Genomic DNA, 69,202 nt, shown 5'->3' with positions numbered 1-69,202 from the left:
CATTTTAGGTTACAGTGTCTTCTGTCCACCAGCCAATCTGCACAAGAACCAGCAAGTCACCACGGTCCGCCATACCACTAACCCCCCCACTGGGAACTCACTGATTCGAGTGTCACATGCTAGATATTGAACAAGAGTCTTTGTATTGGCTAAGGTTATCAGAGAGAGGAATGGGAAGAGATGAAAAGACAGACAGACTCAGAGAGACGCTTGGGCTAAACAGTCTCTGGCGCCCCGACTTTATCCCCAGTATGAGTTTTACAGAGTAACCGCCTTAACACAGGGATAAAGAAAAACTTTAAATTGGTCCCAACATGAAAGTGCCACTTTTGACCATTCTAAATTCTCCATAATATTTTGCTTCTGTGTGTAATTATATCTTTCTTGTTGACAGAGGGTTCTGCTCAGCTTCCATTTCCTCAGGGCTGGGATTAACCACGACAATGGAAAACACAAGGTGGTTATGCCAAGTACCGGATGAACGAACAACAGTAAAGCCTCTAACATAACACCTACAGCGCCCCGGAGGCTGGATGGTGCTGATGGCCTTTTTTCTTTCTTTCTTTCTTTCTTTTTTTTTTTTTTTTTTTGGAGACAGGTCCTTTCTACATAGCCCTGGCTGTCCTGGAACTCACTGTGTAGACCAGGTTGCCCTCAACCTCACAGAAAGCCTCTGCCTCCCCAGTGCGTACCACCACTGCCCAGCCTAGTTGCTGGTCTGGTTTTGTTTTTTGTTTTTTTTTGTTTTGTTTTGTTTTTTGTTTTTTCTTCGAGACAAGGTTTCCCTGTGTAACCCTGGCTGTCCTGGAACTCACTCTATAGACCAGGCTGGCCTCGAACTCAGAAAACTGCCTCTGTCTCCCAAGTGCTGGGATTACAGGTGTGCACCACCACGCCCGGCTTGCTGGTCTGTTTTTAACTCTGAAGTACCACTCTGCCACAGGACTACTAGTGTAGCTGACATGTTTTGAGGCCTAACAGCCATGCCCATCTCCTAAGGAGACAACTAAGGTTTTACAGTTAGATGGTCCTGGGGTCTGTCTAATTATCAAGATTTTAAAGAAAACTTTTATTAAAAACTTAATTATTATTTATTTATTCCGTGTGCACTTATATGTATGTGTGTGTACACACATGCCACAGCTCACAAGTGGAGGTCAGATGACAGCTTTTGAGAGCTAAGTCTCTCCTTCCATCACATGGGTCCGGATAGTGAACTCAGATCATGAGGCTTGACAGTAAGAATATTTCCCTACTGAGCTGTCTTGCTGGCTCTAAGTTTCTTTCCATCTCTCTGTGCCTCAGTTTCCCCACACATGGGATGACATGTTATGCACTGAGCCTTGGGCATCACTGTGACTCACTAAACCTCAGTGATTTCATCTTACTAAGGACAAGTATAAAATGGCAGTGGGTATGGAAGAGATGCTCAGTAAGCGGTGTCCCACCGGTTCTTCTCAGGACTTGAGGACAAGCTTGCACACCAGGGTAGACACAGCAGATACCCACACACTATGAATACACGGGGTGGCCCATGCCTAGCAGGCACTTGGATTAACTAATGCCCATCAAAGGACTGAATGCCCCCTCTCACAAATCTCTCAACTGGTCAACTTATCTCAAGCAACAATGGTATCAGAAATTCTGTCTCTGCGGAGTTCCTCTCAAGTTGTCAAAGAGGAAAACTGTAGATGTCAGAATTCCTACAAGGGGCTGAGGTCAGCAAAACACCCTCTTACCGACATGTTAACAACAGACTGGCAGATCTGGTGAACATTTCAAGTGCCAGGGGCTGTGCACATACTCAGAAGTGACAGAATGAGGTATGTAAACCATATGCAGAGATGGCCTGGCCACTAAAAGGTCTTCCTGTCTGTCTTTTTTTTTTTTTTTTTTTTTTTTGAGATAGGGTCTCTCCATGTAGCCCTGGCTGCCTGGAGCTTGCTGTGTAGACAAGGCCTGCCTCTGCCTCCTGAGTGCTAAGACTAAAGGCTTTGGGTTTTTTTGTTTTTTTGTTTTGTTTTTTTTTGAGGGGAGGGAGGGTGTTCATTGCTAGCAAGTACTAGCCTGGTACTTGCTATGCAAGCCAGGCTGTCTGAGAACTGCCACCAATCCTCCTGCCTCAGCTTCCAAGTATTATGGCTACCAGCATGAGCTACTATGGTTGGCATAAAAGGTCTGCATCTGAATTTTAGGGCCCTCTTTTCCCTAAGTCCAAGGAGAGAAACTTCTTAAATAAATGGGAGGGGATCACCTACGCCAGATAATGCAAAAAGCATGAAAACAGAACCAAACAGACGTAGGTTTCAAATGGATCAGCCATTTAGTAATGTCCATCTTTAACACTATCCATTTGTCCTGTGTGCCTGAATACGATTTGATACTACGTTATAAATGTTAAAAGTCGAGAACACGGAGCCAGTACAGGCTTTCCATGCTTCCCTCCTTGCAGAGCAAACAGGTCGCTAGAGTAAAGCACCTCAGCTGGGACTTTGACAGCTCCTGGCTGCTGGTGACAGGGGGCAACTAGCAGACCTCCCCCGAGAGCCGACCGCGCGGGGGCGCCCTCTCCTACCGAGCAGCTTGCTGGTCTGGATGTCGATGGGCACGTGCTGATGGTCCTGGTGGGAAATACAACCGGGAGAGGGGCGTGAACGCGGGAAAGCGATGGGCCTCGCGCGCGCTCATTCCACGAACCCAACCGCCACCCTGCAGGGGCAGAGCGCCCGACTGAGGACCGGAGGGCTTGAGGAGGCAGGACAGGAGTCCCAGAGAAGACCCAGTTTTTCCAGCTCTAGTCCCCACACCTGCATCTTTTCTCCACTTCCGCTTCCGGCCAAAGACCCCGGCCCAGCCTAGCACCAATCCTGAGCCGGTGTGCTTGAGCCTCAGTTCAGAAACAAACCGGCCTTCTTCAGCCACGTCGCCGTCTTCAGCGGAGCCAATCCAAACCCACGCTCCTCCCCTCTGCTAAAAGCCCCGCCTATCCACGGGTTCTGATTGGCTGAGTACCGGAGGGGCGGGAGAACAGCGGACAGCCAATGGGAGACGAGAGGCGGGCTCGGGCCCAGAGATTTCCAGGAAGGTGTTGCGCTTGCGCGATGGCGGTAGGGGGCACCCAAGAGCCAGTGTAGGCTGCTTTCTCGTCTGCCTGGCTCGGAGCCCCCAGCTAGAGAACGAACACGTCCGCAGACAGGTCCTAGCGCCTTCCTGCTGCTTTCGGCTTATTCGAAAGCAGTTAAAAAAATACTCTCTTTCCACCTTTTTCTAAAAAAAAAAAAAAAAAAAAAAAAAAAAATACTCTCTTTCCACCTCTTTCTCCTTTTACCACAAATAGAGGTCATAGGTCTCTTGAAGCTCTCATCATATTTTGTTCTTCATTTCTGATGAATATGGGTTTTGAGCACCTGATTCTTGTTGGACGATTGGGACAGGGAAGAGAGAAGAAACGACACTCACATTGAGTATTAGAGAAGTTGCAGAAGGAAGGATGATGCCGGTGTTCCTGGTGGAAGAGACAGAACAGACTTTAAGGCCACAAGCTGCAAGAGTGGTTCAGGGAAAGACAGACAGGAGAGATGGGCAAAATATACGTGATCCTAGACGACGGATTTCTTTTTTTCCCTTTTTCTTTTTCTTTCTTCTTCTTCTTTTTTTTTTTTTTATTTTTGGGGGCGTTTTTGGATTTGGCTTTTTCGAGACAGGGTTTCTCTGTATAGCTCTGGCTGTCCTGGAACTCACTCTGTACACCAGGCTGGCCTCAGAAATCCGCCTGCCTCTGCCTCCCAGAGTGCTGGGATTACAGGCGTGAGCCACCATTGCCCGGCAGACGACAGATTTCAAGAGATCACTACTTAGGTCTCCCGCCTATGGCTGATCTCAGGCCCACCTCTATGCAGTAAAAGGCTTAAGGCAGTGACCCGGGAGGAGGCTGTAAAAATATAAGGATAATAACAAAGGAACTTGGACTTCACCCCTGCAGACAGAGAGGAACCACTGAAGGGTTTGGTACAAGGAAGGACATACACTTATTGGTTAGAAGGACGGGCTAATGGGTGATAAGACTTGGGGCAGAGCAACTAGGAAGCTGTAAGGTAGAGAGGCTGGGGCCTTACCTAGGTCAGAGCTGTAGGGAGGAGATAAGCAGAATTTAGGAGGAAAAGAGACAGGAGTTGGCAATAGATTGACCAAATGGGTGAGGAGGGAGGCCTCAAAAATGACAAACTGGGCAGTAGCAGTGCACGCCTTAAATCCCAGCACTTGAGAGGCAGAGGCAGGCAAATCTGAGTCCAAATTCAGCCTGGTCTACAAAGCTAGTTCCAGCAAAGCCAGACCTACACAGAGAAATTCTGTCTCCAAAAACACAGAACACATGCACGTGCGCGTGCACACACACACAAAGATGACACTCAAGTGTTGAGTGGGAATGCCACTGCCTGAGACAGTGACACCAGAAGTGGATCATGTGTTGGAGAGGAGAGGCTTTGAACTTGTGTAGTAGGCAATGCTGGGGAAACGTCAAGTGGACAGTGTGCAGAAGGTAATCGGGTCTGTATTTAGACTGCAGACAGTCATCAGCCTGGAAAGAAAGACAGCTTAGAAAGTCACAAACTGAGTTGTCATGGTTCTGTGGCAGTTCTGTTCAAGGGAGGCCTTCAGAATTGAACAAGCAGTGGTAAGACTGAAGAAGGAGTGAGAGAAAGTCATAATTGCAAGGACCCCGCAGACCTGGGTATGGCATTTCTAAATACTGTCTTCCTTCCTCATTCACCCGCCTAACCCCCTAATGCAACACAATGCAAAGAGATTAATAGATTCTGGACTGAGCTGCCTGGTGTGCTGCTGCAGTGGGAAGACAGAGATTCTGTGAGATTTTGGACCGTTTCCACACTTCTCCAATAGCCACAGTTCTCTCAAGGTGGAGATAACACTGAGCCTATCTCAGAGGATTTCTATTTAGAGACTTAAATAAATAAACACGCTAAAGGTGCAGAGCTCAGGGCAAGGATGGAGCTCAGTGGGTAGAATGTTTGCCTGTGTGCACGGACCCCTGGGTTCCAGTGTTTGCCTATGTTCACGGGGCCCCTGGGCTCCACCCCTAGCACCACATAGATGTGGTGGCACAGATCAATAATCCCAGCATGTGGGAGGTAGAGGCAGGAGGTTCAGATGTTCAAGGTTATCCTGGACCACATAGTGATGTTGAGGCTCTCCCTAGGATAGGTAGATCCTGTCTCAGAAACAGAAAGGAAAGAAAAGAATCAGGGGGCTGGAGAGATGGCTCAGCAGTTGAGAGCACTGGATGCCCTCCCAGAGGTCCTGGGTTCAGCTCCCAGCATCCAAGCATCCACGTGGCCACTCACAGCTGTCTATAACTTCAGATCCAGGGGGAGTCTGCACATACACACAGGCAACACGTCCACACACATAAAACAAAAACAATAAAAATATCTTTTAAATGTTCAGAACTGTTTATAGTTAACAGCATATTGTAGATGTGTGATCTCATGGTTTGTGAACTATATAGATATATAATATTATATATAATCATTATTATTACAAAGTAAATTGACAGGCATCCCTGGAAACAGCTTACAGGGAGGAACTGAGGGCCTCTTCAAGGCTCTCACGGGAACTTGGCTCCTGTCTCAGGGTGCTGACTCAAGCAAGTGGAATTGCTCGAACTCCCCTATGGTTAAACAAACACTGGGTTCCAACAATGTGCTGCAAGTTCCGTGGGACATCCCACGAGGCCCAGCCCTGCCACACCCTGCCACACCCTCCAAGGGCATCTCTCCTCCTTGAACCAACACCAGAGCACAGCCAGGGTCTGTGTGGTCGTGAGTCAGTGAGATAAAGACCACCGATGCTGCCCCCCAACACACACACACACACACACACACAGAGCTCCGTGCTGCTCATGTAGAACACAAGGATCTTTGCTATAATAGTTCTGCCCAACCACTGACCCACTGGGGGAAACTAGCCCAGAGAACACTGACAGCCTGAACCTTTCCAAGGTCATGAGGCACTTGAGGCCTCATGGATACATTTATGACCAGGATGCTCAGGTCATTGACTCTGTCAACTTTGGGGAACGGGAGGCGGGGGCTTTGCTTGTGGAACTGCCAGGAGAGGCTACAAAAGGTTTCTGATCATGAATCGCTAATGTCTCTGCTGATTTAGAAGAGGGACAGCCTGAGCCAGCCAGGCTTCGCAATGCAGAAGGACAGAGCCGCACAGTGCAGGCGCCCTGCGTGCAGGCTGCCCTGCCCTCTGTTCGTGTCAGCTTGTTTATTAAGTGATAACCACTTGCCGGTGTGATTATCTGATGGTTTACACGCTGTATCTAATTTGATCCATATAACAACTCTCAGACAGGGCGGATTCTGTAGTAGCGAAGCTGAAGGTGAAGGAGCCAACGCTGAGATGGCTACTCATCCAGGTCAATGTAACTGGTGCTGGTGAGGTTGGGATTCAAGCCCAGGTCGCGCCAGTCTTTTTAGCTTCCATTTTTGTTCTCTGTGTGACACGCCTGGGTCCACCCCTTGCCTGCCCTGCTGGCTCAGTGGCAGCGATGACCTCTCTGTGCCCTTCACTGGCCTTCAGAATGATTTTCACTTTCTACCTGGTTGCTATGACAGGTGTTGCTATGACAGCCTAGGCGCTGGCACCCCAAGTCCTTTCTGACTTACAAGGTTCTTCCTTACCACACCCTGGTATTGGACCAGTGCCCATGGCTTATCTTGAAAAAAAATCTATATAGTGAGGCTTTACCTTTGACATCCAAATGACATTCATACACATCCTATGTGGATTACTTTATGGTCTGAAAACTGGAGTGTGTGTGTGTGTGTGTGTGTGTGTGTGTGTGTGTGTGTGATGGGGAAGCAAGAAGGAAACAGAGGGAAGAAGAGAGAGAGGGGAAGGAAGAAGAGAGAGGTGGAGAGAGAGGAGGAAGGAGAAAGAGGAAGAAAAAAGAGAGGGAGAGAAGAAGAGGGGAACAGAGGGAGAGATAGAGACAGAGACAGAGAGACAGAGAGACAGAGAGACAGAGAGGAATCTTCTTGGAAGCCTTGGAAACTTAGCAGTCCTTAGTCTGAGCACTTGCGGTGTGTGGTAAATCTTCATGTTGTTACCTCAGCTGACCTGTGAACATCTGGTGGGAAGACTGACGGACTTGTTCACCTCTCTAGCCCGGCACTGATAGCAGCTCAGACAAGAAGGAAGGATGAGCAGGGCTGTTTACAGGGAGGTTTTAATGATGGTGATGGATGGTTGTGATTCATGTTCTAGGGGAAAGGGCTTCAAGGTCCCCAGCCCCCTCTGCAGGCCAGGATATGGCGCCAACTCCCTCTTGAGCCTCTTAGGAGTCAGAAAGTGGGGAACTGGGAAGAAATTAGGGATGGTTAGCTTCCCAGGGCAGGCACAAGTCCACAAAGGCCACACAGAGTCAGTCAGTTGAGTTGTTCTCGGGGCTACAGACTGTACCATTGTCTTGGTTGGCTGTGCCCTCTGTGCCTGGGAGGCCTCATGAACTTGGCCCTCAAGGACACCACTGTGTTTATTTCTGCACCTTCGTTGTGACAGGGGGAGTGAATATAATCTTCCAAGAGAAAGAAAACGGAGTCCATTACTAAGCCACCCAACCACCAGTCTCCATTCCCATGCAGGCCCACATCTGCCAAGGACCAGTGCTGAGGCCCTTAACACCAAGACGCAATTCTAGCCTTGGGAAAAAACACGTGCGGTGCGGAGTTCTGTGTGATGGCCCAGCCACACTCTGCGTCCTGGGAAACCTCCATGGAGGCCAGCGCTGTGTTCATTTACCAAACGTGCTTAAGTAACCCCCCCCCCCCCCAAGTATGGAGCATGTGCAGAGCGCAAGGGGAGAAGAAAACGGAACTCTCACCCAGACGAACACAGACGGGAAAATGAAGTTGGAAAAGTTGGCAAAGGTCATGAAGAGGAGCCCTTAGGCCAGCAATTGGGCTGAAACTGAATCCTGTGACTCCACCCAGTGGGGAGCAGGTCCCCAAGACTGTGGATTGTCCAAAAGATGGAACAATGTGTAAACGTGCGTAAATGCGCTTCCTCTCCTTCCTCTCCCCCCCTCCTCCTCCTCCATTTCCTCCTCCTCCTCCTCCTCCTCCTCCTCCTCCTCCTCCTCCTCCTCCTCCTCCTCTTTTTCCTTCTCTACCTTCCTGTCCCTGGCCATGACGTGAATACAAGTGAGGATTTTTCTACATCAAGAAAAGATAACTTCTATGAATATGAAGCTCAAATGTATAAATACCTATGTGAGATGTCCAACCTTACAAGAAACTAGGTGCTTTTGTTTTTTAAAGAGATATTGTGGGCTAGAGAGATGACTCAGTGGTTAAGAGCACCGACTGCTCTTCCAGAGGTCCTGAGTTCAATTCCCAGCAACCACATGGTGGCTCACAACCATCTGTAATGAGATCTCTGATGCCCTCTCCTGGTGTGTCTGAAGAGAGCAATGGTGTACTCACATACATAAAATAAATAAATCTTTTTTTTTTAAAGAGTTACTGTGGCAGATTACCACAGATGCCAGAAATCACGGCATCCGCACAGCTGGTTCCTGGGAGATGACCTGTCCTGTGCCTCCCCTGGGGCCTTGCTTCTGGCCTTGAAGCGATATTTTCCTTAGCAGGTGTGGTAGACCTTCTGCATGCCTCTGTGTCTGTTTTCCCACAAGGACCCCAGGCTTTGGATTTAGGGCTTATAGATATGACCACATCTTACTTAAATACATCTTCAAAAGACTACTTTCAAACAGGGTCATATTCTGCAGTTTGAGTGGACAAGAATTTAGGGACAGTCGTCAATATAGCATACCAGGAACCTCAAATACAAGAGACACAAAGATATTATTCACTTCTATCATAATGGAAAGCGTGATACAGACTGTACTCTTCAGAAGCAAGTGGCCTCTTGTTCAAGGGGCAAGAGGGTTTCCTGGAGTCATTTTCTATAGGGGGAAGCAGAAATGTAGTCTTTTGAAACATAGTCTTAAGGAGTGCACCTGGACTGATCTCAAACTGCTTTGTTTATTTGGTTGGTTTTGATTTTTTTGTTTTGTTTTGGTTTTGGTTTTCAAGACAAGGTTTCTCTGTGTAACCCTTACTGTCCTGGTACTTGCTTTATAGACCAGCCTGGTCTCAAACTCACAGAGATTTGCCTGCCTCTGGATCCCGAGTCCTGGGATTAAAGGTGTGTGCCACCACAGCCCAGGTACTTTTTAAAAGTTGTTTTAGAATTTTACGTGTATGGGTGTTTTACCTATATATATATGTCTATGTATCATACACATAAGGTGTCCTCAGAGGCTAGAAGAGGGCGTCTGCTCCTCTGGATGTGGAGTTACAGTTCATTGTGAGCTGCTTGTGGGAGTGAGGGGCCAAACTTGGATCCTCTGGGAGAGCATCCAGTGTTCTTAACCTCTGAACCATCTCTCCAGACTTTGAGTGTGATTCTTTTTCCTCTTTTTTGAGACAAGGTCTTGCTATATAAAGATCCACCTGCCTCTGCCTCCTAAGTGTGTCGATTAAGGGTGTGAGGCAGCAGCACTGGCCCTGAGGTGATTCTTGACATCCTGGTCGTGTTTTTCTACCTCTCAAGCACTTGAATTACAGCTGTTCACTACCATGACTGGCTGGATCCTGTGGATTCTTTTGTTGTTGTTGTTGTTGTTGTTGTTGTTGTTTTGTTTGTTTGTTTGAGACAGGATCTTGCTATGTAGCCCACACTAGGCTAGCTTCAAACATTCAGCTGTATTTCCTCAGCCTTCTGAGGACTGTGTGTGTGTGTGTGTGTGACGCTAGGCCTTGTCATAGGGACTGCCTGTCTGACAAACCTATTGGACTGTAGGTGGAGGTGGGGGAGCTCTGGGATGAGTATCACCCCTCAGAGTACCCTTTTTGGGGATGAAGTAACTGGAACTTTTTTTCCCCTATAGTCCCTCTGGACTGATGCTTCCTGTGGCCAAGGCAGATCCTAAAGGAGTCTTAGCTGGTTGTCAGCTGCTAGCTACATCTCCAGGTTTGCCAGAAAAATCTCTCCTCAGTGGAGGACTTCCAGGAACAATGTGTGCCATAGCCTGAAAATGAATTTAGTCTGACGAATGAACGATAGGGTACTCTGAGAAGTGAACCCAAAGATGTCTACGTCCACCCATCCACGCCTGGAGCGTGCTATAGTGATGTTATTTGGAAAGAGGAGTCTTTGCCCATGTGTCACATTGAGGACCTTGAGATGAGGAGATAGTCGGAGCTCACTGGGGCAAACACTAAGGGTCATGCTGAGTGGTCTCTAAAGAGCAAGGCAGAAGGAGCTAAGCCAGAAAGGATGGGAAGATGGGCAGAGGGGACAAGCCCATACACCTAACAGGAGGCAGGGGGACCTGTAGGCCAGCTTCAATTACAGAGTGAGATTCCATCGAGCAGAGGAAGCGGTATGAGTTGGTGTGGCTTCAGGCCAGGCTAGCTGACTGTCACCGAAGCTGGAGGATTGGAGGATGCTGGGAACAGAGCTCTCTCTGTGTTGATCAGGATCCTGTCAAGTCCTTGATCTGGCCCTCAGGAACTGGTTTTGGACTTCTGACCTTCTCTATCTATAGGGGAATCAATTTATGATGTGAGACGCAGAGAACTTTGGGGCGACCTCGTTGTGACCGCCATAGATGATCGATACTAGGAGTAACAACAATTGGGCAACATCTAAGTGGGAGCCAGGCTGGTGGCACATGCTTGTAATCCTGGCTACTCTGGGGCCTGAAATGAGTTCAAGTCTCCCCTCGGTTACTAAAAGAGTTACAATCAGCCTGTTCAATTTAGTGAGAGCCTGTCTCGAATTAAACAAAAGAAAGAAAAAGACAGATGGCTGCAGCGCCTGCCTTCTCTTCTAACCTTTCTGGCCTCGACAGCAGAAGGATGATGGGCAAGAGCAACATTTGGGAAGAGTTTTTTAAAGCCACACCCACCGGTGGTTGTGCGGTTGCTGTGGCTCTGAGACCCACCACTTTCAGAAGTCAAACATGGGTCCCATGCCAAACACAAGAAAAAGCATTACCAGAGGGCCAAGATTAGGAGACCAGACCCTACAGCGACTGGAGAAGGGCAGACATGTTGTCAGGCACAGATCAGACATGGGCTCCATGAAAGACCAACACCCAATCCCAAGACGGCGGCCATTACAGCATCAGCTTGGTCTCAAGGGTTATGAGGGTCAGTCACAAAATAAATGTTCATCAAACCATAAAAAACAACACATTCGCAAAATCAACAACCAAACGAACAACTCTGGGGACATTGCTCAGTGGCAGAGGTCCTAGGCTCAGTCCCTAGCGTGAAAAAAAAAAAAAACTATTGTTGAGGATGTGTTTGTGTGTGTGTAAATATACATATATCCATACCCAGTAAGAGGCTCTACCTGTGAGGTCTTAGAAGGATCCAAATTCCCACGTGGGGAGTAGAGGGCATCTGGAAGAACTCCCAAGCCTCCTGCATTGCCTCCTGCAAAGAGAGAGAGAGAGAGAGAGAGAGAGAGAGAGAGAGAGAGAAGAAACCTATTGCCCGCATTCATAACTCCACTACCCACCTCGGACCAGAAGGTAGCTGATGCCATCCCTGCCCTACCTCCCAGCTGCCGTAGGTGTGGCCCATCAGACATTGATCTTTGTTCTCTGTGATTGTGGCATGGGCCAAGCTAAGTAACCTCAAGGTCTGATCTCTTCCGTCTTCCTCTGCTGGTCATGCGGCCAGGCCCTGCCTGCATGCTCTTGGGAGCTCCAGTTCCCTAGGAAAAGTGTTGGGGATAACCCAGATCCCCTCTTTTCTGTCTTGTAAAATAGCCCTAGAACCAATTTCTGTTGCCTGGACAGAGCTCAGGAAAATGGGAAGGCTATGTCTACACAGGCTAGATTTGCTATCTAGTGGGTGTTTGTGGTTGCCCAGGCTGCCCAGGTCTTCAATTCTCCCTTGGGTAAACTTAACTCAGGAAGGATACATTTCTAAAACCACACACTGTCGGCTTGTGTAGGGTATATTATACTTGATCCTAGTTTTCAGAGATGTATTTTAATAGTGCCAAATTTTACATAGCAATAAAAGAGAGCAGCAATGTCTATAAACCCAAGTCTGCATCTTCCAGGATAAATGTCCTGAAGGCCACAAGTTGGGCCTGGCTTCTCGGGGCCGATCTTTCCAGGAGGAAGGGCCTGCACATGCCCTTCAGTAAAGGTAAGCACAGGCAGGCGTGACACTGCAGTTCTCATGAGGGTTTCCGTCCTCACTGCAGAGCCAAAAGAGCAGGGTCTGGCTTCAGACACCACAGAGCTGAGGGGAAGGAAGGCCTGTTATAGAGGACAAAGCCCTTCCTCTAGTGATGGGAGCGGGGAGCTGACTGGGGCAGAGGCTCCACAGGCTAACGCGCACCTCACCTCATTCTACTCTCTTCCCAATGTCTGAACTGCAGGTTTTTAGCTTCTCTTGTCTTCTGGGCAAGATGATAGTCTGGAAATTCTTAAAGTGACCTACCTAGAAAGCTGTGGGTACCTAAGACAATCGTGTACGCCTTGTACTAGAGACAGTGAAACCTTGCAAAATAACACCTCTCACCCCGGAGAAGATAAGCCAAGAGCAAGCCATCTGGATAGATGCAGAGGTCAAATTCACGGGATCTCCTCCTCACAGGCCTAGATGCTCCGGGAGAGCAGTGCAGAGCAGGAGGCTGCGGGACAGTGCCTATAGATAACAGTGATGCTTCCTTTCCTCACAGATGCCTTTAAAGTCCTACTATTACTACTACTACTACTACTACCACTACTACTACGGTGTTAGTGTTGTACTACATTGCCGGGGATGGCGGCATACACCTTTAAGCCCAGCACTTGGGGGAGGCAGAGGCAGGTAGACCTTTGTGAGTTTGAGGCTAGCCTGGTCAACATAGTGAATTCTGGAACAGCTAGAGGTACATAGTGAGATCCTATTTCAAAAGAGAAAAAAGAAAGTCCTACTATGCAGCAACTGCATTGGTGATATTGATGATATGTCTTTCTGGGCTTAAGGAGCTAATATTTCTATAAGGGAGACTCACAGTTGTGCAGCTTAGTATATACTATTATTTACTTGTATATGGGTACATGCATGTGTACATTATCAATCTTGGTACCTATCTCTTACTCAACAAAAATATATGAACAACTTCTATGGGGCACAAGAAAACCCTTGCTCTTATGGGAGGTGTAATGATTAGTTCATGTTTTGAGGGATGAGTAGGAGTTCGGTTTGGGGAACTGCATGGGTGGGGAAGCTCTTCCTAGCTCGGAGCACAGCCAGTGCTTCTGAATTCACCTCCCTAAGCAGCCTCTGTACCCATAAATGTGGGCAAAGAAGAGCCTGGGTTCAGGAGACTTGGCTGGAGAGAGTAGGAGAGAACCTGGAAGGCTACAACATAGACTCTCAACCTTCCTAATGCTGCGACCCTTTAATGCAGTTCCTCACATTGTGGTGACCTCCCCCAACCCTAAAATTATTTTTGTTGTTACTTTCATAATTGTGATTTTGCTACTGTCATGAATTGTAACGTAAATATCTGAGATGCAGGATATCTGCTGTGTGACCCCCAAAGGGGTCTCAACCCTCAGGTTAAGAGCCTCTGCTATAGAGGTTCCCTCCTAAGAGAGCCTGGGGCAAGCTTATGGGATGGGAAGCTTTTGAAAGTCTGTCCATCTGAGGGCTATTTAGGATGAGAGGGATAGGACCCAAGGCAAGAAGAGGAGGAGGAGGGAGAGGAGGAGGAAAAGGAAGAAGAGGAGGAGGAAGTTTCTAGGCCTAGCTGAAGCAAGGCGGAAGATGGAGAAGACTTGAGAGTTGGCTAGCATCAAAACATACCCTAGGGGGTGGGGACCCAGGGAAATGGGAACGTCTCTGCCTCTCTTTTTAGCCCCAGTGCCTTGCTCTGTACTAGGCACACATACCCTGTCCAGAGAAGAAGGAAGGCACCTGTGAGTATATTGGGGGTACAAGAAGCTGTAAGAACCCTGGATGTGCAGTAGCTGGGGCTCGCTCTGGAGGCATACCCATCTGAAGGTCAAGAGAAGGCCAACACCCAACAACCCTCCCCGGAGCCAGTGCCAGACCAGGTGGGTTTGTGGGAAGTGACTGTGTACATACACATTCTACCTTTCTGTTTGCTATACCTATCACCACCTCCTCCTCCTCCTCCCTTCCCTCCTCCTCTACCTCCTCTTCCTCTTCTTCCTTTTCCATCTCTATCCTTCTCTTTGGGAGTCTGAGAAACCCTTGCCCATGGGAAATTCTTTGTGTACTTTCAATATTTTGAGACAGATTCTCTATGTGGCCCAGGCTAGCCTTGAACTTGTAACTTTCCTGCTTTAACCTCCTGAGTCCTGGGGTTATATCGCACTTGACTCTGACATATTATTTTAAGCTTCCTTCCCATAACCACCTCTGAGCAGGAAGAGGCTATGTGAGGGGTCTAAAGAGCCTTGCCCACACACCCTTTTTCTCTAGTGAGATCTTAGGGGTGGGGTGGAGGGGTTTCAAGTCAGGAGGGAATCTCAGTCAGTCCCCTTGCCTGCAGAGGAACTCTGGGTGGGGGAGAGCAGACAGCCTGGGAACCGGTCTGCTAACCAGTTCAACCAGAGACTGGTTTCAACCCCCGGGAGTTCAAAGGGAGCTAGGATGCCCAGCCCGCTGTGGCCCTTAACCCTTTGTATTGTGTGCCCTGGCAAGATCCAGGTGGTGGCCCATGCCCCGGTGGGGTCTAAGCCTCTTTGGAAGAGAAAATGGGTGGGAGAGGCTTTGGCGATGGTTCCAGAGTGCAACCAGAAACTAAAGAGCTGGAAAACTGAGGAGAGAGGCTCCCAATCCCAGACGTCCCTTGGGATCCTGTCCTCTAGCTTGGTGATCCCAGGAGGACCCTGGCTTCTTGGTGGATGCAGGGGCACTGGGATTGGATTTCTAGGGTGATGAATATTCATCAGCCTGAGCCAGCCTCTGCTTCTGTTTACTTAGCTGGGAGGGGCCGGGTTTCAGGTTCACCTTGACTCCTGGAGCTGCAGCGCAGCGAGCAGGTACCTGCTTCTGCACCTGTCTCTTACACCTGCCCTGCAGCTGCTCCTACCCACCTCTCCAGGCTGAGTCTGGCCAGCGCGACACCCTGGAGACACCCTCTCCTCCTCCAGTCTCACCTGCCTGGGCAGCTCCTACATTCAACTCCTCTAGGGAAAGTCGCGCCTCCAGCCCAGAGCGGTCCGGATTACAGGTACAGGCAGCAGGGACTGGTGGGTGGGGAAACCTAGACATAGATCCTGGCCAGGGTTTCCCACTAATGCCTCCATAGTGGACAAGCTCAGCAAGACTCTGACTTTCGTCCAGTCTCACCTCACTGGCCTCTTGGAGAAGGTCCAGGCCTCCAAAAGAATTCCTGCTGAGAAAGTTTCAATATATATTAAAACTCTTAGCTCAGGACTGTCCCCTCTGCCCACCACCTGGGACATGTATGTGTTTGACTACCTGGCAGGAACATCTCCCACTTCCTGTCTGGTCACATTCAGGGTGGTCGAGGGCCACTGGGGGCCCTGTAGAGGGAGGGAAACAGGTTCCACAATACAGAGCTGACTCCCTTCCTCTCTCCCCTGCACCTCCACCCCTGCCTCAGTCAATGGTTAACTTGTCCAACTCAGAAGGAGCTTGGCCCATTCTGAGCAAAGCCCTTGAGAAAGTGCTCTAGTGGGGGTGATGGGACCTGTCTTGGGTGCACTGTGCAGGCTGTGGTGGTGCTAGCCTCCCAAGGCAGGAGATGGACAATTGTCTCCTAAAGGCCTTTCATGAGCCCTGAAGCTATGCAAACAGCGGAGGTGGAACTGGTATCCTTGAGGCCTGATTTCCCTTATCCCACGATTGCAAGGTCTAGGGCAAGGGCCCAGCCCTCAACCTGGCGTCTCAGGGCCCTGTATAAGCAAACAGACAACAGACAGCAGTTCTCCACACGCACGATCTGTGTTCCCACCACCAGGCCCTTCCCCACTCCCCTTAGCTTTCCACAGTCTAGTCATGTGCCTCACATGGGCATGTGACCAGAAACATTTCACCCTTTACAACTCTGGAGATCTGTGACACTTGTACACCAATGACACTTTTTGGTTGGTTTGGTTTTAAGACAGGGTCTCACTCTGGAAGCCAGGCTGAACTAGAAACTTATTAGGTAAATCAGGCTGACTTTGAACTCACTGATCTCTTCCCTAAGTGCTGAGATTACAAGTGTGTACTATCAGACCTGTCTCACAACAACACCTGCTCTTTGTTTTTAGGCCTGCTTTCCTTCTCTTTCTTCTTCCTTCCTTCCTTCCTTCCTTCCTTCCTTCCTTCCTTCCTTCCTTCCTTTCTTTTTTCTTCCTTCCTTCCTTTCTTTTCTTCTTGTTTTTTTTCAGAGACAGGGTTTCTCTATGTAGCGCTGGCCGTCCTCTAACTCTCTATAGACCAGGCTGGCCTCGAACTCAGAGCTCCACCAGCCTCTGTTTCCCCTTGAGTAGGGGGATAGATGGCATGCTTCTACTGCCCTGGCAGACACTTTCTTTACGTAGTCCTGACTGTTCTGGAGCTCTATATGTAGAGCATGCTGACTGTAAACTCACAGAGATCCTGCTGTCTCTGCCTCCTGAGAGCTAGCACTCAAGGGGAGCGCCGCCAGCCCAGGCAGATTTTATACTGTCTTTTGTGTGGACTAAAGACTTTTGAAGCTAAGTTATCATGGAAAACAAAGAATAGTCCAATAGTCTACCAATTTGTGTGTTTTTTTTAAAATTCAGATTTAAATACATTAGGCTTGCCTCAAGGGACAAACACTTGTTCAGGTGTTTAGGTGTCCTGGGCAAAGAGGACAGCAGGCCAGCTAAAAGCATCCTCAAGAGTTCAGGGTATTGTCTGGATAGTGGTGGCATGTGCTTTTAATCCCAGCACTGGAGAGGCAGAGGTAGGCAGATCTCTGTAAGTTAGAGGCCAGCCTGATCTAACTAATATGGAGTTCCAGGTCAGCCAGGGCTGTTATACAGAGAAACCCTGTCTCAGAGTGAGAGAGAAGAGAGGAGAGGGGAGATAGGAGATAGGAGATAGGAGAGAGAGAGAGAGAGAGAGAGAGAGAGAGAGAGAGAGAGAGAGAGAGAGAGTTAGTTCAGGGTACAAGTCCAGGTCATAGGGCATCAAGGAAGGCACCAAACTGTCCCCATTTCCGGTCTTCAGGTCAGTTCCTTGTGACCTGTGGCTCCTTCTACTTCAAGGAGAGGTAGGCTCTGGGAACGCCATCTTGATATGCAGTATGAATTGATAAAATGGGCACATTTCAATTTGGCATGGACAGAAGACCCTCTGTCAACATAGGGCTAGGAAATGAGGTGCTTAGAGTAGATACAGGCGCTGGACCAGCTCCACTCTCCAAGTCTCTGGTGGCTCCAGATGGGCAGTGCTGGGTTGTGGCAGTGCTGGGTGGGCCAGGCAGCCACTGAGTGGCACTCCGACCTCCTTCCTTGCCCTCCCACGGCTCCTTCCAGTAACCCACTCCAGAACACCAAGTTCTGTGCAAGGCTGTGCTAAGCCCAGGCGAGGCACGCTGCCAAGACAAACCTCTCAGGCTGTCCCTTGGTGCGCTCAACTCTCCAGGTGCCTGGAAGTGCCCCCTCCAGCCCTCTTGCCGCTCCCCCCACCCCCCACTCCCCCCACCCCCGTGCTCTAAGTAGGAGTCATATAAGATCTCTTTTTTTAGCTTCTGTCACTTGAGCCCAGCTGAAAGGGTAGAGTGGGCAATGGGGGGTCTGCCTCCTGAATAAAGTAATAGGGGAGCCTCTGGGGCTGGGGTGTGGGGGAGAAGGGAGTGTGCAGAGGGGCAGGAGACAGCACAGGGGCCGCAGCAAGAGGTGTTCAGCTTGCTTCCAGACTAGACCAGCATCTTGCTTTTTTGTTTTGTTTTTTGTTTGTTTGTTTGTTTGTTTTTTGTGTTTTTTCCTTCTGAATTTGATATGTTCTCCTCACCCCAAATACTCATATGCATTATGGAAATTATGGAAGTCAGAGAGCCAGAAGGGCAGAATGAAGTACCTTATATTTCTTCTATATTAAAAACAAACAGCTGGGCAGTGGTGGCGCATGCCTGTAATCCCAGCACTCTGGGAGGCAGAGGCAGGCGGATTTCTGAGTTCGAGGCCAGCCTGGTCTACAGACTGGGTTCCAGGACAGCCAGGGCTATACAGAGAATCCCTGTCTTGAAAAACCAAAAACCAAAACCAAAAACAAAACAAAAAAAACAACAAAACAGAGAGAGAGAGAAAGAGAGAGTGAGAGAGAGAGAGAGAGAGAGAGAGAATAACCAATCGAGGACAACAACAAAAGCAAAACCCACTACTCAATTTGCACCTTTCTTTCTGGTGCTTTTATAAAATGCGATGAAGACCATTAAGATTGGGATACTGGGGCTGGAGAGATGGCTCGTCAGTTAAGGGCACTGGCTGCACTTCCAGAGGTCCTAGGTTCAAATCCCAGCACCCACGTAGCCGCTCATAGCTGTCTGTGACTCTAGGATCCAACACTCTCACACAGATGTGTATGCAGGCAAAACACCAATGCACATTAAATAAATAAAATAAAAGGTTTGGTGCTGGGAATTAAGCACAACTTAGCTATGCCCTCAGATCTTTTTATCATCAACATTTTTTTTTAAAAAAATTACATTTCCGTTTTGCTTTTTGTTTGTTTGAGACAAGAGTCTCACTTTGTAGCCTTGGCTGCTGGTCTGAAACTCACTATGTAGACCAGGCTGGCTTTGAACTCAGAGATCTGCCTGCCTCTGCCTTCCTAGCTGTGAGATTAAAGGTGTGTCCCCACCAGGCCTGGCCTAAATGAGATGTTTTTAAAGACTTATTTTGTGTGTGCTGTGCACATTTGTGGTAGTCGGGGGAGGAGCTGGGAAAGTCAGTCAGTTCCCTCCTTCCACCAGGTGGGCCCTAGAGATGGAACTCAGGTTGCCAGGCCTGGCAGGAGGGGCATTTACCTGCTGGCCACCTCACAGACTCTACCATCATCAGCTTTTACCGACAGTAACAAAGGCAGGTCCGGGCCGCGTGGCCATCTATCTAGCTTTCTGATGTCCACTGGCTTCTGCAACTTCCTTCCCAGAATTATCCCAGTGCATGCCAAGGTTCATCAGAGCAGCCCGCCAACCCCTCCAGGCCCAGAGCTGCCCTTTGCAAACCCTTGCAGAGGTTAATTCACCCAGGCTTCGCCCCCTCCGCCTGTCTTCCGTGCTGCAGTCCTTAGCGATGGCCAGAGAGCTTCTTTCCCAGGCCTTCCTGTAGCTCGTAAGCACCTTTGTGGAAATTAATAAAAGCTGAGGCCTGTGTAGAGGTGACTCCATGTCGGGAGACGTGCAGAGAAGCCTGGATTCCAACCCCAGTCACACCTTACGTGTTATAGAAGGGTACATTACAATCCGTCAGGATGGCATCTCATAGGCTCCACCTGACTGCCTTGCAAATCTTTAACTCTCCTTCAAACACCTGTCCTGTGGCAGCATGGTGGGGATAAAAGAACAGTGTGCTAATGATCATTCCACCTCCTAAGTTTTGTTCTGCAAAGCAGGTCTACCTGTAGACCGGGCAGTAGCGGTTAGGCTGAATGCCGGGGCTGCATGGGATGGATAAAGATTGAGGCCCAGAGCTGTCACCTGGCTAGATGTCAAGAGCCCAAGATTTCCCAATCCTAGAGCCAGCAGCCCTCTCTCTCTCCTCAGGGAAGGCTCTAGCTCATCTCTGTTGGGAATGACAAGTGGCTGCAACTACCACAAATTCTATTTCATTTTGTCATGTGCTTCTGCCGGTGCGACCCGTCAATAGTCTGCCAACACTGGGCAGTGGTGGGAAGGTCTTGGTCATGGTGGCAAAGACCAGGATATGTGTGGCTAGGTAAGGGGTTTCCCTAGCCTGTAGCTTGGAAGGAAGGACTTCAAAGCTTTCTTGGCAGCTTTGTGAGGGAGGCAATGGGGGTAGCGTTGTTTCACGGTCCCTCTGCCCGGTTCCGTGTCTTTTCTGTTAATGGCTGCTTTGAGGGCTCTTTTTCCAGCCCTTCAGTCCTACCTTCAATACTTTCATTACTTGTTTATTTGTAGACAGACCCTCACTATGTAGCTCAGGCTGGCCTCCAATTCACAACCCTCCCAGCTCAGCCTCTGTGTTAGGATTATAAACATTAACCAGTACACCTGCCTTTATCTCTTAAAATACCCAGTAACTATGAAGGAGCCTAGACGAGGCTGGCCCCCTTTCACGCACTGACCCTGTCTCTCCCATCTGGTCAGGTAGAAAGCTCTGCCTGGGTTTAGGAGCTGCCATGACTGAAGTTGGTTGGTGGAAGCTGACCTTCCTCCGGAAAAAAAAATCCACTCCCAAAGTGCTCTACGAAATCCCTGACACCTACGCCCAAACGGAGGGAGGTGCGGAGCCCCCAGGACCTGACGCAGGAGACCCTCACAGCGACTTTAACAGCCGTCTGGAGAAGATCGTGGACAAGAGCACCAAAGGCAAGCACGTCAAGGTCTCCAACTCAGGCCGCTTCAAAGAGAAGAAGAAAGTCCGGGCCATGTTGGCAGAGAACCCCGGCCTCTTCGATGACAGGGAGAACAAAGGACAGTGAAAGCAGCCGAAGAGAACCATAGCGCCGCCCTGCTCCCTGCTACTGGTGGGGTCTGAGGCAGGAGCTTGCCACGCTGGCCTCTTTGGTAATAGCCACGGTGGCGGTTGACCCCTGCTGGCAGGAACATCCGGTCCTTAGGTTTGTATTTATGTGTCCCCGCTTTATGGAGAGCCTCCTCCTCCCGGTGATCACAAAGACACTCTGGTCCGGCATGAAAATTGTGACCTACAAGTACTGCCGTCCTTTACACAGTGGCGTGGCTCACAGGGAGGTGGCACAACAGAGAATAGACAGAGAACAGGATGGACTCAACCCTCTCCCTGGGCAACCGGGTCGGTGGATTTGAATCGCTGCTCCTTCTACTCTCTCTAAGGGTGACTGTACCCTGGGCCAATCCAGGGAGAGCAGAGGTTCCGGAAGTCACGTGACCGTGGTTTCCTTGGTGCCCAGAGGCGGAGTTATTAATCGAGATCACCTCTTAATTCAAGGAGTAAACTTCCTGGAACTTTGATCCCAACAGTTGAGGGGCAAAGGACATGGGCACTCCCTGGGGTGCTACTGAAGGCCGGACTAGAAATCCTTCTGAGCTCTTACCTTGACTACCACTTACATACCCCCAAAAGAGAGGCCTCACTGGGTGGGCCACCCCAGGGTCCAAACTGGAGGAGTGGATGGGTTCCCCCCACTCCTTCCCCAATAGTATTTAAGATAGATGGGCTCCAGGAGTGAACCCTGGAGCCTTGAATTTTGCTGGAAAATTAGGTTTTACTTAGGAATAAACAAGGCTGCAGAAACCACAGTCTTATTTCCACTTTTAACCTCACATGTATGCAGATAGGTGTTCCCACATGTAAAGTGGACCTTTGGGCCCTTCAAACTTCAGGAAGGAGCCCATGAGTGTGACAGATGGTGTAGGGGCTGTGTCAGTAATTTCATCATCAAACAAGGCTTCTTACAGCAAGGGAGAAAGGAAGGAGAAAGATGACCCCTGGACCACAGAGAGGCCAAGCGAGGGGGCTCTAAGAGTGGGGACAGACCTTTGGTAACAGACCCAGAGTCTCCAACATTCTCAGTGGTTTAGTTTGGGACCAAGATTTAAACTCTGGTGTCACCTTGTTGAGCTTGGGAACATTTCAAAGAGAGCCATGTCTCTGAAGTCAGGTATGAGAGCAAATCTCTGTAATCTCAGCTCTTACTGGGGCAGAATTGCAGATTCCAAGGCCAGCCTTGGGTATAGAGCAAGGCTCTATCTTAAGAAACACCCAAAGCTGCTCAGGACTGCAGACCTTTTCTTCCTCCTCCTTTTTTTACAGGATGCCCCCATCTCGACTACTTTAGTTTGAGGACCAGGGTAGAGTTCTCACCCTGTAAAGTTAAATCTCATTCTTGCTTAAGCCATGGGCCTGAGAACTGGAAAGAGAACAAACAAAACAAAAACAACAACAACAACAAAACCAAAAACCCAATCATCCAAATCTTTGGAGCTCGTGTTGGGACCAGGGAAAGAGCAAGGCGGCTACTCTGCGATGTGGTCCAGCAGCCTTCAGGTCAGCTCCTCGGAGTGTGCTGGGACACCCCACCCTAGGGAGCTGTTGCTGAGGAAGTTTATTGCCAAAACAAACATACCTATACAAGGAGACCTTTGTTAGGTGCCTCACCCAGGCCAGGGGAAATCAAGGGACAAGAGAGGCAGACCAGGGGCTGATCAGAAAGCAGACTCAGCACCATGCCTTGATCCCGGCCTTGTCATCCCTTTCTTCTCCCCAGAAATTTCTAGATCTCATTATTCACTTCATAAAGTCTCCCCAAAGGAGCTGAGATGTCCCTCAATCTTAAAACCTTGCTGTTAGCTGCCACATAAACTGCTTAAAGTCTTTCTTGTCCCCCAGTCCCCACCACTGAGGCAGGTACTGCTGACAGTGCCATCTTCTCTTCCCGTCAGCTAGGGTCAGAGACATCAGGCACTTGGCTAATGCGAGAGCTGCTCTGTTTGTATGACCCATGATGCCCTGCCCACCCCAGCACCTTCTATTCTTGAATGTCTCTTGTTGTCTGTTGCTGTGGCGTGGGCAGGAGCAATCAGTTATCTTCTGCAAGAATGGAACTGGGATGAGATGGGAAAATGTTTATGTCTTAGGCCACTGGGAGGTGACAGTCACCAAGGGGAATGTGCAGGCTCTGGAACCAATGGGAGCGACCAACTGGTTAGCCCGGGGGCTGGGTGTCCCCCACTGTGGGTCCCTTTCACAACAGCCCATCCTGAGATTACCTAACCCCAGGTAGGGAATGAAGACAGGTCCTGGGCACAGACTTCCTTTTTTGAGACAGGAGCTCACACTGCAGCCCAGGTTAGCTTGGAACTCACTATGTAGCCCAGGCCTGACCTCAAAGTCACTACCCAATCCTGCCCCCCCAAGTGTTGGGGATACATGTTTGATCCATACCATCTGGCTTCCATCTTTTGCACAGGCTAGACCCACATTCTACTGCTGAACTTCCTTTCATGGACTCCCTGGTCTCTAAGCTTTTTACATGCACCACCACGGTTCCAGAAAGATCTCTACAGGAATCTTCCTTAGAGGCAGTGCATGTTCCCCTAAAATGGAGGCCTGGGTCGATAGAGAGACCCAGGTGCCCCAGGGAGTTCCCAGCAAGGCAGCTGCAGGCTTTCAGGAGCTGCTAGGAGGAGGAACCGAGTGTAAATATGTGCAGGAGATGGGAGAGGCTATGGTTATCAACCACAGTTTCACTGGGAAGCAGCCCAAGCAGAGGAAGGGGGAGCAGAGAGGTTGCCCGATACTGGCCTCCACTGCCCAGTAAAGGCCAACCCTAGCCACTGGGCTCCCCCTGCTGGACCCAAGCAGAAAAATCCTGTAAATCCACTGCCCAACTGTCCTGTCTGCTGTGGTGCCTCACTGGGGCAGACAAGATGAAATCAAGTTAAACATTAATATCACATACGGCTGACAAGTTTTTATTACACACTTGTACAGTAGAACTGACAGCTGAGATCACACTAAAGCCCAGGGGTGGGGCATACACAACCCCCTAACAGTGGTGAGGTACAACACTTTTCAACAGCTTATAGGCATATGCTAATAAAGTCACAGTCCATGGCACATCAGCAGAAGGGGTGAGGTAGGTAAGGGTACCTGGCCGATGGCCACGGGGCCAATCAATGTCTTTCCTGGACCCAGGCTTAAGTGAAGGATCAACACAGGACAAAGTTGCCTTGGGAGGAGCCTTTGTCAGTGACAGAGCGGAAGCACACAGTCACAAAGTCAAAAGAAGACAGGTGCCCAGAGTAACAAGTTCAAGGCCAATCAGAATATATAATGGTTTGTCTGAGTCACAGCAAACATGGCCTGGTCTGGCTGCCTTCCAGGGCCAGGAAGCCTTTTGTATCTCTGCAACCTGATTAATCTATTACTAGAAACAGAGTCAGACCAGCTGCAGCTCCCAGGACGGTCTTCCCCCAAACCCAGGAACAAAGTCAAGGGAATAATTAATTCTTTGCTATTTGTGAATGTCTCCAACACTACTGCACTCCGTTCCAGCTGCTGACTGATTCGAGTTCAGAGAACTTGCAGGGTGAGTGAGTCCCGGAGAGATGTAGGTAGGAAGGATAAGGAAGGAAATGGCAGAGCTTAAAAACAAGAACTAGAGCTGGGCCTCGTGGCACAAGCCGGTAATCTCTGCTCCTCAAGGGACCGAGGTGAGGAACTCAAGGCCAACACTTGCCTGGGATATATACACAGTGAGTTCAGGGCTAGCCTAGGCAATTTAGTCTTAAAATAAAAGGTAAAAAGAAACAAATGCTGGGACTCTAGCTCAGTGGTAAAGGGTTGCCTGGCACGAGCAAGGTTTAAAGCCAACGCCACACGCAGAAGGTAGATCTGTCTTCCATTCCCTCATCCTCTCTCCCCTCTCTTTCCCCTGGTGATTCCCGAACATTCTTGAGTTCAGTGTCAAGGTGCCAGTCTCTCATACACCCAGTCTTCCTCCCCGTGGTGGGTCATGGGTCCCAGAGGGGAGTCTCCTGTTGCCAGGCCTCGACGGAAGACAATACGGTCATGCAGGCGGTTGGTTTGGCCTTGCCAGAACTCCATCACTTGGGGGCACAGGATGTAGCCGCCCCTATGGGAGGAAACAGAGGTGTACTGTGCCCATCTCCCTCTCACCCCACGCTCTCTTGCAGTAAGCTCCTGGGATGCAGCTGGGAGCGTCTCAGAAAAGGATATCTATAATTTCACAGACAGGGCCACAGGGTCCCTTTCTGAATGGCCACCAAGCATAGGTATCACTTACCAGTATTCTGGCTTGGGTACCTCTTGGTCCTGGTAGAGCTGCTCCAGTTCCTCATTTTTCTTTCTTAGGTACTGTTCAAAGAAGAAAACAGAGAAAGATCCAGGGACAGGAAACGGTCCACTTAAGGACTTATTAGATATAGGCTCTGGGGCAGGAGCCAAACTGGGGGTTGGGGACAAAGGTCAGGAAAGTAGACCTGGGCACTGGTCATGAGGAGGGCCAGACAGAGGAGGCCCATTTCCAATCATTCCCTGCCCTTCTCCCCTAAAGACATCATCCTTTTCTGGGGATGACAAGACCCTGGCATCTCCTGGAGATGCCTCTGGGGATGAACTCAGGGCCTGGGTCATCAAGAGGATCACACAGGCCGGGCTGTGGTGGCTCACGCCTGTAATCCCAGCACTTGGGAGGCAGAGGCAGGCGGATTTCTGAGTTCGAGACCAGCCTGGTCTACAGAGTTAGTTCCAGGACAGCCAGGGCTACACAGAGAAACCCTGTCTGGCAAAACCACAAAAACAAAAACAAAAACAAAAACAGAAACAAAAACAAAAACAAAAAAAAAAGAAGAGGACCCCACAGGAACCCTCCTCACCTCCCGACCAGGGATCACAGAACTCTGGCGACTGACCACAGCCCCGATCTGGCTGCTCTTGGGGCGGGAATGGAAGTAGTTCTCAGCCTCCTTCTCCGGTAGCTTCTTCACAGGGCCTTCCACACGAACCTGTTCGTGGATGAACCTGGCTAGGTGATGCTTGGCTCTTTCTACTAGCACAGGCCCAGGTCTCAGTGTTCCATCAGCTGCCGCAGCGCTCCCAGGCCCAACTAGACTCTCCAAAAGCTATGTGAGAGGCAGAGTGGCCACACCCAGGCAGAACGTGATTCCTACACTCAATTTTAGCCCTGCCCACCTAGCCCACTGGAAGGAAGTTGTCATGGGATGGCCACTTACCTGACGGTTCAGGGGCTCCCAGTAGAACACGAGAGAGGCAAAGGGGTTAGAGTCCTAGAAAGAAGAGAAGAGGCATAGGTACCATCGCAACAGGAAATCGACAGTTCCTGCACGCAGGAGGAAGGCGGAGGATGGAGGTGGATACCATCAACAGATGTTACATCTCATTTAAACCCCCAAAGGTGAGCCTCCTGTGACACATCTGAAGACACGCCCCTCAGGGCCCAGTAATGTGCTGAATTTTACACAGCCAGTGGTGAGGCTGGGTTAACTCCAGTGTGAGGCTTGGCCGTTGCACTCATCATAATTGTGGTTTTGAATATTTCTGTTTTTGTTTTTGACACAGGGTCCTACCCTGTAGCCTAGACTGCCTTAAATTTGTGCTAATTCTCCTGCCTCAGCCTCCTGAATACTGGGGAGGCATGAACCACCACACTCAGCTCACTCTTGGAGTTTTCGATGTGACATGCACCTCCACATGGCCTGACCAAAATGCATATGAAATGCCAACTCTTGTGTACCTTAGAACAGGTACAAAACAGATTGAATAAAAATGGCAACCTTTGCTCCACAGAGCTTACGGTGTATCAGAGGAGACAAGGGTCAATCATGTAATCATATAAAAAATGCACAGCTAGAAGCAAATAATGTATGTATGTATATGTGTATATACATATATACATATATATGTACACACACACACACACACAGTGTGTACGGGACTGAGTGGATGAGACCTGAAGGAACGGGTGCTGACTGGGTAGCAGATTTGGAGGTGGGTGTGGTTTATTCATTCACAGTGCGAAGGCCTGGACGCAGGAGGGAGCTTGAGCTTGATGTAAGTCAGGGCCGAGGCTAGCCCTGTCCGCCCTGGGAGGATTTCCCCTGACCCTCACCAGCTCTTTTCCCTTCCGACTCTCGTAGTTAGTGAAGAAGCGGAAGCCATCCTTGCCAAAGCCCTTCAGCAGCAGCATGCGGGCAGAGGGTTTTCCATCTCTAGGGGCACACAGCAGAGCACCAGGTCAGATCCCATTCCAGTGAGCAACCCCTTCAGCCACGCCCCCCTTCTCGGGGCAAATGCCAACCGTGTAAATCACGTAAACAAATGCATAGACATAAACTAGAAAGAAAAAAGGCAGAGTCAAGCTGCGGGGTCCCATGCCATCAAACAGTGCCCTTGGAAACTTGTCCAGGAGGTGTAAGTGTGATTCCACTGTCTGGGGTTTCCTTGTGGATGGAACAGTATTCCCCTAAGGGATGTATGGCACACTGCCCTAACCATCATGTGACTGTTTTTTGGAAGATAGAGGTTTTAGGGAAGCAATTAAGATTAAATGGACTTCATGGGGTGGGACTTTCTCTAATCCAGTAAGACTGGTGTCTTTGTAAGAAGAGAGAGAGAGAGACAAGACAGCATGGGTGCTCTCTCAAAGGTCACATGAGGACACATCAAGGGGGAGGCTATCTTCAGAGGCATCTCCAGACATCACCCCTGACAACCACTTGCTCTTGGACTCCTAGCCTCCAGAAGTGTAAACAGTAAACTCCTGTTGCTGTACTTCGTGATGACACTGATGAAAACCTTGTAATGCTGTCGGAGGTTGGGCCAACAACACCAACACATCGAACCAGTGGATCACACAAAGGGCAATGGTGGACGGCCCTCTGCTCAGAGCTCTGAGTAGCACTGAGAGTCCAAGCCCCTTCCTGATGCCTGGTGCTTTAGTGAGAAAGGACAAAGGGAACTGAATAAGAAGCTGACTTAGAGACTTCTCAAAGTTTATGACTGCTCCCTAAGTCCCACGCTGGCTTTCAAGAGAAGGAACAGGGAGGGCCTCAGGGGCAGTCCCAGCAGATGGAGCTCCAAAAGGGAAGATAGGGTGTGAGCAGATAGGAGCCTGAGGGAGGCCAAGGGTCATGAGTGGATACATCAGGGATCGAGATGTGTAAGGGGCTGCATTTTATCACTAGAGAGTATTCAGTGATCTGGCTTTGGTTTATCAGGTAAGGACTGGTTTACTGGGGCTCAGGGAAGACTGGCTTTAATAGCGGAACTGAAGATATAATAATGTTGCGAGCACTTAATTTAAGTCTTCCTAATCTCCAACCCCATCAGGGACAACCCACACAGGCCCCTGGCTGTGCATACCTGGTGCAGGTAGCCAGGCACATAGCATTGGCCTCTCCTATGTCCGGGCATTGAGCAGCTTCCTCGAACCAGGAAGCAAACTGCTTCATGGGATCCAGAGAGGTCAGATGAGTCTCCTCAAATGCCTAGAAAGAGTTCTGGATGTCAGTTAAGCAACATACAATGTTTGCTATCTGCCTGGTAATGGTTTAGGGGTGCTTTACAAATGTAAATGCATTTAGCTTTCATAATGGCGACCTTGAGAGAAAGAAAACAAAAAAACAATCAAACAAAATATTACCTAGGTAGTAGGTACTATGTCCATTTACAGATGACGAAACAGGCATGAAATGGCCCGATAAGGTCCGGAGTCTCCTAACGAGGAAGGGGTGAACCAGGGCTGGGGGTGCTGAAGTCCCTGTGGGTCACCTCATTCTTTTTCATGAAGTAGGTCTAAGGTTTCATAAAAGCCTACATTTCAGCCAAGCACTCCTGCAAGTGCTCATGTGCAAGCACACTTGGCCACTGTAGCTCTGGAACTCAATTCCAGAACTGACCTCTTGGTCCCTGACCTGAGGAGGGAGAAGACCATGCTGAGGGAGGTTAAAATGAAGAGCTTCCAAGTCAGCCTTGAACTCACTGTGTACTGTGTGTGCAGCAGAAGGATCCTGACCTTTGGCTCCACCATGCCGAGTTCATTTGGTGCTAAGGGTGGAACCCAGAACCCTCGTGCAATGCAAGACAACAGACTCCATCAAACTTATCTACGAGCTCACCTTCTGCTCCTTTATTATTTTATACCACGTTTAGGACTATTTTAAGCACTTTACAAATGCCTAAATACAGACTGGGGAGATAGCCCAGCAGGTAAAGACATTGACCACCAACCCTGATGACCCAAGTTCATTCCTGGTGACCTATGACACGAAAGGAGAAAACCAACTCCTGAAAGTTGTCCCATGACATAACATGTACAATCAATCAATCAATCTCTCTCTCTCTCTCTCTCTCTCTCTCTCTCTCTCTTTCTGTATAAAAATGTAAAAATTAGAAAATCCCCAAACCCACAGCATCCTTGTGAAGTAGGTATTATCAATTTACAGGTGAGTAAACTGAGGCCCAGAGAACATAAATTGCCCTTGGCGATACAGTCAGAAGAGGGCTCGGCTCCAACACAGGTGGGCTCTGAATAATCCGCGTTTCCCCAAGGCCCTCCCCAGTGGTTGTCTCTGAAACCCCCCTTCTCCCATCAGGGTGACCCCTGAGACCACAAGGCGTTCCTCCAACCCTGTGGTTGATCATTTAGGGACACCCTCGTTCCGTGTTCGGGCGGCAGCACCTCTTGGTCCCCGCGGTAGCTCTTGCGCATCGGTCCCAGGTCCATGACAGCACCCCGACAGCACAGGTGACGGAGGTAGCCCGTCCACTTCGCAGGACTCCTAAACGTCACAGTGACGCTCAGCAGCCCGCACGTCATGTAAGCAGTCGGCCACGTGACCCGGCGTCGCCTGGCCCTGGGTTCCTCTGGATTCGGAACCAATTGCTCAGCCTCTGGGTCTAGCCTGGGAAGAAATAATTTACTAGAGCCCCAGACAAGCTAATAAGCCCTAAGTTCTCGGAACCAAGGATCAGCCAATAGCTGTCCAGGACCCGAGCAGGGATCCAGACGCGGAGAGTTCATTGGTTCGAGTTACCTGAAGCGAGACCAATTAGAGCGGGAATGGAGGAACCCAGCAGCCAATGGGCAGCGCCTCCAGGGGCGGGAGCAGAGAGACAAGGAAATGCTGTCACCGCCGTTAACAAGCACGTGGAGGTTTGTTAAAGGTATAGGGACCGCAGCCAAGGCGGGGGCGGGGCGAAGTCTCGGGGCTGGAGAGGAGAGGTCCGCACTAGGTGGCCCGCCTGTGGCTGGCTACTGAAGAAGGACGTAGGGCAGGAATCACCTCCTGGCAGCGGATGTTGGAAGACTGGGCAAGGAAACATGGTTTGGGGGCCAGACTCTGAAGCAAAGGTGATGGGGACACAGAGGGAGAGGCTCAGGGGGAAGACTGTGGCTTGAGAGTAAGGAGAGGTTGAGACTGCCTTGTAATCCACCAGCAGGTGCTGAGGGTTGTGGTGGTGGGCTGATACTCTGGGGACTGGGGAGGCACTCTGGGGTCAGGAGGAGACGCTGAGGTGAGAAGGGAGTCAGCTGAAGGGAAAGAAGAGAGGAAATTGGAATTAGGCTACCCCAGAGCAGAATGGTCTTCCCTTCTAACTTGGAACCATTTCCTAAGGGTTGGGTTGGGTCCAAAGCATCCTATTCCTGGGCAGTGGAGTTAAAACTAGCCGCTGCTCAAACAGATGGAAGGGCTGTCCCTTTCCCAAGCCTCTTTCAATTTGGTTATTTCCTCCTTTTCACGTTTCTTCTTCTTGTTGTTGTTTTTATTTCTTTGTTGTCCCTTTCTAGGTAGCGGGAGGCATAGTTCTTAGTCAATGACAGCAGTAGCCAGCCAAGGATATGAGGAACAGGTGCGTGCCTGCAAACTGACTTCCAGCAGTGGATGAACGTCTGAGAGAGAAGTAGCAGCTTTAATCTGCCTGGGGCAGCCTGTGGTGGAGATGACTCTGTAGCCCTGGTGTCTACCTATCAGTATCTGGAGTGGAAGGCACAAGAGCCGGGTAGACAGGCACCTAGCACTGTGCCAGGTAAGAGACCTTCTTGGCCTGCCTAGGTGTCTGCAGTGGGAACTATCCTGTGTTTACAGCCTGAACCAATGCAATCCGCCACACAGAGACAAGACAAAACTTGCTGGGCAAAGTGCATGCCTGCCATCCCAGCACTTCGTCTAAGGCTAGCCTTGGCTCCGTAGCAAGTGTGAGGCTAGCCTCGATTTGGATTTTTCGGTGCCATCGTCATTTTCTTCCATGAGCATGATGGGAGAGTTGTCTGGTTCTTGCAGCTGACCAAAGTTGTCATCAGCATCCTTTATAAGGTCCATTCTTTTTTATAGTCCTGGGCTAGAGCTTTGCAGGTGCTAAGACATTAAAGACAAGAGCATGAGCTGGATGCAGTGCCAAACACCTGTGGCTCCAGCCCTTGGGAGATCCTAAAGGATCATGAGATTAAGACCAGCTGCACAGGGAGCACTGCCTTAAGGGGGGGGGGGGAATAGCCATGAGGTGTGTATGTACATAGCCTATCCTTTCAATAGATGTTTACTAGAAACTGCCTTTGGGCCAGGCATCGACCCAGGTCTTACAGTACCAAAGTGAAGGCCATAGCATGGTTTCTGGCCACAGTGGCAGGTCTATGAGCCAGAGAGAGTCTCAGGTGTCCCCCCAAAGGGGGACAATCAGTGCAGAAAGACTTCATCGTGGGCACCTGACTGTAGATTGTCTTAAAGATTTATTTTTTTTAAATTTATTTATTTTATGTATATGTGTATACTATCTTCAGACCCACCAGAAGAGGACTTCAGATCCCATTACAGATGGTTGTGAACTACCATGTGGTTGCTGGGAATTGAACTCAGGACCTCTGGAAGAGCAGTCAGTGCTCTTAACCTCTGAGCCATCACTCTGCTAAAATTTCTTTATTTATATGAGTACACTGTAGCTGTCCTCAGACACACCAGAACAGGGTATCAGATCCCTGTTATAGATGGTTGTGAGCCACCACCTGGTTGCTGGAATTGAACTCAGGACCTCTGGAAAAGCAGTCAGTGCTCTTAACCCCTGAGCCATCTCTCCAACCCTTGTAGATTGTCTTAAAGGGTATTTGCCAGATGGGCAGTAGAACAGGTGTTTAGGAAGAGGGAGGCTGGGCAGTAAGGACGGATACATCTGGGACCTTGGGGCCATGAGATGCTGCTGGAGCTGGATGGTGAGACTTTGGGGAGTGAGAGGCAAATGAGATGCTCAAGCAACAACTGGGGCTCCTCACTGAAGACAAGCCCCGCCCACCCCTGAAGGTAGCGAGGGTCCACCTTTTAGACACAGTGTTTCTAATTTTTTATATTGTAACATTGTGTAGCTATTTAGGTTTGCGGTGGGCGTTTCTGGTTGTTTAAGACCTTGGTGGAGGGAGGGGCAGGTGTGGTGGAATGTGCCTGCTAGCCCGCTACCTCAGAGGCTGAGGCTGGAGGATTATGAGTCTGAGGCCAGCCTAAGCAGGAATTTGTCTCTGAAGAAAGGCTTTATTAAGGGCTGGGGGTGTGTGGCCCGGTGGGTGTGGCCCAGTGGGTGTGGCCCAGTGGCCATGTGCTCTCATCCCACGCACCAGGCTCTGGATTCCACCTGCTGCTCCATAGAAACTAAACCAAACCAGATGGGGAAGGAAAAAGAGCTGGATTCCAGCAGCCTCTCTCCTCCTTGGCAACGGTCTAGGGAAGTTGGCTGTTGACTCCTTTCTGTATGTTCCTTGTGTCTGAAAGTTAACAAGTAGACTTGTTGTTGTTGTTTTGCTAAGCAGGCTTTGGTGTCTAAACCACAAAACCTAGCACAAGCCCTACCGTGCATAACCAGAGGCAGGACAAAGCCCTGGAGATGCTTGCTTTCATTGTTTTTGGAACTGGCACTGCATTTTCTTCCTGGTACGGCAGTTGCCATCCTCCACCTTTACAGTAGTGTTCTTTTCCTGAGACAGGCTTAACTCAGTAAGCAGTGCCTTGCAAAATGGCATTTCACAGAGACCTACGCTGCATTCTCAGGATAAAGCAAAGACGTTCAGGGTTCAGGAGCTATGTCTTGACCACTTCTAAAGTTTTTCTTTTTGCCTTTTCTTTCAGTTTTTTTTTTTTTAAGATTTATTTATTTATTTATTATAAGTGGTACACTGTAGCTGTCTTCAGACACTCCAGAAGAGGGCATCAGATCTCATTATGGATGGTTGTGAGCCACCATGTGGTTGCTGGGATTTGAACTCAGGACCTTTGGAAGGGCAGTGTTCTTAACCACTGAGCCACCTCTCCAGCCCCCTTTCTTCTCTTTTCTTTTTTTTCCTTTTTTTCTTTTCTTTCTTTTCTTTTTCTTTCTTCTTTTTTTTTTTTTTTTAACACAGAACCATTTATCACCATGTAGCTCTGCCTTTCTGGAACTTGTTGTGTAGACCAGGCTGAAAATAAACTCACAGACATCCTCCTGCCTCTACCTCCTTAGTACTGAGATTACACTCATGCACCACCATGCCCAGCATAATCATATCTATCTATCTATCTATCTATCTATCTATCTATCTATTTTTGGCTTTTTTGAGACAGGGTTTCTCTGTGCAGTCCTAGCTGTCCTAGAACTTACTTTATAGACCAGACTGGCCTCGAACTCACAGAGATCCACCTGCCTCTGCCTCCAGACTCTGGTGACCCAGTGGGTGACAAGGGAGGGAGGGAGAGGCTAGTGGTCAGAGGCTGCAGGGGCGTGGCTACTGTATAGATATTATACACTGAGGGACGGAAGGGTGGGATCAGCTCTCCGGGACTCACTTTAGGCTGTATGTTTGCTGCTACTGACCAGTTGGAGACGTTTTGGGGAAAGATGAATTCATTAACAGCTGAGGGTTTATGGGACATGCCCAGTTGGGCAGGAAGGCAGAAGCTGGAGTCTGAGGGAAAGGTTTAGGTTAATGATACCAATTCCTATTATGAGCTCCCAAAATGCTGCTTGAAGCCGTAGGGAGGCTGAGGTGCTGTGAGAGGAGCGCCTTGGATCTAGGCAGGGTGCTGAGGAGGCCAAGGGCAGGGGGTAGTGATGCCGGTGTGACGCACCCTCTGGCTTTCCAGGAGGGTGCAGGAGGCTCTGTGCCTGAGGACTGATGGGGGCTGGAACTCTAAACATTCAGAAGTCTCAGCCTTGGTGAATTCAGCTTCAAGTCCCATGGAAGGGTGAAGGTTGGCTTCCTGCCCAGCAGGTGGCTGCTCCCCGCCCCCCTGTAGCTTATGGGGTGGTGCAGCTAGTTTTAGGCCTTGCTTGGGTGGGGCTTGGGAAGGCCAGCCTTTATCAGTGCCTTCCCTGTGGGGCTTCGTGGTGAAGCCCTTCCTGATAGACCTAGATAGCTCCCCAGACTTGGTCTGTAGCACTCATTCAATGCAGCTGGTGTTGTCCATGCGTCTGAGAGGTCTCTGAGGTAGAGTGAAGGAGATTATGTGTCTTGGCTCAGTCTAAAAATCCTAGCTAACAAGCACGCTCAGGAAGGGCTCGTCTGTAGTGGAAAGGTCACATCTGGGTTCCGTGAGAGACCCCACCCGTCTCACGGGAATAAGGCGGAGAGCAAGAGAAGAGGAGCCTGATGTCCTCTGACCTCTGGGTGCAACTGCCACCGTCCTGTGACTGCTACAGCACCTTTAATGATGTCACCCTGACCCCAAAGATTTCAGGCAAGGACTAGAGGGCTAGCTCGGTAGATGAAGGCACCTACCTCTAAACCTACCAACCTGGGTTCAATCCCCAGACCCGGAGCATGGAGGGAGAAAACGCTTCTGCACTTCGTCCTTTAGCTTCCATATGCCCTGGAGCATGTGGACACACACACAGAGACACAAACACACAGACACACACACACACAGACACACAGAGACACAGAGACACACACACACAGAGACACACAGACACACAGAGACAGAGACACAGAGACACACAGACACATACACACACACAGACACATACACACACAGACACACAACACACACAGCGACACAGAGACCCACACACAGAGAGACACACAGACACACACAGAGACACACAGACAGAGACACACAGACACATAGACACACACACAGATACATAGACACACAGACACACACACAGACATACACAGACACAGACACACAGACACAAACAGACACACAGACATACACACAAACACACACAGACACATACACAGACACACACACACAGACATACACCACATACACATATACACATACACTTTGGTCACCTCACACATAGTCTCAGACCTGAGGCAGGATCTCATCTGTGTTTAGATCTCCACAATCTATATTCCATTGACCAAGAGTTTTTGCAAATGACTGCTTCTCGTGCAAAGTAAAAGAAGTGGGAAGAGGGGAGTGGATAAAGGCAGGTAGTGGCTGGCAAGTTCTGGTTGTAGCTAGCAAGCTCTGCCTGAGTCAGAGCCTTTGCCTTATGTCTCTGGACTCTGAGGGGCCTAGTCAGCTAGTTGACTAGTCAGTCACCTCTCCTCCATTGCTGGGTGTTCTGTTCTGATTGTGAAGCTGGTTGGGTTATTTGGGTAGAGAGGTGGAGGCAGATTGAAACGCTGTCTTGCTCTGTAGCCTTGCTGTCCTAGAACTCACTGTATAGACACAGCTAGTCTCAAACTCCCGACAGGCCCCTGACTCAGCCTCCCAAATGTGTGAGAACACAGGCATGACCGTGACACCCGGCCAGAGGTAATGTTTGTTTTGTACTTGGGTTTGAATGTCGGGCCTTGTTCATGTTAGGTTCTCACATTAGGGCTCGATAAGTTGTCAAGACTAACCAGAACTCATTTCATAGCCCAGGCTGGCCTTAAGCCTTCAATCTTCCTGATCTCCAGCCTCTTCAGTAGTTGGGATTCTAGATCTGCACCCCAGGCTTGGCCCTGTCCCTTCTGTAAACTGCCTTGTGGTACAGGGGATGAAAGGAACCCCGTTGCTATGGTAATGGTGCAGCAGGCTGCTCTGGAAGCAGGACAGGAGATATGCTCGACCTTGGGCAAGAGGAATTTTTGTAAGGACAGTGTGCAAAAGCCTCTGCCATTGAGCCTTTTTGCCTGGAGTATTGGAGGATGTGGTTAATCTGGTGGTGTCTGTCTGAGGTCTGCAGGGGGCAGGGGGATGCCTGCTCCTAGCTCATTCCCCCTTCCATCACTTAGCCTAGCCTGTCCTACTGTGACCTTCCTGTGATCAGTTTATAGGTTTGGGGCAATGTCCTGAGGGTCCCCGGATGCTGAAGGATCTGTCTGTCTGTGGAACAATGTATACGATGCCTGATAGACCCTGGAGTGGGCATTGCTGTGAGCGCCTCAAAGATGCTGTTTGAGGGAGGGTGGCTGGAGCCCCTTTGACCCTGAAGCCTTCAAGACTAGGTAGAGGCACAAGAGGTCACCTTGTGCCTGTCCTCAGTTAGCTCTTCCAGGTCCTGGAAATTAGGAAGAGACTAAGGTTGTTTTTCTCTGTTTCATGGTGCTAGGAGTGAACCCACGCTTTTTAGGCAAACACTCTACCAACTGAGCTATATTCCTAGTTCAGGGAGGGGGTCTGTTTATTTTTGTTTGTTTATTTATTTACTTATTTATTTATTTTCTTTGAGGCAATGTTTCTTTGTGTAATCTTGGTTATCCTGGAACTCACTTTGTAGACCAGGCTAGCCTGGAACTCACAGAGATGCACTTGACTCTGCCTCCCGAGTGCTGGGATTAAAAGTGTGCACCACCACTACTAAGTTATTTATTTATTTTAGAGATTTAGACAAGGTCTCACGCAGCCTAGCCTAGTCTTGAATTCTTTGCCAGCCAGGCAGTGGTGGCGCACGCCTGTAATCCCAGCACTCTGGGAGGCAGAGGCAGGCGGATTTCTGAGTTTGAGGCCAGCCTGGTCTACAGAGTGAGTTCCAGGACAGTCAGGGCTATACAGAGAAACCCTGTCTCAAAAAAAAAACAAATCCAAAAAAACCCAAACAAACAAACAAATAAAAAAGAATTTTTTGTGTAGCTAAGGCTAGCCTTTAATTCCTGGCCTTCGTTCCTCTACTTCCTAAGTTCTAGGATTGCAGGCACGTGGCTTGAAACTGAATTTAGACAGGTTATAGAAAGTGAGGCTTTAGAGGAAGTTGGGATAAGAGTGCAGACCAATGACCAGGGCCCCTTTCCATCGTGTAAGAGGGCGGGAGGGAGGCTGAGGAGAACCTTAGCATGCGCAGTAGAACATGTCAGTAGAGAAGACTGAACACCAGTAGGCAGCCTGGTAACACTGTTCATGGGAGTCAGCAGAGACAAGGGGCTAGAGACCATCACATCACAGCATAGAAAATAAACAAACAAACAGTGTCTGCCTGCTAGAGACCATTCACATTCCATTATAGCAAAATAAATATATAATTAAATAAATTAAATCTGCCGCTTTCTGCCCGAGTCTTGAAAATTTATGTGAGGCTGATTTCAAAGGACATGTTTTAAGATAGCAAAACATCTTGCCCTTGGTTAGAAATATGTGGAAAATGTTCTGTTTGTTGGAAAAAATGGGGGAGGTAAATAAGTTTTAAATTGTGAACAGGGCAGATGCAGAGAACGGAAAAAGCAGCTGTTACATGAACGAGATTAACTGTGTGGCGGTTTGAATGAGAATGCCTCCATCGGCCTCTATGTTTGAATGTTTGGGCCCCAGTTAGTGGAACTGTTTGGGAAGGATTAGGAGGTGTGGCCTTGTTGGAGTGGGCGTGGCCTTGTTGGAGTGGGCGTGGCCTTGTTGGGAGAGTTGTGCTACTGGGGGTGGGATTTAAAAGCCCATTCCAGGCCTAGTGTCCCTCTCCCTCTACCTGTTGTCTGAAGATCAGGATGTAAAAACTCTTGGCTACTACCCCGTGCCATCCCTGTCAGCTTCCTGTGAAGATGATCAAGGACTAACTCTCTAAAAGTATAAGCAAGCCCCAGTCAAATGCTTTCTTTTACATGAGTTGCCTTGATCCTGGTTTCTCTTCCCAGGAATAGAACAGTTACTCTGACAAACTGTTACACTAACTAGAGAGACCTCATTCTGCCATAGGACAGGTGCCCTTAGGGCATAAGCCTGACCACCAAAGGTTCCAAGTTAGGAAACATGCATTTATCTGAAAGGAGAGAAAGCTTGAGTGGAGTGTGCTGCTTGGGAAGGGTTTCCCCAGACCACCAGCACACACAGGCAACCGTGGCTGAAGAGGGCAAGGGATATGGAGCCGTGGGTTTTCTTTTCTTTTTCTTCCTCCTCCTCTTCTTTTCTTCTTCCTTGTCCTCCTCCTCCTCCTCTTATTCCTTTCTCCCCTACAACCCCCAAGACAGGGTTTCTCTGTGTAGCCCTGGCTGTCCTGGAACTTTATCTATAGACTAGGCTAGCCTTGAACCCAGCCCCCAAGTGCTGGGGCTGAAGGTGTGCATGTGCCTGCTGCGGGGCAGGCTTCAGGTTTCCTGTGCTGGGTGATGTCGCGCTTGCTTTGGATTGATCTTTTGGGTGCTTCCTTCACGCCTCCCTTTGGAATGAGAGAGTTTATCTTGAATGTTGGCTCAGTTTATGTCGGTCTCACAGAGCCTCACAGTTAGAGACGCCCTGAGCTTCAATGGAGGCGACATAGACTTTTGATGTTAGATTGTTAAGACTTTGGAAACTTTTAGAGATGGCTTAGATGCATTTTATATTATCAGGGCCAGAGGTAGGATGTTATAAGGTGATGTGTTTTGAGTGTCAAGTTGATAACAGGTGATGGCTAATCTTGGCTAACTTGGCTAAACATAGAGTCAGGCAGAGTTCCTGCCGAGGTACAACTGAAGAAACCATCCTGGACTAGGGTCCTACACTGACTAAAAGGGAGGGAAAGGAAGTCAGCTGAGCAGTGGTGCTTATCTCTTCAGCTTCCTAACTATGAACTCAATGTGACCAGTACCCTACAAACCCAAATGGATCCCTCCCTAAGTTCAGGTCATTTGTTGCAGCGACAATAGTAGCTAATACACAAAGGCAATTAAAAAAAATCATTCTCAAGATAGACAGGGTAGTTTGAAAGGTTTGCTCATTTAAAAAAAAAAAAAAAAAAAAAAGGGTACTGGGGAGATGGTGCCACAGTCAAAAGCCCTGGTTGCTCTTCCACTGAACCAGGGTTTAGTTCCCAGCACCTTCTTGGAACTCCAGTTCCAGGGGGATCCAGTGCCCTCTTCTGGCCGTTGTGGGCACTGCATGCATGTGCTACAGATTGTATATATGCAGACAAAATGCCTTTTTTGTTTGTTTTGTTTTGTTTTGTTTTTCTAGACAAGGTTTCTCTGTATAGTCCTGGCTGTCCTGGAACTTACTCTGTAGACCAGGCTGGCCTCAAACTCAGAAATCCGCCTGCCTCTGCCTCCCAAGTGCTGGGATTAAAGGCATGTGCCAACACCACCCGGCAACACAATGCTTATTTAAAAGCAAAACAAAAAGCTTTATATGGTGACAAATATCTGAGGTAGGAGGATCTTAAGTTCAACTCTATACAGTGAAACTGTCTCAAGCCAAAGCAATGCGTTGCTTGGGTTTGCCTTCAGGAAGTAGGTCTTTCCCAGGAAGGGATCCTGCTCTCAGGGCTAAAGAGCCTCCGAGTTGAGTGTGAGAGGCAAGGACAGGAGCGGGAGCTTTGGGGCAGATGACCTAAGAAAGGGACCAGGCAGAGGAGCCACCAGGAGTTGTAGGGGTCCTGTAAACTTCTGGGTGTGGCTTACACCTAGACTGTCCTCAAGGGCCCCTGCAAGTCTCTGGGAGCCTCTCGCTCAGGGGAAGGGAGGCTCAGCAGCCTGGGCCACTGGAGCTCTTGGATATAGGATGAGGTAAAGCCAAACAAGAGCTCATTTGCCACTGAATCTCTGTGTGTGTGTGTGTGTGTGTGTGTGTGTGTACTTGTGTGCTTGCGCAACTGCAAAAGATCTACAGGCCTGGGGTCAACCTAGATGTTTTTTATTTAGGAGACATCCACCTTGGTTTCTCAGACAGTTTCTTTCTCATTTGGACCTGACTTGCAGATTGGGGTAGGCTAGCTCATTAGTCAGTCCCAGGGATCTGCCTCTCTCGGCCTCCCAGGACTGGAGTAACTAACACACACCTGTCACCAGCCTGGCTTTTGATGTGGGATTGAACTCAGGTTCTCATGCTTACACGGCAAACACTTTACCCACTAAGCCATCGTCCCACGTGGAAGTCTTTCTGCTCTTCGACCTCATCATTGCTAGACGGGACATGTTCTCCTCGTAAAACACAAGGCATCCAGGGGGTAGAGAGATGGTCCAGTGGTTTAGAGCTCTCGCTGTTCTTCCAGAGGACCTGGGTTCAGGGCACAGGCGCACAGCTGTCTGTACCTCCAGCATCAGGGGATCACACACATGTACACGTACATATACACACACACACACACACACCTAAACATAATCTAAAATCGCATCCTGCAAGAGACAGGTAGAATCCCATAGCTAATATAGCTGCTGTTCCCGGAGAAGGGAGCTCCCATAGGCCAGCCTGCTCCTGCCTAGCTGGGGATTGACACCATTTTTGTTTACAAAAGGAGTCAACAGAGAGACCCTGGAGTGAGCCCCGGGGAAGAGTAACCCTTGTGCCTGAGGCAGTGTGGCAGCTGATCAGTGTGTGCACTGCCCAGCAAGGTTTTCCCCTGCTGCCAGGACTACACTGAGGTACAGGCTGGTGTGCTGATAGGCTTCTGGAACTGGGTTGGTCCAGCTGTTGGTCTGAGATTGCCCAAAGGGCTTGAGATTAGGCAGTAAGGGTCACCCTCTGCTGCTGATGAAGTGAAGGAGGGCAGAGAGCCCAGATCCATCTGAGACCCGTGTCCTTTTTATTTTTCAGCTCTGTGGGGGTTGGCTGGTTCTGGGGACAAGCTGTTGGCAGTGCAGGTGGCTGGTGTCAAGGATGGAGTGTGAGGCCTCGCGACAGGATGGCCGGCAGTGCAGAAGCCTTCAGCGCTCAGCAGAGCTGCGGTCCTGGCTGCTCTGAGGTAAGTAGAAAGTGTCGCATTTCCTACATGTCTGAGGCAGACTGGCTTCTTCCTACAGCCTGGCTGCTGCTTTTCAGGCCTCCAAAGCCTACATACTGACTCAAGTTTTAAATCTGAATAAATCACAATCCCTGACTTCTCTGTAGTTCTGCCAAAATGAAAAGGTCCCTCACTCAATTTCCGCTCTGCACCCTCTCTGACCCTGAGGAAGCCGCTTGGTCCAAGACCTCCCATCCTGTGTGAACAGTGTTTTCTGCAAACCCAACCTTGTGGGCCAAGGCTCTTGACTCCCCTAGCTTCTAACAGATGGTGAGGCAAGTGCCTTCCTCGGAGCTGGGCTGGGAGATACAGTAGTCGACCAGCTCAGGAAGTCCTTCCAGGACTTGCCTCTGTGGCTGAAGAAAGGGTGGGAGAGAAAGGCAGAGACCACACTAGTCTCTGGGCTCTGGAGGTCCCCAGGTGCTCCGAGAGCTCATTTTTAGGACCAGGACCAGGAGGGTAAATTGAGTCCACAGCTCCCGTCTCAGGAGTCCTTCTGTAAGACCTCTGACATAACAGACAAAGGAAGCCCAACTGCCAAACGCAGACTTTGCCTCGGGCAACTAAATTTATTAGCAAGAAACCTTTTGTCAGCCCAGTACAGACCAACAAAATACATTGTTAATAAAGGATAACAAATCTTCACTTAATTAATAAAACATCCTCAAGCAGTTACAACGAAAAATAAAGTTGGATTTCTGTTTAATTTAAAAGCCTCAAAAATAACAAGCAATATGTTTTTTAAAACATGTCGTAGACACAATCGTCTATTATACAATATACACTGTACACACTGGAGCTTGGGCAGGCGGGGCGATGAGGGCATGGGGGGGTCAGCATGGAAGGTGGTTTCATGTGAGTCCAGATTTGAGTTGAAATGTGTCATTTAGAAAAGAATTGTTAAAGTGGGAAAAAAAACAAATACCAAAAAAAAAAAAAAAAGAAAAAAAAAAGACCCTCCTATGCTCGGCATTGCCCTCAAAACCCTAAACTGAACGCAGGTGAGGGGGAGGTGACTAGCCAAGAAAGGAACAGGAAGGGAGCAGTTAAATAAACTGTCTTTAAAGCACACGCGCACAGTGTTCATCATCTGAAGTTGAGTATAAGGCAACGTTCTCCGTAGGAAAGAGGGCGGGTCCTCGGCATCTGACCTGTCGTAGGAAGTTGGAATGTCTGGAGGAGAGCCGCTGCGGGGCTGGGCAGTGGAGTGGACGCAGCCTCCCACCTTCCCGGAGGGGGTTATCTATCGTGGGAGGCTGGGTACAGGGCCCCAAGGTGTCCCCCGCGGCCCAGGAGGAGTTAATTGGGGGGACAAGGGGAAAGGGGGGCATGGCACGATGGGACTCCGGCAGTGCTGAGGAAGGGGATGGGGTGGGGATAGGGGCTCACTTTGCTCCTCGACGGAGTGAAATGTATGTTTTTCCTTTGGAAATAAGGGTCCCCACGCGTCCTGGGTTAGAACGTCTCGTTGGGCATAGCCAGTGTCCATAGCCTGGGCAAGCCAGGAGCTCATGGTGAGAAGGGCAGAGCCTTTGGAAGGAGGAGAACACAGGAATAGAGTCCCTCCCTGTGGGGACACAGCCACAGAACAGGAGTGGGGCGAGGGCTGCCCAGGCAATCGTGGGCACCCGTCCATCATGGACCCAGGGCCAATCAGATGGGGAGGGGGTTCCATCTTCAGGGCCTCCTGCCTCAGTTGGCCTTACAAGCCCTTCGTGCCTAGGTGGGTCTTGTAATGCTTGGTGAGGTGGTCACTCCTCATGAAGCGCTTCTGACATTGGGCACACTCAAAGCGCTTGTCCCCTGGGAAGAAGAAATAACTGTTACCAAAGAAGGCACGCAGCATCACTACCCCGGCTCCAGAAAGGAGAAGCCCCAGGATGGGAGAGCCCCTGGAAAAGCCCACTTGGCCTTGTCTCTGCACTCTGCTGACAGTCCCTCCTGTTGTCTACCTCTCTGCCCCAGCTGCCCCGTCTAACCTATCTTGCCCCAGCCTGTTCTGCGTCCTTGCCCAGGCTGCTTGCCCTCGAGCCTCTGTGGACCTGCTTCATTCTGGACTGTGTCCCACGAACTCTAATCAACATCTTCCTCCTTACAGGAGACATCTCAGTCCTGAGCACCCCCGGGTCTGGACCACAGTGACCCACCCCGCATCAGGGTGTGTTTATGCTTCTGCCTCTGAAGGGGTGAGCCTCACCAGGAGCTGAGGCATGTCCCCACCTCCAGTGTCTGCTCAGCAGGGCATCATTCACTACAGTGACATTTGCCAGTGTGCCCTGCGGACCACTGGGCATGCCTAGGACAACTTTAAGGCACCTTCTCAAGTGTGGCCTTCTATAGTGTGTGTTAAAGCACAGAGAAGCGATAGCAGCCTTCATAGCAGCCCTAGGCTGCCAGGGAGCAGGCCTGTAATCTCAGCACTCAGGAGACAGGAGACGTGCCATGAGTTTAAGGTAAACCTAGGCTACACAGCAAACTGTTGCCTATAAAGAGCTGGGCGTGGTGACGCACACCTGGAACCCCAACAGCTGCAGTCTGAGGCAGGACTGCTGCAAGGGCAGCCTGGAGCGCGCAGTTCAATCTCGTTAGCGCTCCCTCTCCGAACCCGAGAGGAGAGGCCAGCTTGGTGAGTCAGAAGGACCTTAAGTCCGAAAACAAACTGGCGCATCACCAGCATTTAAAAAGTGTGTGGCCTTGAGAGCCCAGGGTAGGAATCAGCTTGCCCGCCTCTAGCCATTGTCCAAGCCTCAGCGAAGTGGACGTCCCTGAGGTAACCCTCCAAGGCCTTACTGGGACTAACTTCTTTGAAATGCTAGACATAGCATTTGGCATACTTCGCTGCGTGGGTTTGTTTTTGTTTTGGGGTCTGGGTAGTGTAGACAGTGTAGAAGGCCCCAACAGGCAGGGTGATGGTGCACAAAGGGCATGGTGAACGCACCTGTGTGGGTTCGAGCGTGCCGCTGGAGCTCATCGCTCCGTGTGAATCTCTTTCCACAGAAGAACCAGTTGCAGACAAAGGGTCGCTCGCCGGTGTGCAGGCGGACATGGGCCCGAAGCAAGGATGTCTTCCGGAAAGTCTTTCCACAGTCCGGGATGTGGCACACGTGCTTCTTCTTGCCCTGCTCCCCAGACCTGAGGGGTTGGGTTCAGAGTGGGGGGAGGAAGTAGGAGAAAGGAAGGTCAGGTCAAGCCTTGTCCAGAGTAACCTGTGGAAAAGGGGTGTGGGTATGGGTCTGGCCCACATCACACGCATGCATAGTACCTTTTCTCCCCATCCTTGCAGTTGGGACACGTGCAGGCCATGCGCCTCCGTTTTTCCCCAGGCTGGGCCTCTCCAGCTAGGGCCTGTTCCATCTGCAGCTGGATCTGGGTGGGGCTCAGCCCACTGATGGTCAGATTGTTTCCGGACACGTTCTGCACTGTAAGCTGTTGCTGCCCTGTGAAGAAAGAAAGGCATGGTTCAGGAAAGGAAGCCCAGGCTAGCCCTTCTCTCTTTCTAGGGTTAAGAAAGAATTGTGGCACCTAATGGCAGTGAGGGCCAGAGGCCTCCCGAGATTCTACCCCTGCCAGCAGGAAACTTGATGAAGAATTTTTGTTCATGGGCTTTGGGGAAATCACTCAGTTTCCTTTTCCTCTCTCTTTGTGTCTCCTAAAAGTAGACAAACCAAATGCGTAAAATGCTAGACTTTCCTTAGGGGTGAGGAAGGCCGTGACTCCCGGGGCAGATGCAGCCTGCTTCGCTGGGCAGCTTCAGTTCTCTCCTTCTGTTGCTTTTTTTTTATTTTTTTAAAGGTTTATGTATTTTATGTATATGGCTGTTTTGTCTGTGTGCTGTCTACATGCCAGGAAAGGGCATTAGATCCTAGGGCACTAGCTAGAGTCTGTTGTGAGCCGCCGTGTGGGTGCTAGGAATTAAGACACGGGCTTTGGAAGAGCAGCCAGTGTTGCTCGGCACGGAGCCATCCCCCAAGTCCCTCTCCCTTTCTCAGGGCTGCGCTCCCAGCACGTATCATCCCAGCTCTTGTACAGCACGAGCTGTCCTGCTGCCCAGGACACCTTCCCTGCCTCCCACTGTCAACAGCAGCCTTCCCTAGCTGGACGGCGGTAGCACATTGCCTTTAATCACAGCGCTCAGGAGGCAGATACTGGTCTAGTCTACAGCGAGTTCCAGGACAGCCAGGACTACACAGAGAACCCTGTCTTGGAACACACCACCCCTGGCCTGCGAAAGCCGCCTTGGCTTCAGTGACATGGTATGGCCCCTAGTCACCTGACCTGGGCAAGGGACCAGCCAAATTGCTGTGAGTTTGTTATTACTTGGACACATCTATGTTCTCCATCATTATTCAACATCTGCAGTTATCATGCGGTCATGTGACTACTGTACGGACCAAGTGTGAAGACAGATGTGCATGACATGCCCGAGGCTGGAGGGACCAGGCCGGTGCTGGGCAACAACTTGGCTGCACAGCATCTTCATGGCGGATGCTGGAAATCCCAGGGGCCTGGCTCAGGATTCCCATATGCTGAACACAGCACCCTGCTGCCAGTGCCCTCTTGGCCTCAGACTTGCCCTCACCGCCAGTGTTGGTGATGGTGACAGGCACGCCCTGGACTTGGACACCATTGATGTTGATGGTCTGCATGGCCTGCGCAGCTGCTGCCAGCTGCGCCGCGTTCAGGCTGATGATGCTCCCAGCAGGTGCAATCTTTGGCAGGGGCCGCTCTTTTCGGAGAATGGCAGCCGAATGCTTTTTGTTGGTGCCACTCAGATGGGGAGCTCGGAGTGCAGGGCTGCTACAGGTGACGGTCGATGTGGGTGCGGCTGTTGCTGGGGGGCTGTCCTGGACAAGGACTGTCTGTACCTCACCAGAAGGCGTACGGATATAAACCTGAGGGGCCAGAGAAAAGAGAGTGCCCTAAGACAGATGGCAGCATGACCTTCCTTGTCCAAGGGAGAACTGGGACACCTCTGTCATCTTGCCCAGCCCAAGAGCACACCTGTGCACTGATGTCTAACAGGGCCAATGGTGCCCTGCACTAAACTGGTGTGACCCGGTAACTGACCTGCAACCAAACTTTTAATCTGCTTAGCATGGGAAAATATCAATTGCTAAATTTCAACACTGGAAGAAATAAAAAAGCATACCACCAGCATGGGCTGCAGAGTAAAGGGGGGGGGGGCAGCTTAACTACAGCAAACTATCTTTAAAAGACAGGGGCTGGAGAGCTGGGCCCGGGTTGGGTTATGAGGATTGGCTGCTCTTCCAGAGGACCCAGATTACCCAGCATCCACACAGTGCCTTACACCCATCCGTAACTCCAGTTCTAGGGGATCCAATTCTCTCTTCTGACCTTCTCAGGAACAAGGCATGCTCACACGCTATGCTCACAGGCATATACACATACATATACATGCAAGCAAACCACTTATATATATAATCTAAAAAAAAATAAGAGGAACATGATTTTTATCTTATCCCAAAATGTCTCTCTTCAAAATACTAATGAAATACAAGGAGGAAAAAAAGTAAATTTTATGTCATGTGTATATGTGTATGTGTGAGAGTATGGGTACATGTGTGCCACAGCACACCTGTGGAAGTCACAGGACCACCCTGGGTGTGAGTCCTTGCCTTCGTGTGAGAGAGGGCCTCGTGTTCACTGTGCATATGCTAGGCTGGCTGGCTCACACAGCAGCTGGTCCTCCTGTCTCTGCCTCTCACCTCTCCGTCTAAGCTCTGGGATAACAAATGCAAGCCACTCACATAAACAAACTCAAGGACATTTCTACAAAACAACTAGCCTGTGGCCTTCAAAAGCAGAAAGGTCATGATTGTCCCATCAGAGAGGAAGTGGGGCCAGGAATGTAGTTCCCTATAGAACACTTAAGTGCCTAGGACCCAGGGAGCCCTGGTTTAACTCCCTGCTCTGTGGAAGTGGAGGTGTGAGGAATTCTAAGTGAGATCTGACCAGAGAGATGTGGCAACTGCAATGTAAGGCGGTCAGAGTCCTTGGGCAGCGCTGGAATTACTAACCAAAGCCTAAGGTGAACCCTGAGTGGTGCCTCCCGCTGGACACCAGCAGTTCTCTAGTGAGTTTCAGGCTTGAAGGCTGCAGTGTGTACAGGGACTGGGCCTGTGTGGGAGAATGAAAGCATTTGGAAGTGGGAGGATCGTGGTGGCAGTTTATGCTTAAATGATCCAGGGAGTTAAAAAACTCCTTTGTAAAACTGTGATTTTAATTGGGGTTATTTTCAGTCCCTGGATACTGAAGACCAACTTGCCATCCCTTCACACACAGAGGCCTCCTATCTCTTCCCACTTGTGTAGTATGTATCCCATTTTAAAATCTTACCATGTTGTACTCGTTCGTTCTGAGGTAGTAAATGGCTAGCTGAGTAACTGGGGGGCAGGAAGGAGAGAACCTGCCCCTTCTGTCTTCTCTCCTGCTAGCCTCTGACACCCTGATGTCCCTTAACCTCCGGCTGTGTGGACGTGAAGCACTGCCTGGTTTCATTACCACCATACCGTGTGGGTGCTTTGCTACACGTCTGTTTACTACACGTCTGCACCATGACTGGTGCAGATGGAGACCACAGGAGGTCACTGAAGCCTCTGCGAGTGGAGCTACAGCTGGTGGAGAGCTGCGTGAGTGCTGGGAATCAGACCTGGAGCCTCTGGAAAAAGCAGCCGGTCTCTCCACCATGACCCATCTCTCCAGCACCCTGTTGAGCACTGCTCATGTCTGCTAAAATCACTGGGCCTGGGGACACGCATGTCAGCCCTGCCTCAGCCCCCCGAATGCATGGACACAGGAGTGCGCCACTGCACCTGACCCAACTTTTAAAGGCCCATTTTGGGCGCTCTTTCTCATTCATGGTCATTTCCCTGTCAGTCAGCAGGGACATCAGGAAGGGAGCAGTTTGACCCAGGGCTGCTGGAGGCCTTTACTGCCCTGTCTGTCTTGAGCCACACTGGGTTCTGTCTGTTCTTATCTGCTCTTACAGTGGGCTGAGCCGGGAACAGGGCAGCAGCTGGGTGGGGGTGGCACATGCTTTTAACCGCAGTCCTCAGGAGGCAGAGGCAGGCAGATCTCTGTGTCTGAGACCAGCCTGGTCTAAAAAAAAAAAAAAAAAGGAAGGAAGGAAGAAGAAACAAACAAAAGAAGGAAGGAAGCAGAAATTGCAAAGTGACAGAAGCAGCTGAGGAGCTGGCAGGACAGGCTACAAAAGCAGCAAGGTGGCCAGCCATGTGGCAGCTGAAAAGACAGAGTTGAACAGCTGGCAGAACGGCCAGCTGACTTGACAGCAGCAGAAGCAAAAGCAGCCACAAGTGCACTCCCAGAAACCAGAGTTCATCATGTTGAGTGGAATATGGCAGGCCCAGGAAAATGAATGTTTCCTCCCTTAGGAGGAATCTACACTAGAGGCGGAAACACACTCACATGCCCACATATACACACACAACGAAGGAAGCAGACGGAAAACCATCTCTCGGGGAGGATAAGTGGAGGGGCAAAGAAGCAAGGATATAGCGCACACTTGTAATCCCAGCACTGAGGCTGGGGCAGGAGGATTCCCAAGCCAGTTTGAGCTGGGCAGTGTGGTAAAGGCCCACTTGGGTCACACAGGGAGACCATGGCTCAAATGGAAAACAACACCTGTTACTGTTCTTGTCTTTAGCAGTGGCCAGCATTTTTCCTTCTTGAACTTTCTTTCTTTACACCAGATTCTATGGTTCTGGATTGAACTCTCATTCTTGCTGTTATATGTAATCTTACGTGAAAAATACTTTATTATGAAAGTATACACATCTACCCGTTATGCCCCCAGAGCTACCCCATAAGGAAAGAAGAAAACAGACCAGATATCCCTGTTCCATCTGATTTCTACAGGTCTGGACTACTTGGCTTGAGACCTGAAGAGACCCCAGGGCAGAAGCCATTTCCTGCCCACCCCACATGATGGTGACTCCAGCTTCCCATCGGATCTGGAGATGATCTGCCTCGGTTTCAAAAGCAAGTCAAAAGGGTGAGCAGAGGAGAGGGAGGCGGGCAGAGGGACTATGGTACCTGGGTTGGCGTTGGTTCAGTTGTCTGGATCTGAAAGTTCTGGGAGGGCTTCTGGGGAACGGTGGGGAGGGTGGCAGAGGCAGCCTGCACCACTCGCAGTGCCTGCTGGGGGATCTGGACCACTTGCTGCTGCTCAGCCTTGGGTGGCACCACCTGGACTTGCTGGACCACAGCTGGCTGGCCCCCACCGGGGCTCTGGACGATCAGCAGGTTGTTCCCTGCCTGGATGATGTTGTCTGCCGTGGTCTCTATCAGCACCGTCTCCACCTGCTCAGCCACAGCTACTGACGGCTGTGACACAGGAAGGCTCTTCTTCCTAGCTTTTTTGTTAGTCTTAGACAGTGGGGTGGGAGGGCTCTCGGTGAGGAGCTGAGCAGGGGCCCCAATATCGCTGGTGTTTACCAGGTTGTTGAGCGGCAGGGTGAGCGTCATGTTGCCACCTCCACCTGTCAGCTTCACCACGTTGGCCCCGCTCTGCACAGGGGTGGTAGTCGTACTGGACTTCTGGACAGGAGCTGGCTTGATGGGGACAGGCTTATGGCCGGATGTCGATGGGGTGATGATGGCTTGGTTGGTGCCTGGGATGATCTGGATCTGGTTGGTGAGACCCGGCTGCACCTGGATGGTCTGGGAACTGCTCCCTTGGATCTGAGGGACTTGGTACTGGATGCTTGCATTGGATCTGCTCCCTTTGTTGATCAGGGTGGGGTTCTGGATCGCAAACACAAACTGCCCTCCAGGGTAGGAGGCACTCAGCTGGGAGCCCTGAATCTGAAGTATATTCCCTTTAGATGACAAGATGCTAAAGCTATTCTTGCAGGGACTGAGAGGGAGAGGAGCGGGTTTGATAGGGACCAGTTTCCTTGGGGTAGGCTGCGGGGGAGCAGGAGGTGTCACTGCAGCTTCAACAGCTGGGGGACCAATTTTACTACATGTTGCAGCAAGCAGGGCCAAGGGAGATGGCTGGGAGTCCTGTAAAAATCAGCAGAAGAAAGGAGTGAGATGGGCCGACTAGTTAGACACTCTGCTCTTAAGGTCCTCTCCTCTCAGCAGCTCCCCAACCCTATGAGTTCTTCCCCACCCCGTGGCAAGCTATCACACGCACATGTGTGCACGTGCATACACATGCACACACGTACGCCCTATAGTGGCTCCTGCTGATTTCTCCATGAAGTGAAGGAACTCAGGGTGAACCCCACCTCGTCCCAGAGACAGCCCTGAACACAGACCAACATCACAGGCTGTTATCCCGCTGGCCTTACTGGCCTAGTGTTAGCAGGGATAACACACCCAGGTATCAGAGGGAATTCTATCAACTCAGCACAAGGAGGGAGAGGAGAGGTGATGGGAGGAAAGATGACATGAACTCGCTCTCCATAAGGAGTTTCTGCTTTTGCTCTGGAGTGTGTGTTGTGTACATGTGGAGTCAGGGTATGCGGAGGCTAAAGCCTAGTGTTAAGTTCTCACTCTTTGACTCTACCTTGTTTATTAAATTGTTATTATTTGATTATGTGGGTGCTTTGCCTACACATATATCTGTGTATCACTCAAGTACTTGTACTTGATGCTTTCGGAGGCCAGAGAGGGCGTCACTTGATACTGGAGTATGAGCTGCCGCATCCAGCCTGGGTCCTCCGGAAAAGCAGCCCGTGTTCTTAAAGCACTGAGCATCTCTCCACCTCCTTTACCTTAACTGTTGACACAGGGTTTCTTACTGAATCTGAAACTCACTGACTGGGCAAGACTAGTTGGCCAGTGGACCTCAGTGGATTCCCATCTGCCTGTCTAGTGTTAGGTTACAGGTGTGCACTGCCAAGGCCAGCTCAGCTTCTGACACGGGGACTTGGAGTTGAACTCAGGTACTCGTGTGTGCAGCAAGGACGTGATTACCAGCCATGGCCCCAGCCTCCACGCGCACTGTGCACTTGCCTGGGTCGTCGCGGTAGCGGGCTGCAGGTAGTCACTGGGACTGACAGCAGCAGTGGCGGCCATGCTCATCTGTGGATCTGCCAGGAGAAAGATAGAGCAATATGAAGAACACCTCAGGAGAACCCCAGGGCCCCCCTTTTTCTTCTTCTTTTTTTTTTTCTTTGCCTCTGTTGCTGCTTTTCCAACAGGTTAAGAGCTTTTCCTGCAAGGTCCCGCTCCAGCATCCCAGCCCCGGGCTTGTCGGGTAACCTTTTCCCTTGCTTATACTAGTCTGCTCAGGCCAGGCCTGCCTTCAGTTGTCCCCCACAGCTATCTAAGACTGGGAGAACTGGGAGAGTCCTGTGTCAGGACTGTGGTGGGTCCAGAGTGCCCTCTGGTGGACACTGGTGGCCCTCTAAGTCTGAATCGCTTCACTGAGGCAGAGCTTCTAGCCAAGTCTAGTGCTAAGGCAAGCTACCACCTCAATCCAGCTGAAGCTGGATGCAAACCAGTCTGGAAGTGAAGAAAGGCTAGGCCCGCATTCCTGAGCAGCAGGACATGCCTGTTCTATTCTAAAGGCTGTCTGCTCAACCTTCACACAGACACACAAGGACCTCCAAGAACCAGAAGATGGGAATTCCTTTAAGTCAGCAGTTCTCAACCTATGGGGTCATGACCCACTTGGCCAGCCTCTCTCTCCAAAAGTATTTACATTGCACTTCATAACAGTAGCAAAATACAGTGATGAAGTGGCAAAAAAAAAAACGATTTAGTGTTTGGGGGGTCATCACAACATAAGAGACTGCATTAAAGGGTTCCCTGTAAGGAAAGCTAAGAAGCAGTGCTTTAAGTGGATTACACCTCTACCCAGGACAACTGATATGACCTTTAGGTCATAGGCTCAGTAGAGCAGACAACTACACATAACAAAGAATCATGGGCCAGGCAGTGGTGGCACACACCTTTAATCCCAGCACTTGGGAGGCAGAGGCAGGTGGATTTCTGAGTTTGAGGCCAGCCTGGTCTACAAAGAAGGCTACACAGAGAAACCCTGTCTCGAAAAACCAAAAAAACCAACCAAATAAAAAAGCCCCCCGCCCAAAGAAAACAACAATGCATGAATTCCATTTTTGTGTATATATAGTAATAGCTGGCAGAATTTTTCTCATTTTACTGCATTTTCTCATTTTCCCACAACTGGAGAGCTGACATCCATACCCACAGGCTCTGTAGCCACAGATTCAACCATGTATAAAATAATGTTGGTGCTACATAATCTGCAGATGACTTAAGGGATACAGCAAATGTGCAGCTTACAGGTAAGCTTATAGAAAAGTCTTGGGCATCTATGGTATCCTGGTATCTCCAGGAGCTCCTGGAGCCAATCTCTGGTGGGTATCAAAGAATCACTCTTATAATTTTTAAACTTTATTTTTACTTTGAGACAGGGATCTTGTACCATATCCCGGGTTGGCCTGGGACTCATTCGTTAGCCTCTCAAGGGCTGGGATTACAGGTGTGTGCCACCAGGCTCAGCCACTTATTTTTAATAAAGGAAATTCTGCCTTGCACTTAAGTTTGATTTAAAAGGTTGACAATATTGGGAGCTGGAGAGATGGTTCAGTGGTTAGACCCATTTTAGAAGACCCCGTTCAATGCCCAGCACCCACATGGTGATCACAATCCTCTGTAACTCCAGTTCCAAGGGATATGACCTCTTCTGGCCTTGAGGACATGCTGCACATATGCAAATGGTGTAAAGCATACATGCAGGGAAAAAAAAACATACATAAAAGTTTAAACAAGTAAAAGGCAAACAAGAGGCTGGATGTGGTGGTGCAGACCTTTAATCTCAGCACAGGGGAGGCACAGGAAAGTGGATCTCTAGGAATTTGAAGCCAGCCTGGTCTACAGAGTGAGTTCCAGGCCAGCTCAGGCTACACACTGAGCCCATTTCCAAAAAAAAAAAAAAAAAAAAAAAAACAATGGAAAAACGAACGAAGTCCTAAGAGCTCTGGATGATGACTCTGCCATGAGAGTCATAAATCATTAAGGCAAAGCAACTGGGAAGTCAGGCCGGTATCCCAGACATTAGGAAAGCAAATTCCAGGAAACAGAAAGATGGGGGAGACTGCTTGGGAGACTCAGGGACAAAAGCTCAGAAACAGAGCCCATGACTAGTGAGGACAGAGCTCAGGTAGAAACACAACCATTCATGGTTTTTCAGGTCCTTAAGAAAAGAAAAGAAAAGGTAAAGAAGAAACAGGCAGGCTGGCTGGCCAGGAAGCAACACAGTGCCTTCAGTGATCAGCAGGGCCAAGCCCGCGAGATGCTGCAGAACAGGGGTGTCCTGCAGATGCTGCCAGCTGTGAGACCACAGGACAGCTCTGTGCTAAGTGGACACGTAGATCCTAGGATGTTACAGACCCAGATCTCTGAAGAAATTACAGACCCAGATCTCTGCAAAATCATTGCAGTTATGAAGGAACACTACAGATAACAGCATGCAATTGCAAAAACCAGTCCTATGTGCACGGCCAGTTGCTTTTAAAGGTTCTAGATGTACTCATCGGTAAAAAACATGTACCATGCATTTTGTTTCAACTGACACTTGAAATGCTTGTAGTATTTTTGTGAACAAGGAGGAGGAAATGAAGGCAGGGTGATCATATAATTTGGGGCTGAGGGTTAGTGGGTATGAGCCAAGGTATCTCCAACTCAGACTGGGCCACAGGCATCTTGGGTCTTTTGACTGACATGTTTTCCTTATGGTAACTGTAATTTTATTTTAATTAATTACTTACTGAGTATCACACCGGTCTAGCCTTTGCCTCCGACTGCTGGAATTTAAGGCATGTACATGGCATGTACCACCATGTTTGGCTAACAAAACTATTTTTTAAAAAAGCTAAAAAAAAAAATCAATTATAAGACAAGAAAAATAATATTGCCCATATATTATTTCCCACACTGGGCTATCTTTGGAGTCTTGGCCCCATTCTCAGGGATATTTCCAGTGAGAGACTTTAACACTTCTGACCGTGCTCTGTATGTAAGTTCAAAGGACAAAACCAAGCCACCTGGGTGGCTGTTGAAGAAGCCAGGTTTCTGTTTAACTCAAAGATACCTTTGAAAGAGAACCAGCTGCTTCCGGGGGTGATGTTTCCCTTTCTCTAAAATTGTTTAACCAGAGACAAGATGTATATTCTGTTGGAGATGGGATAGAGGTGGGGCAAAAAGCTGGACTAAATTTTCTTCCAAATGTTTATCCTTCTGAGGTACAAGGGTGTGTATCGGGTGGGAGAGACCATGCCTAGCATGTGCAAGGTTCTTGGTTACATGCTTAGCAAAGTAAAACAAAACAAACTAACTAAAAATTTTCAGACCAAGTTGTGCTGATAAAAACACAAAAGTTGGGACTGGAGAGATGGCTCAGCAGTTAAGAGCACTGACTGCTCTTCCAGTGGTCCTGAGTTCAAACCCCAGCACCCACATGGTGGCTCACAACTGTAATTAGATCTGATGCCCTCTTCTGGTGTGTCTGAAGACAGCTACAGTGTTCTCACATACAATAAAATAAATACATCTTTAAAAACAAAACAAAACAAAAACCCACAAAGGTTCCTAGGAGGGTCTCAAGGATTCAAGTTTACTAATCAAAACTCAGTGAATGATGTCCTTCCTGTATTACAAAACACAGAGACATGCAGTGGGCATAGTAAAGGGAAGTGGAACAGAGACAGGCCAGCACTTCCTAACTGTTTCTCTCTCCCTCGGCAGCCCTGGATCAATCAGTTTGGAAAGCTGGTCGAGCTCCAGAGTTAAAGCCATGGGTCTCAACTTGTGGGTCATGACCCATTTGAAGGGGTGTCAACTTGTGGGTCATGACCCATTTGAAGGGGTGTCAACTTGTGGGTCATGACCCATTTGAAGGGGTGTCAACTGGCCCTTTCATAGAAGGCACATATCAGATAGTCTGCATACTACAGTTCATAATAGCAAAATTATAGTTATGATGTGGCAACAAAATAATTTTGTGGTTGGTAGTCACTTCACCATGAGGAACTGTATCAGCTGGTCCCAGTGGTAGGACGGTTGAGAGCCACTGGGTCAGAGGCGAAAACAGAGCCTACTACTGAGGCTGTGGGCTGCTGCTCCTGGCTGCACACCTCATTTTAGTTTCATTTTCCTCCCCAACAGGCTGGGGAAATACTTTAGTCTAAAACCACTATGGGCATCTTCTACTGTTACTGAGAGCTTTGTGTGGCCCCCAGGCAATCGAATGGGGGAAATATTTCCCTGCCACTGCAGAATTCTATTTTGGGAAGAGAACGAGAAGGAAAGAGAGGAGCACTTCTGGCTGGTGTGTGGGAGTGGATGTGGTTAAGGAGAGGCAGACCCAGACCCGCAGATTCTCCGAGCAGCCTCACTCCCTCTGGAACCCTGTGTTTAGGATGTGTAATGTTGATGTAAGTCATGACTGACTCTCCCGCCACACTATTGAAAGCACTGCAGAGTGGAATAGAGCCGCAGAGGGGCTCAGATATAATTCTGTAATTGCTTCACACCACTTCCACTATGCTACATATTCTTCTTTCTGTGCTAGAGGTTGGACCCAGGGCCTCACACATGCATAGCAAATGCTACACCATTTTTTCACAGTACCACAGTATGTGGTCGCTGAAACCTACAATTTAGCAATATAGGTAATAAGGATTACTACATATTTCTCCTTTTTTACATTATTTATTTTGTGTGTGTTTGAACACATATGAAAATTACAGAACAATTTGCAATCAGTTCTTTCCCCCACGTGGGTTCTCCAGGGACTGAACCCTGGTTATCAAGTTTGGCAGCAATCACCTTATCCGCTGAGCCATATCACACACACTTACCAAATATTCTTAAAAGAAAAAAGTGCATGTCTCTCAGTTATAGAATCTGGATCTTATTCATTTATTTCAGCTAAAACTTCCCTAAATGTCTAGGCTGAAGCTTGAAATGATCTTTGATACTAGCAATAATGAGCAGCACATCACAGCTCTAAGGAAAAGTCCAGAGGGTGTTGAACAAGGCAGAGAGGAGGAAGGAGTATCAGGTAACAGGGACTGCACAGAACCCAAAACAGAGAGAAAAGCACCTAGTTCCCAGACTTCAGAGCATCCATCTCTTGCCCTCCAGCACAGCCTTCTCCTGCCTCACAGTGCTGCCCCTCCACACCTCCCTCCGGTCAGCGGGCTGCTTCTACCAGGTCACCCGACCTCTCTCGTGGCTGCCGCCCCCTCCAAACTCACTCCGTCACTGAAATACTACATTCTTCAACAAATGTCACTTCTCACCCAAGACCTCTTTCCTTGGGGGACTGTGTCTGTTCATGTGGCTTCAGACAGCTTCCGCGGGCTCGCTCCCAGGGCTGTGTTCAGCCCAGCCCTCTGTGGCCCTTCACTGGGTCAGCCAGACACTCCCAACCCAGAGCATTCCCTCCTGACCTGTTTGTTCTTTCCCCTCCCCAGCCTCCACAGCCCTCCCTTGGATCCCAGGAGCTTATCTCTGTTACCTTCCCTGGCTTAGGGCTCTTCGGTCAGTTCAGCTGATGCTTGCGCCTTTAAGCCAGTTTTCATGTTCCTCCCTAGCAAAATTTATCGACAGTCATTCTGTAAAAGGTATATCGGATCCTTGGGGGTCCTTTCTGGACTGAGATGAAGTCTGGACTTTTGCTAGCACCCAGCACCCATTACAGTGTAGATCAGGCCTAAGGACCAGCTCTTTGACTAAGCTGTGTTGGTCTTCACTGAACTGCTGATACCAAACCTGGTATGGTTCTGGGAGAGGGGATAGAATACAGAGTCTTTGGAATATGTAGTTGCCGTCTCAGCAGGACCCCGAGCATCACCCTCCTGGTAGGTCACTGGGTCCTCATCATTCTTGGTTCAAGTCTCTCTCCTTTCTATTCATTAATCCAAGGCATGGGCATTGCTTTAATAACCTCTCAGTTCAGGCAGAACTCTCCCCCCACGCACACACACACACACAACAGCCTCCAGGACAGCTTTCAGCCTTGGGCCTACTTCCCTTTATCCAGTCAATTCACTTTTGGAAACCTGTTTTTGTAAACCCCAGAACCCTTCCAGCCTCTCCCGACTACTCCTCTCCTGTGGTGTGCAGAAGCTCTGATAAGCTTAGAGGGACGAGGCCCGGCCTCCACCCTCCTAGTCGGCCATTCTCTCTCCTGGGAGCCGGAAGCCAGCACTCTCCCTTTGGCCATTTATAATCCCTAGAGGGATTGTTGTTTCTCACTTACTCGGCAGAGGCAGATGACCTTGTTGGGTGCCAGAGCACCCTCCTGTAGCACCCTTGGCAATGCTGGCCTCACCTCAGAGCATGGGGCAAAGATGGCTCTATGCTGGAGGGGTGGGCTTTCTCTGGCAGATTGGGTTGGGAGAACATAATAGGAAGGACCCCGAGCCCTGGTTATCAGGCTGTCCTAGGATGGAACAGGGCTCAAAGTCCACACTTAGACCCTAGGCTACTGGGTTGGGTTTTTTAAAAGCCTTCCCAGCTATGGCTTCCTTAGCCCTCCACTATGGTATTTCCCCAACAGGAATTTCACTCTGCACAAACAGTCCTTCTGGTGGCTATTTTGGTCAGTCTGGCTGGGCCAGAAGCCAGTAAAGCGGTCTCTAAGGCCAGGCTTTCCCTGTCGCCTAGCCTGGAAGAATTCAGAGCTGGAGAGGGAAAAGCGAGCCTCGGCTGGTTTTAAAGAACAGAACCGGACTCCAGGGAAACTGGTGAATGAATCAGCCGGGATGGAGGGCGGAGGGAGCAAGCTGGCCTGGGGCAGACTCCAAACTGTCCTGAAAACTGAACACCCAGCAATCACACCCAGGAAGATGACGTACACGCTTTTCATTGCAAAACTCTCAACAGAGGCTGCTAATGCCACAGGCAAAAGGAAAGAACAGATATCCTCTCCATCCCAGGCCTGGCCCCACCACTCAGCCATGACCCAGGACTTATCAAGAAGTTATCCTTCCTTTCTGACCTGATTCCTAACCTCTCAGTCACCAAGTCGACTCCTTCCTCCTATGGGTCAACTTTTTTTTTTTTTTTTACATCTTAAATATATTTTATTTGTATGTACATGTGTGCATATTTGTGTACGGCTACACATATGCCATGGTCAACATGTGGAGGTCAGAGGACAACTTCTGGAAGTTGTTTCTCTCCTTCCTCCATGTGGGTGCTGGGATTGAACCCATGTTGTCAGACTCAGCCTGACATGACAGGCTAACACCTCGAAGCACTGAGCTAACTAGCAGGCTTCCAACTTAACATTTCAATGTACATGAGAGCATACTCACAATTATGTTTTCTACGTTTATTCAGTAAGTTCCGTGATATACATTTTGTTATAAAATACTTCTTGGTAAATGGCTTTGTCTGGCTCTCAGTAGTCTTTGGTTTTGAGACAGGGTGTCATAGAGCTCAAGCTGGCCTCGGTTCACTGTGGACCCAAGGATGACTTTGCACTCCTGATCCTGCAGCCTCCACCTCTGGAGCGCTGTGACTACAGATGTACATCACTACACCTAGTTTTTAAACCAACGGAACATCTGCTGTAATATTTGGAAGGTTAGGTATATTAAAATGCATGTTTGACTTCCAGTCTTCTCAATTCCCTATACATTTATCTAAGGAAGCTGGATGTGGTGGTACACACCTTTAATACCAGCACTCAAGAGGCAGAGGCAGGCAGATTTCTGTGAGTTCAAGGCTAGCCTGGCCTACAAAGCGAGTCCAGGACAGCTAAAGCTACACAATGAAACCCTTTCTTGAAAAAAAACAACAAACAAAAAAATTATGCAAGAAACAGTTTTATCCCAGGCCTGGAAGGCTCTGTACATGCTGTTCCTAATTACTCTCGACAATCAGTCTTGAACTTGGCTCCAATCAGGCTGCACCACCTCATTCATCCGACCAAAACTGCAAATGCCGCCAGACCTCAGGCTACTGAATCCACCTGCTAACTCCTAGACCTGAGCCCTCATCTTTCTCTGATGGTTCTTCCTCTCTTTTCAAATTCTTTTTTTTTTTTCTCGAGACAGGGTTTCTCTGTGTAGCCCTGGCTGTCCTGGAACTCACTCTGTAGACCAGGCTGGCCTCGAACTCAGAAATCCACCTGCCTCTGCCTCCCAGAGTGCTGGGATTACAGGCGTGTGCCACCACTGTCCGGCTCTTTTCAAATTCTAAGCAGTTAAATTCTAAGCCCCAGACTCCACTTCAGGACCTATATTTTACATCTTACCTATTTTTTGGTGATTTCACCAACTCCCAATCATGGCTTTTAAAACCAATGCTACACAGAAACTATATAATGATAACTCTTGAGTTTCCATCTCGACTACCTCCTGCCTGTGGCTGACATCCTCACTTGAACACAGTAGCAGGCATCTTGAATGTAAGCAGCCCTGAACCATGTTTCTGATAGCACCTAACTCCACACTTCTCCAACATTCCCCATTGCAGTGAATGCCAACCCCATCCTGCAGTGAGTGCCAACTCCATCCTGCAGTGAGTGCCAACCCCATCCATCCAGCTGCTCGCCCAAAGGCCTTGGAATTACCTTTGGTTTTTGTTTTTTTCCACATGTGGGAGCAAACACTCTTTAAGCTCTAACTTCAAACACATTCCAAACATGAGGCTTTCACCCTGACACCATCGCCTAAATCCATGTCTCTGCCTGGGCAGCTGAGAAGGCCACTGATCTGTCAGTCTGGTCTCAACACATCAAACACAAATGAAGCCACATCACTACTCTGTTCAGAGGTCGTCAGGAGCAGCCCATCAAACAGCCGAAGCTCCAACCATCACACACAGGCCTATCTATGTGACATGAATTCCTGTCCTCCCCAAAGTTCCTGGGCTCTCATGCCAGGTCCTTCTGTTGCTCCCACATCTGCATGGGTCCAGCCTCCTCCACTCACTCTAGACAGCACTTTCAGGCTTCCGTGGAGTCCCCATCTCACCGCGCCCCTGAACGCCCTGTGTAGCTAACTGCCTCTCCCACACATTTCCCTCCCTCCCTATTTTTATCCTTAGCACTTACCACTTCCCAGCAAGTACTCATTAGTTACTTAATTACTGTCTTATTAAGAATGCAAATTTCCTAAAGGCAAGGGTTTCTCTTTTCCTCACTCATGTACCACTTGAACTTAGCACATGGTTGGTTGGAGCTTTCTATATGTGCTTAATAAATTTGTGAATAAATGAATCCTGAAGGAATGAAGAAGGAACGATGCTAACTGGAGTTTAGAAGCCAAGGAGGGCTGGGATGCAGCGCAATTGCTGGCTGGCTTTCCTACTGTGCACCAAGCCCAGTCCCATCCCCAGTACCCAATCCGTAAGTGTGGCCGAGCCTGCGTGAGCTGTAGCAGGGCAGACACCTCAGTGTAAGCATGCCAACCCCACAGTCGGCACTACAGCTCCAGGCTACACTTCTACCATTTCCAGTTAGCACACACATGGGGGACATTAGGTCAGACCATGAGAGCGTCTAAATGTGAACACTCAGTCTGTCTAATCCCGAATTATTTTCTTCCAAGCATGACTGCTGTCACTCCTAGTTTGCTTGTAGCCTGGGTCACAGGGCATCGATGTGGGGGCAACGGGATGCTGGGAACTCTTCAGCATGATGGAAGCAAACCCAGGAAACCATGCTAAGCCTTTCCAATTAAGAACAACCATCTGTGAAGGGATTCAATGCCCTCTTCTGGTGTATCTGAAGACAGCTACAGTTTACTCATACACATAAAAAAAAAATTAAAAAAAAAAAAAAAGAATACTGAAACTCAGAATTCTGTTGTAGAGAAAAGCGGGAGTCACCCCCAAGAATCTCCTTATACACAAACATGCTGCCGTTTTTTGCTTAGGCAATGTCTTCGTGAGTCACTCTGAGCTCCCCCAGGCTAGGATCAGCTCCTGAGATGAGCAGTAACGTCATTTCCCTGGAGAGAAGAGGAAGGCTGGCTTGCCACTTACTCTTCTAAAACCTGGGCAGTGTCTCTGTCTGTTGTTTTTTGTTGGTTTTTTTTTTCCCTCCAATCTCCAATTAAACATAAACCAGAGGCAGAACTATTTCACTTCTAATCCTACTAGCTATTTCCTAATCCCCATTCCCAGTCTCAAGAGCCACTTTGTGATTTTTACCAAATCCCACAGGAGAGGTGACAACCCCAACAAGAAGTTCTAGAAAGACATTTGGAAATGTGTAGTGACTGCTAATTCCTCCCAGTTCTGCCCTGTGGCTGACGTGAAGGGCCCCTGAAGGGCCTAAATCTCCACACAGGGAAACTGCCGTCTCAAAGGTCTTAGCCTTGGCCACCCAAGCAAACCTCTGCACTGTAAGGTAGCAGCTGCGGGCTGGTCTCAGCAAGCACTCTTGATGCTGAAACAGAGGTAGCTAAGGGATGAGATACCCATCACTCGACTCCAACGGCTGTGTTCTGAGCAAGCTTGTATAGTGATGTGACAGGCTTGACATCTCAACACTGCCAGGAGCTCCCTCTGGGGCACACAGAGAAGCAGCAAGATGGAATATTTTGCCCATCCGAAACCCCTGTACTGAGCAACGGCTCATCTTAGAGCACGCCAGCCCGGAGTGCACCCTGAGGAAAGGCACAGTAATGCCTGTGCCAGTAACAGAGAGCATTCCAGAAACATACTGAGAGATCTGGCTGCTGGTACCGATTCTGAGCTTGCTCCTGTGCTGTGTTTTTACCTTCAGGGTCCCATGAAGCAATAGAAAAAGTTTTCGACTTCACCATTTGTCAACTGGAACAAATCCACCATTGATAAGCAGGGAGTGTCTCCTCAAAAAATGACCCCTGAGCCTCATTCTTGCTTCGCCTGGCTTGTTCCATACTTTCAAACACTTTTACCTTACCCCTGGGCTCCAGAAGAACTGTGGCCCTTCTGCCCTGGGGCCTTTAAGAAAGCCACTCATGAAAACATCAGTTGGTCAGGAAGAACGCTCCCTGGGAGACAGAAATGCAACTACATTTTAGAAACAAAGATGTGAGAGCTGGCTGTGGAGGGAAGAAGAAAGAACTACAGGAGGGAGATGGGCCGTGCCTGAGCATTCACAGCAGTACACAGGAGCACCAACAGTCTGGGTGACACCGCCTTTCTCAGCAGAACCATTTATTTGGCCTACCCTGTGGGTATAATTTCCTTATATTTGTTGAGACTAGGGCTAGCCTGCAACTCACTAAGTAACGTAGGGTGGACCCAAACTCTCAATCTTCCTGCCTTAACCTTGAATATTAGGATTAGGTGTGTCAGCCATCCCCAGCCTGGGTTCCTGACTTAGAACATCCTGGGAAGAAGTTCACAAACTCTTTAAATCAAACAGAAGGGCAGTCCAGACATGCCACCCAATAAACATATAAGGACGAATATGACCTTCTTCTAACAGATTACTCCAAGTTCACAGCCCACAAGGGTTAAAATAAGGCCACATACTGCTGTCAGCCCAGAGGTGCTCACAGCACTCCACACAACCCGCACAGCAAGGTCTCTCTGCCCCTTCCTCTCTGTGGCCATTATCCACTTGATCCAAATGACAAATATTATCAGTATCTACAAGCAAAGCTTCCAGTCTGAGTGTAGATAAAACAAAGAAGAGATGAACCGAAGGAAATTTTAAAAAAAAGTCCCATTTCTACAGAAATAGGAGTACTCGGGGTCTAGAAAACGGTTAGAGTCTACTAGCTGACTGCAAGAAACTTTAAAAGTCCTTCTAAGGGCCACAGTTGGGCAACACTTGCTTAAAGAGAGCTTGGAGATTGCCACATATCCATTGATGGTCAGACTCGTCACTGCTTGGTGCAAGAGATTATAACTTCTCCAAAACACTTGACCACCAGAAGAACTAAGATATTCAAGACCAAAATACTAACTTCCCTACCTGCTGGAAAGGCAAGGGCTTTTTACGCAGACATCTGCCATACCATCTTTTTACGCAGACATCTGCCATACCATCTTTTTACTGTTTCTCTTCTCTTTGACAGGCCTGCACAGGCCCAATGTCTTTGATATTTTTTAATACATGTATCGGTTTTGCACACACTCTCTCTCTCTCTCTCTCTCCCTCCCACCCTCCCTCCCTCCCTCGGTGTGTGTATGTGTGTCTTTGTGCACAACAGTGTTGAAGTTGTTTCCTTCCAGGTGGGACACAAGGATTGAACTCAGATAATCAGACTTGGCAGCAAGTGTCTTTACCACTGGGCCTTCCCAGCGATCCTGGCCCAAAGTTTAAATCAAACCTAAGTAGAGGCCATCTATGAGGTATCAGCAGGGATGTCAAACTCTTCTCCTCAGAGCAGCTGGTGCCCAGGGAAAGATCCAGTTATGGACAAATTCTAGTTAGTTTTCTTTGGCAAAGCGCCTGTGTCTTTAGTAGCCTAGCTCAGGATGTTAGAGCAGCTTATTTTTCCCTATGGCTGTTGGTCTCTGGACAACCAACAAGTAGAAGGACTAGAGTTAGACAGCTCATTTACCACTTCGGCCAAAGATAATTCATGTTACTGGTATTGATGTCTGTCTGGCCACTAGAAACCAAGCACATTTGGACACACCTGTAACCTCAGCACTTGGGGGGTGGGGGGCCGCAGAGGCTGAGGCGTAAGGATCTCAAGTTCAAGGCCTACAGAGATTACAGGACAAACATACACCAGCCAGGGCGGCATAGCAAGACCAACTTCCGACACCCTACCACCTAAATAAGAAGCCACTGCAGCACTGACATAAGCCCCACAGGTAGGTTCTGAGATCTGCTCTATTCATTCATTGTCCTTAAGAATTTAAAAGAAAACAAGACACTGCAGTTACATTCATCACTACAGACAATGGACTTCTTTGTGTCAATAATGGAAAATGCTACTGTGGTCTGGGCTCTGAGTACACTGTGGGCGGGCTCACCCTAACCTTTCTAGCCCTGAAAATCCCATCCAAGATAGCTCTCCGCTTAGCTGTAGATTTGTGGCAGTCTAGATTCAACCTTCATCATCAGCGCAGAGGGTGGGGGTCAACTTAGGGCGTTGTCCTCTATAATGCCCAGGACTTTCTAGGGCATAGCATAAAACAGCTGTGGTCCGTTCCTGCCAGTACACACCGAAATTGTTATCGCCTTTCTGCAATGAAATCTGTATAAAGGGGACCTTGGGCCAGTTCGTGGCTCACAGACCACTGGCTATAGTCTGTTTCTCTTCTCTTTGACAGGTCCCCACATGCCCGAACTTTTATGTAATGATCCAGTAATCTAAAAATGGGGAAAGTTCAGGAGAAAAACCAAATAGAGTCCCCCTGGATCAAGTGAATTATGAAACGATTAAACATGACAGACTAATAGCATCAAAACCAAGCAATGTAGTGAGGCCAAGTTTCTCCATTGCCCAGAGCAGAAGACACTTCCTTTTCTACTAAAATTAGAAAGGCACTGGGAAAGAAACCTAAGAAGGAAGAGAGGGTGCTGAACGCCATTAAGCCAGCAATGCGGATGGAGGAGGAAGGCGAGCATCTATTTTATTTCTTAGGTCATCTCTTAGGAGCGATAGCGCCTACCCTTTCTTGGAATCCCAGTGCATTTTTGCCCCACCCCCCGCAAGGGGCATCGGGCCATAGTCCTGGGAGCTCTGTCAACAAGTTCTCAAACTTCTAAAATTCCAAGAGCTTGCAGATATCTAGCCGCAGGCTCAAGGGTCCAGCTATAAACATTAAAAGTCTGTTTTTCCGCCCAGCAGTCATCTGCCTAGGGAGTTCCCTCCAGTCCTGACACCGTCTGGGACTGCGGGGGCCCCGCCAGCAGGCTGCAGCTCAGACCAGCAGGGTCCATCTGACCGGCACCGCCTGGGTCTCAAGCCTTGGCTGCCCACAGGACGAGCCCGAGGGAGCGTCAGCCGCCTGCGTGGAGCAAACTCGGGCGCAGGCCGGAGGCCCGGCGCCACCAAAACCAAGGGGGTGAAGGGGGTACCAGGCTCGCCCCGCTGCCCGCGCCGCCTGCCAGCCCCGGAAGCGCCGCCCTCCCGCCCGGGGCTCCGAGGGGCGGGGAGTCTAACGCCCCCTTCCGGGTGCCTCCGCCCGGCCGGCCAGCCGCGCTCCTCCTCCGGGCGGGAATCCTTCCTCCCCCGCCCCTCCCGTAGCCGGGCCCCGGTGCCAGTCCCAGTCCCAGGGGGGCACCCCGGGTTCCGGCTTCCCCTCCCCGAGGCCTCTGCCCGTCTTCCCGACCCTTGAGGGCCGGGAAGACGCCGCCGGCAGACGCCAGGACCCACCGCTCATTACGACATCTTCCTCCCTGGCCTCCGCCGCCTCCGCCGCCACCGAGAGCCTGACACCGCCCGCCTAGCACCCGCCAATCCCGGAGCCCGCCACCGCCCGAGCGACGGCAGCTTTCACCAATAACCGCTCGGTACATTGGGGACCGACAGCATTTTCAACCAATCATTGGGAAGCATCTAGAGTGACGTTGGTCTGGCCAATAGAGCTATGAAGTGTCACTGATAGACGGTAGTAGTCACCAACCGGAAATCAACTGAGGAATGAACGACGTATCCTTTAGCCAACTGGCGGGAGGCAAAGTCCCGCCTGCTAGGAAGTTGATGGACAGCAACAGGAAGCTGGATGAGGAGGGGCTTAGCTGAGAAGTGTTTCTGTATTGGTCATAATTGACCTTCCACCCACCTCTAACCCAGCAGATGAGTGATAGATCTGCCCTAAAGCCAATCAGAAGTGTTATGTGAAATACTCCATAAAGAGCTTATACACCTCTCAATACTGTCTGGCGTGGCGAGGCTCTAGTGTAGCTGTCGGATACGCGGTGCCTGGCGCCCAGTGAGCGCATCGTCTTCACCTCAACTCCTCGCATACTGTCGCCGGTGGAGGGAGAGTCGATGACCTGGTGGGAGTTGGGTTACCTGGCACTTCCTAAAGGGAATTGTCATTATGTCATCTCAAGCCCCTGTTAATCTTTGCCAGTTTCGCAGAGCTTCGCTGATCCACACGGCTCCAGACAGGGATGTCTGAGCCTTTATCAAAAGCAGATTCCTAAGGTCGCCCCTATGTCACATTTGCCTAGAATCTGCATTTTAACCTGCGCCTCCGGTGGGCAGAATTGCATGCTGGAGTCCTGCCGCCCCTGCTTGGTCTCTGCCTCATTTCCTCCCGTATGAGGTGCTTGACAGACATACCAGGTAGGTTTATCCTCTTCCAGGCCCTCTGTGAACGACTAATTTAGGCAGGCTGTGCTTAGCATGCAGAGGGAATTCACGCCGGCTTGAGACCTCCGTGGGCAGGAAACCCACACCTCACCTGCAGTGGACCCTTAGACTACAGTTGAAGCCAAAGCACTCACACCTCCGCCTCAGAGTGGTACCCTTCCTGGGGTTTTGTTTTGTCTTGTTGCTTTAACCCACAGTGAGAAAAAATGTTTTACATCCGGTAAACTAAAGTATAAGAGCATGTAACAAAGCTTCCCAAATCAACATTTGAGAGACATTGATCTCAGGTAGAGAAGACACACGCACACATCCCAGCTGGGGTCTTATTTGGACCTTTTGTAGTGCTGAGGACCAAATCCCGGACACTAAAACATGAAGTGTATCATCGAGCTATACCTCAGCTCTCATTACATTTTCTCTTTGCCTTGTCTATCTTTCTTTTCCTTCTTTTCTCCCTGTCACTTTGAAGGAAAGGTTGCTGAGATAACGTGATCTAAAAAAAAAAAAAAAAAAAAAAAAAGAGCCAAGCTGGGTGGTGGTGGCACATGACTTTAATCCCAGCACCAGGGAGGCAGAGGCAGGTGGATTTCTGAGTTTGAGGCCGGCCTGACACACACGCACACGCACACACACACACACACACACACACACGAGCCAAATGCTCAGACTGTAGTAATTTGAAATTACCAGTCTACCTCTCTCTGGTTAGTTTTTGAAACCCCAGACATCAGACACTATTCGTCTTTCACTCGGGGCTGGGAAGATGTCACTTGCTGCTCAAACCCAAGAGGCTTGAGTTCACGTGAAAAGCTGAGGTTCAGCCTCTGTGACACTTGTGAGGCTGAGACTGGGGGATGGCTGGAGTACACTGGCTGCCAACCTAGCTCCAGGTCTGTGAGACACAGCAACAGAGTAGGACCCAATGTATGTCCTGCTCTCCCTCCGTGTGCACATGTATGTATGCCCATATACCATCCCAACACACACACACACACACACACACATCCTCCACACTCTTACTTGTCTTTGATGCCTTTCCCCACCTCCTTTGCTTCCCTAGTCTTTTCTCTCAAGGAAAGGTGTCACAGTCCCTAAACACATAGGGTTTTTTTCCCCCTAAGGAGTTCCTTTTCTTCTTAGGTAGGCCTTTCCTTTGTCGTGGTGAACACCCTAAAGGCCCTGATGGAAATCTGGTCTCTTCCCCGCTGCCCAGCCAAACTTTGCCTCGCTTGCTCTGCCTGGACTGTGCCTGGCTCATCTGAAGGGCTCCCTTCTCCCATTCCTGTGTTTGTTTCGGGGATAGGGATCAAGCCCAGGGCCTCCCACATCAGAGGCAGTCTCTACCACTGCGCCCCATCCTTCCTCATAGCTGCCCTAAGGGACCAAGCTGCAGTGGAAGGACCGGGGCTTCTGTGAGATGATCAGGAAATAGATGTGGAGTTCAAGCATGACTCTGCATACACTTACATCTGCATAAGACCTGTTTAGCCCATACATTCTGTTCCCAGGCCAGTTTCCAGTTTGGCTTGCTTTGCTGTGTAGCCAAGGACTCCGCCCGGGTTCAGTGACTCAGGTGCATTAGGGTGCAGGGGTTTGGTGGGGAGGTGGGGCTGACTATCCTGCTGGGTGGAGACCTCTCCTAGGACAAAACTGGAGGTAGCTAACTCTGTCCTTCCCAGAGGCCCTATCATGATGGACACATGGAAAGTGAGTGGGGGACAGTGAGAAAACCTAGAATTCACCAGTACTTTCCTGATTGGGTGGTTAGTTGTTTTTAGGACAGGGTCTCAAATAGCCCAGGCGTGCCCAGAACTCGTAATCTTCCTGCCTCTACCTCCCAAGTGCTAGGCTCACAGGCACGGGCCACCAGACCCAACCAGCACTATTAGTTTTGAACCGAATAGTTCGGCCCTTTTAAAGCCTGTCAGGTTTTTTGTTGTTGTTTATTTTTGGGTTTTGGCTGTTTGTTTTTTATTTTTTCCAGACAGGGTTTCTTTGTGTAGCCCAGGCTGTCCTAGAATTCACTCTGTATACCAGGCTAGCCTCATACTCACAGAACTCCACCTACCTCTGCCTTCCAACTGCTGGGATTAAAAGAGTATGTGCTTATTTTATTTTTAGGTTTATTACACAGACAAAAACAGGGACCCTCTGCATTCGTTTGTTTGTTTGTTTGTTTGTTTGCCCCTTGTGTTACTGGGCACTGAATCCAAGGCCTCAGGCATGCTGAACTCCACTGAGCTGCATCCCCTGCCCTACCAGTGGAGTCTTTGAAGTTCATTTGTAGGTCTCCTCAGACCAGTTCACAATTTTTTTTTCTCACAGATCTCCATATCCAAGTTGTTCTCTCTCTCTCTCCCAAGAGAAGGAAGAAACTAGGCAGCAGGTTGCACTAATCCTGATTTCTATACAGGGGATCGGACACAGAGCCTTGTGCATGGAAAGCAAGTGCTCTAACCACATCAGACTCCTGACCATACGTCAGAAGGCCTTTCACCAGCTCTGACGTTGGGCTCCTGTCTCATCCCGGGAAGTCAGTCCCTAGGATGGAACCGCACACCTCTCTGAGGACGACCCTCAGACAATCCGCGTGTGTAAGCAAGGCACGAAAGCATTCCTTCACCAAACCCACTCCCGCTCTCCTTCCCTGATAGCTCCTTGTTCCACCCTACCTGCAGTGGTGTTTGAAGAGCAGAGGTGGTTAGGTGGTTCCCGCTGTGTCTGTCCACGGCACCCACGGCACGACACCATCTTGTCCCTAGTGGATCTGGAAGCAGGTTCTGTCGGAGCTGTCTCCAGCCGCTCTGAGCCTCCTCCTAGTCCACGTTTCTACTCTGTCCCCATTTCTAGCGTGCAGAGTTACCTGTCCTCCACCATTTACGGTCCGTGATCACCTCCACCCACCCACCCACCCCCCACTCCCAGCACGGTGCCGGTGGCAGGCGCACTGCTGTTGGTGGTCCTTTGAACGCGCCTCGCAGCCTGACTTGCTTTTTGTTCAAGCTCAGCTGCTCCAGGTCCACTTGATTCCCTCCTGTGAAGCCCTTCTGTGTTCTCCCTACTTCCCTCCCTGTTCCCTTCCACGCGCCTGACTGTCCTTGTC

At 49.6% G+C, this 69,202-nt stretch overlaps 4 protein-coding genes and 1 long non-coding RNA gene across 11 annotated transcripts in view; 2 read left to right on the top strand and 3 right to left on the bottom strand.

Moving 5' to 3' along the window:
* Cdk5rap3 (CDK5 regulatory subunit associated protein 3) overlaps window positions 1–2,948 on the bottom strand; it is an 8,880-nt gene extending 5,932 nt beyond the window's left edge. The window contains exons 1-3 of one of the 2 annotated variants that reach the window (XM_052195789.1): window positions 2,808–2,948; window positions 2,576–2,621; window positions 1–37 (exon numbers count right to left, since the gene is read on the bottom strand). The exon at window positions 1–37 is cut by the window's left edge and continues 95 nt beyond it. In XM_052195789.1, coding sequence (XP_052051749.1) covers window positions 1–37; window positions 2,576–2,621; window positions 2,808–2,813 — 89 coding nt within the window. In that variant the 5' untranslated portion in view covers window positions 2,814–2,948. The remainder of the gene's footprint in view (window positions 38–2,575; window positions 2,622–2,807) is intronic. The other variant, XM_052195788.1, reaches the window with a different exon arrangement.
* A 12,159-nt stretch (window positions 2,949–15,107) lies between these two features.
* Prr15l (proline rich 15 like) lies at window positions 15,108–21,208 on the top strand. Of its 2 annotated transcripts, none has more exons than XM_052195355.1 (2): window positions 15,108–15,312; window positions 20,396–21,208. In XM_052195355.1, the coding sequence occupies exon 2, from the start codon at window positions 20,424–20,426 to the stop codon at window positions 20,724–20,726; it is 303 nt and encodes a 100-aa protein (XP_052051315.1). In that variant the 5' UTR covers window positions 15,108–15,312; window positions 20,396–20,423; the 3' UTR covers window positions 20,727–21,208. The 2 variants fall into 2 exon arrangements, with proteins under 2 accessions (XP_052051315.1, XP_052051314.1); XM_052195354.1 differs by having other exon boundaries at window positions 20,392–21,208.
* Window positions 21,209–23,684: 2,476 nt separating this feature from the next.
* On the bottom strand, window positions 23,685–29,745 carry Pnpo (pyridoxamine 5'-phosphate oxidase). Of its 2 annotated transcripts, none has more exons than XM_052196580.1 (7): window positions 29,451–29,745; window positions 28,133–28,257; window positions 26,880–26,979; window positions 25,984–26,037; window positions 25,663–25,755; window positions 25,035–25,105; window positions 23,685–24,863 (listed from the first exon to the last, which is right to left on the bottom strand). In XM_052196580.1, the coding sequence occupies exons 1-7, from the start codon at window positions 29,586–29,588 to the stop codon at window positions 24,695–24,697; spliced, it is 750 nt and encodes a 249-aa protein (XP_052052540.1). In that variant the 5' UTR covers window positions 29,589–29,745; the 3' UTR covers window positions 23,685–24,694. The 2 variants fall into 2 exon arrangements, with proteins under 2 accessions (XP_052052540.1, XP_052052539.1); XM_052196579.1 differs by having other exon boundaries at window positions 25,627–25,755; window positions 29,451–29,744.
* A 126-nt stretch (window positions 29,746–29,871) lies between these two features.
* On the top strand, window positions 29,872–57,935 carry LOC127693588 (uncharacterized). 4 transcript variants are annotated; one of them, XR_007979719.1, is made up of 5 exons: window positions 29,872–29,935; window positions 30,561–30,799; window positions 40,660–40,807; window positions 48,743–48,878; window positions 57,429–57,935. It is a non-coding gene; the product is annotated as an uncharacterized LOC127693588 (long non-coding RNA). The 4 variants fall into 4 exon arrangements; XR_007979721.1 differs by having other exon boundaries at window positions 29,880–29,924; XR_007979720.1 differs by lacking the exon at window positions 29,872–29,935 and adding an exon at window positions 29,947–30,122 and having other exon boundaries at window positions 57,536–57,935.
* On the bottom strand, window positions 41,532–65,254 carry Sp2 (Sp2 transcription factor). Its single transcript, XM_052194561.1, has 7 exons — window positions 65,155–65,254; window positions 50,849–50,925; window positions 48,920–49,891; window positions 45,426–45,738; window positions 44,109–44,283; window positions 43,785–43,978; window positions 41,532–42,649 (listed from the first exon to the last, which is right to left on the bottom strand). The coding sequence occupies exons 1-7, from the start codon at window positions 65,159–65,161 to the stop codon at window positions 42,549–42,551; spliced, it is 1,839 nt and encodes a 612-aa protein (XP_052050521.1). The 5' UTR covers window positions 65,162–65,254; the 3' UTR covers window positions 41,532–42,548.
* Between the last annotated feature and the right edge of the window lie 3,948 nt (window positions 65,255–69,202).

The sequence above is a fragment of the Apodemus sylvaticus genome, chromosome 10, assembly GCF_947179515.1.
Source record: "Apodemus sylvaticus chromosome 10, mApoSyl1.1, whole genome shotgun sequence".
NCBI lineage: Eukaryota > Metazoa > Chordata > Mammalia > Rodentia > Muridae > Apodemus > Apodemus sylvaticus.
This window is presented reverse-complemented; position numbering and strand designations above follow the sequence as displayed.

Coding starts and splice junctions, on each gene's coding strand:
- Prr15l (XM_052195355.1), top strand. CDS start 20,424: ATGACTGAAGTTGGTTGGTGGAAGCTGACCTTCCTCCGGAAAAAAAAA.
- Pnpo (XM_052196579.1), bottom strand. CDS start 29,588: ATGACGTGCGGGCTGCTGAGCGTCACTGTGACGTTTAGGAGTCCTGCG. Junction 28,258..29,450: donor GCTACCGCGGGGACCAAGAG/GTGCTGCCGCCC, acceptor AACTCTTTCTAG/GCATTTGAGGAGACTCATCT. Junction 26,038..26,879: donor GTCGGAAGGGAAAAGAGCTG/GTGAGGGTCAGG, acceptor TCTTCTTTCTAG/GACTCTAACCCCTTTGCCTC.
- Sp2 (XM_052194561.1), bottom strand. Junction 44,284..45,425: donor CACCATCACCAACACTGGCG/GTGAGGGCAAGT, acceptor CTTTCTTCACAG/GGCAGCAACAGCTTACAGTG. Junction 43,979..44,108: donor TGCAAGGATGGGGAGAAAAG/GTACTATGCATG, acceptor CCAACCCCTCAG/GTCTGGGGAGCAGGGCAAGA.